This window comes from Lutra lutra, chromosome 13 (assembly GCF_902655055.1).
Source record: "Lutra lutra chromosome 13, mLutLut1.2, whole genome shotgun sequence".
In the NCBI taxonomy this organism is placed as follows: domain Eukaryota; kingdom Metazoa; phylum Chordata; class Mammalia; order Carnivora; family Mustelidae; genus Lutra; species Lutra lutra.
In genome coordinates, this window is record NC_062290.1 from 48,030,313 (window position 1) to 48,102,401 (window position 72,089).

At 39.6% G+C, this 72,089-nt stretch overlaps 1 protein-coding gene and 1 long non-coding RNA gene across 2 annotated transcripts in view; one reads left to right on the forward strand and one right to left on the reverse strand.

The window, feature by feature from the left end:
• Positions 1-14,220, forward strand: part of LOC125083920 (uncharacterized) — a 153,868-nt gene extending 139,648 nt beyond the window's left edge. Inside the window, exon 5 of the mRNA XM_047700938.1 lies at positions 13,903-14,220. The gene's annotated coding sequence lies outside the window, so the exon portion shown is untranslated. The remainder of the gene's footprint in view (positions 1-13,902) is intronic.
• Positions 14,221-28,259: 14,039 nt separating this feature from the next.
• LOC125083923 (uncharacterized) lies at positions 28,260-46,194 on the reverse strand. The gene is made up of 3 exons (XR_007122410.1): positions 45,130-46,194; positions 32,289-32,431; positions 28,260-30,069 (listed from the first exon to the last, which is right to left on the reverse strand). It is a non-coding gene; the product is annotated as an uncharacterized LOC125083923 (long non-coding RNA).
• Between the last annotated feature and the right edge of the window lie 25,895 nt (positions 46,195-72,089).

The window sequence follows — 72,089 nt, forward strand, 5'->3', positions numbered from 1 at the left end:
TGTGGTACAACCTGATTTATAAAGGAACTCCATCAGAAATTCATCTGACTTCATAGAAAAGGGATTAGATAAGATTTTTTAAAAGATCATTAAAGAGAAGAAAACACATATATTAATATCATACAAAGGGGGACTTTGGTCTAATATTAGAAAGGAACTTTCCAGAGTTATCAAAATATCAAATATGGTACATCTTTAAGAGGAAATTATCCCCCTGTCATTAAGAGTGTAGACACATAAGCTGAAGGGCCACTTGGGAGGCCCGGTGAAGAAGATGCAAGAGTCAAATATAAATTATAAAGTCAAAAACAAATATAAATTGATAATGGTGATGTGTGGTGTTTTGTATGTGGGGACCTGGAGTGGGACAAATAATCCCAAATAATCTGTAAATGTAATCATATTTGCTCCATGCTTTGTGGGTGTCAGTTAAGTGTTGCTGGGTGCAGGGGGACCTGGGACCCTTGTCACCTCCGCAGCTGAACTGTATACATGGGGAGGTTAGGCAGCAACCATTAGAGAAGATCAAGAAGAGGTCAAATCCTGACCTGGATTGGAAGAGAGGGATGGGGTGGGGATGGCAATGTTGAAGGAAGGGAAGGAGCTGGGCCTAGGCTGAGCAGACACATCTGCTACTTTGTACTGCATGTTTGATCCCAGAGGCAACAATTTTCATGATGTTTTATAAATAACGTGTATATTCACCTAATTTACACAGGCACACATCCATATATAATTGTGTATTATGTATGTGAATGTATGTGTTTAACTTGATTCATCTTCATTCTGCAAATCTTGTTAATTTGCTTCTAAAAACCTGAAAGTTCACTGTACCAACTATGGTTTTCTGGCTATGCTCAGGGTAATTATGTGGTATTTGACTTAATCCTTGAGTGAAGATGTTAACATCACATTACAGATGAGGAAGCCGAGGTTTAGAGGGGTGAAGTGACTCACCCAGAGAAACACATAGTAAATACAGACAGAGCTGGAGCTGCTTTTCAGGAATGTCTGCTTGTCTTCAAAGTCTGGGCATTTGTCTTCACTCTGCTTTTACATGTTGATGAGAATGGTTGGATTTTGCTCTTTTTTTTCTACTTGGAAATCTATGATCAATTTTATTTTATTTATTAGTTTTTTTTAAAGATTTATTTATTTGAGAGAGAGAGTGCGAGCAGAGGGAGAGACAGAGAGGAGGAAGAGAGAGAATCCCAAGCAGACTCCCACTGAGCACAGAGCACAATGTGGGGCCCAGTCTCACAACCCTGAGATCATGACCTGAGCTGAAGTCAAGGGTCGGTCTCCTAGCTGACTGCCCCACCCGGGTGCCCCTCCAATTTTAAATACAAGTGAAAACAATCTGACATTTTAAAGTATACTCTATAATACTGTGTTTGTTGTTATTACTGGTGATAAAACTTTATATCCAGTTACTCACTGAATTTAGTGAGGATTTCAGGAAAGAAAAGCTAAGCTTGTGGAAAGGTCTTGGAATCAGAGGACCTGAGTTAAAATTTAAGTTCTGTTCATTATAGCTGTCTGGTTTCTCTCAGCTTTGTGTTCTTTGGTGAATTCAAAATGTAATACCATGGATATTATGTCATTTAATGACAAAAATGGATGGACACACGCCTGGCTTTGTTTATCCCATGGTAGGTGTTTAGTAGGAATTTGAGAAATTAGGAAAGACAATGAAGAAGCACTTCTAATTTCACAACTGAAGTATGAGAAGAAAGGCTACGGCTTTATTTGTTTGGCCTGTAGTCAACTTGGGGCTCTGGTTTGTACTTGGTGGTTTTAGAGAAGGTTGTATAGGACTATTTTGTTTACATTCAACTCAATCTTACACATGTAAGTATGAATCTAGCACAACAGGGAATACATTGGATGAATTAAAGTATTAGATGGTATATAGATTTTCAGGATAGTACACACACACACACACACACACACACACACACGGCCATTATGCCATTCTTTTCTTCTTTTAATCACTCTCATATGAAGACTAATAAACCCCTCCGGAGATTTCATTACTAAAAGTGAAAGAAGCCAAGCAGGGCTGAGAAGTTATTTGAACCTGTTTCATTTTAGCATATATGGTTTTCACTTGAGCTCTTCTCTCTGATTGAAGAGAAATGCAAACGTGAGCCGTCGGGGAGTCTGTTCCACTAGGATTCAACTTTCCTCTAACTTATGGTTGTGGTTGCCCTAAGGCTGCATTCTGCCATTTTTGAGTCTGGCATCTTTTACCTTTTAGTAGCAATTTTTTTTTCTTCTGTTCATTCGAGATTTAGTTCTACTTATCAAGTATATTTATTGAAAGTTTGCTCCTCCTTGTGTCCCACGTGCTGGGGCTTGTTAACCTAGGGAGGAAGGCAAGACACAGCAAGTGAGGACAGCAGAAGCTGGGGAAGCCAGCAAGGAGACAGACTGGCTGGGCAGAAAAGAAAAGCCAGCATGGGGAAACCCGAGGCTTGATGACAAAGACAGTGGGGTGCTCAGCTATAGGTAGGTGCCATGTTGTTAAAGCAGGAGGTGGGGAAGGCAGGCACTCCAGATCACTGTTGGAAGCTTGGCTGCCACCCCCAGGTGTCAGCTGTGTTTCAGTCCTCCTACCTGCACTGGTGAGTGCTGGTTTCATCTTTTTAAAGGCACAGATCACAGCTTCTGATATAAGAGATGAGGAGTTATATAAAGCTTACTTGTTGAAGTATGTTTAAGGACGGCTGTTTGTTTTTGTCCCATTTGTTTACAACTATGTTGGGGAGTTTTTCTCTTCTACTCTCAACTCCTCAGTGTACAGGTGAAGCCATGCTGGTAGTGTCCAAAAGGCACCAAGTGAGGAGTCCATTGTACACTTCAGGCAAGGTGATCAAATAGAGTCGAGGTTGACTGCAAAAAATTTAATTCCCTTAATAATGCCACAAACTAAACAAGACTCTATGTGTGTTTTCTAACTCTCTTCGGCATAGCTGGCAGGTTGCATAATACCCTTTTGTCCTAAAAGTGAACATCTTTATGGCAGAAATTACTGAAAAAGACATGGCAAACATCTCTAGCATCTTCCCAATGGATTAGTGGTCCCTTTATTTTTTTCACACTATCCTGGGCATTATCAATATTTTTGTAGGGTGCCTGGATGGCTCAGTTAAGTGTCTGACTCTTGATTCTCTTTGGGTCATGATCTCATGGTTGTGAGCTTGAGCCCCATGTTGGGTTTCAAGCTGGCCGTGGAGTCTGCTTGAGATTCCCTCTCTCCTTCTCATTCTGCTCCCACCCCCCCCCCTTAAAAAAGTAATAAAAATACCTCTCACCTACATTTGAACCTTATAAGAACCTCATGTTATAGATGTTATCTTCGTTTTGCAATGAAGGATCAGAGAAGTTATTTACTTTGTCCAAGAACATACAGCTAGTAAATAAATAAAATAACATTCTGTACACCAACTTAGGGGTTTTGCTATCACTTCTAGAACTCACAGAATTTGTATAGCTGCTGACAAAATATTGAGTGATATAGACGATATACACTGAAATGAATCTGCTGTAGTATCTCTTGCCCTTTACTTGTTCCTCTCATTTCCTTAGTTTAACAACCTTATCTCTTTTTTAAAAAAGATTTTATTTATTTATTTGACAAAGAGAGAGAGAGAGACAGTGAGAGAGAGAATACAAGGAGGGGGAGTGAGAGAGGAGAACAGGCTTCCTGCTGAGCAGGGAACCCGATGCAGGACTCTATTCCAGGACCCTGGGATTATGACCTGAGCCGAAGGCAGAGGCTTTAACCCACTGAGCCACCCAGGTGCCCCTAAAAAAGTAATTTTTAATCACTTTTTTATTATTAAAAATCTTTTAATTCCAGTATAATTAACACACAGTGTTATAATAGTTGCAGGTTGTATGGTCTCGTGATTCATTGATTCTACACATTACTTGGTGCTCATCACTATAAATGTACTCTTCATTACCTTCTCCTATTTCACACCCCCAACCACCTAGTTAACAGTCTGTTTTTGTTTTGTCAGTCTCTTTTTTTCTTAGTTTGTTTTGTTTCTTAAATTCCACTTATGAGTGAAATGATGGTATTTGTCTCTCTCTGACTGACTTATTTCACTTAGCGTTATACTCTCTAGATCCATCCATGTTGTTGCAAATGTGAAGATTTTATTCTTTTTTATGCCTGATCAGTATTCCATTAAACATATGTACCACATCTTCTTTATCCATTCATCTATCAATGGACCCTGGGTTGCTTCCATAACTTGGTTATTATAAGTAATGCTGCAGTAAACAGGTGTGCACATATCTTTTCAAATTAATGTTTTCTTTCTTTTTTTTAAGAGTATTTTTAAAAAAGATTTTGTTTATTTATTTCACGACAGAGATCACAAGTTGGCAGAGAGGCAGGCAGAGAGAGAGTGGGGGGAAGCAGGTTCCCTGCTGAGCAGAGAGCCCGATGCAGGCCTCAATCCCAGGACCCAGGATCATGACCTGAGCCAAAGGCAGAGGCTTTAACCCACTGAGCCATCCAGGCACCCCAAATTAATGTTTTCCTATTCTTTGAGTAAGTATCTAATAGTGGAATTTCTAGATCATATGATAATTCTAATTTTCATTTTTTGAGACGCCTCCATACTGTTTTCCACAGTGGCTGCACCAGTTTGCATTCCCACCAACAGTGCACGAGGGTTCCTATTTCTCTACATCCTTGCCATCACTTGTTTCCTATGTTTTTCTTTTAGCCATTGTGATAGGTGTGCGGTGATATCTCATTGTGGTTTTGATTTGCATTCCCCTGATGATGAGTGATGTTGAGCACATTTTCATGTGTCTATTGGATAGCTGGATGTTTTATTTAGAGAAATACCTGTTCATGTCTGCTGCCCATTTTTAAATTGGATTATTTGTGTTTTTTGGTGTTGAGTTGTAAAGGTTTTTTAAAATATATTTTGGATACTAACCCTTTATTGGATATGTCATTTGCAAATATCTCTGTTCACCAGGTGTAAAATCATAATCATATGGTGTAGGCACAAAATTCAATAGTAAGAGGGAGCTGTGTTATCAAGAAGGTCAGAAACATACAAGAGTATATGGAGAGCTTTATTATGTGTCAGGAGGTATCTTAAACCTGAAAAAGGAAAAAGAAAAGAAAAAAATGAAGAAGAAAAAAAATGACTAACTATTTGAAACAAGACTAAAAATGCCTATTAACACCATAAAGCACTAACAAGATGAAATCTGGATGGATTAAAAATGAAAAAGCAAAAAATCATTAAAAGTCTATAAGAACATGTGTATTTACCTCATCTTAGGAGGGAACAGAACTTTTTAAGCATAAAGGCAATGAAAGAAAGCACAAATGTTTATAGATTTGATTACATGAAAGTTGACTTTTGAAGAGTCATAAATGAACAAAATAAAAATCAAACAATAGATGTGAAAGTATTTGACATCAGATTAAGAAGGGCTGTTATTTTTAATATATAAAAAATACTTATAGATCAAACCAAAAATCTCTAAGACTGCAGTAAAAAATGGATAAAAGGTTTAACCAGAAAATTCAGTGAAGACAAAATACAAGAGGCTAATTTTAATTCAAAGATTTCAACTCATTTTCTAAGAAAAGGATTAATTAAAACAAGATAGCTTTTCTCTATCAAAATAGAGTGTTTCCAAATATATATATTCAATTTTGATAATGGTCTGGTGATGGACATCGGTGGGGTCATAAATTGATGTACACTTTCTGGAGAGCACTTAAAATTTTTTTTGAGAACCTCAAATAAGTTTGTGCCTTTTGACCTCACAATTCTCTTTCTAGGAATATACTCTGTGGTTTTAGGAAAAATTTCAAACAAAGATAGATAAATATCCTGAAACATACCTATATATGATATCTATATTACAAAAATGATATTTATATATAACTTTGCCATATATATGCAAAGATTTTTATTTCAATATTTTAGGAAAATATTTTTAGGAAAACTTTTTATTATGGAAAAACCAATATAAATGTAGAGAGAATATGACACTCAATCTCTGTGTATCCATTACCTGGCTTTAGAAATTATTAATATTTTCCCACTCTTATTTCACCTGTTTCTGTTTGCTTTCTGTCCAGGACTATTTTAAAGCAAATGAAAGACCTCTTATTATTTTATTTGCAAATACTTCTATATGATAAAAGCTTCAAAAAGTATCCAAATGTCATTATTAAGTCTAAGGGAATTAAACAGGTTTATGGTCACATTTCTTCCTTGACTAAAGAATGTCTTTTGATAATTGTTTTGCTCACATTAGAATCCATAAGAAGGGTCTGCACACTGCACATATCAATGTCACATCTCTGAAGTTAACGTATAACAGTCCCCCCTTTCTCTTTCTCCTGCTATTTATTTGCTGAATAAACTAGGTCATTTGTCCTGTAGAATGTCAGATTTAGCTGATGTCTGCCTCATGGTATCATTTAATATTTTCTCTTTCTCTCTTATTTTCTGTAAACTAGCACTTAGAATGAGGCTTGATTAGTCAGGCTCATTTACAGTTTTATTTTTTGGCAAGGATACTGTGTGTGTGGTGTTTTCTACTTCCTGTTGTATTATATCAGTATGCATATAATTTCTGCTTGCCCCACTTTCAGTGACTCTAAGATTGATTTGTAGTTCTGGTGAGCGCTCTTTATCAAGGTTCCTATTAACTTTTTACATAATTATTAGTTATTACATTTATTAATGATCATTGCCTAGAACCATTATTTCATTAGAACCTACAAAATGGTATTTTTTCTAATTCAACCAATCCTTTTGCATGAACTGGAAATTTTCTGTAAAGAAAAGCTCTCTCTCCGACAATTTGATTACCCTAAAAGAGTTCATGCTGGAAAGGCATGATACATGCTTGATTCTTTTCCTTATTTTCAATTTTTCAGAGTAATGTGTTAATACTCTTGCTACCTTTGATTCTTTGGTTTATTGTGGTGCAAGCTTCTAACAACAGAAGTGACTGTCCGACAGCAGAAGATACCCTGTGGTATATCTAGGCTATAAATACTATACAATCTTTAAATTTCAAAAAATATTTAATAGCATAGGAAAAGATTCTAAATTAAATGTTAATTGAGAAAGACCCAGAAGTATATAAATAGCATCATAGAAATATTATCTAACGTGCATGCATTGTAAAATACTATCTCAGCCTCAGATATAAACATGATCACCATAGGATAGTAAGTTTTAGTCTTCAATTTTTATCTTTATTTTCCATAGACCCTTCTAGAAGGTCCACTACTTTTATCCTTAAAAGAAAATGTAAATTTGTTTGAAGGAAATGTCTCTGGGTAAGTTGTTGTACTTGGAGAGATTCAGGGATGCTGATTTTGGCTCCAGCTTTTGTAACTTCTATTTTAACTCTCTCCTACATCTAAACAAGTTTTTATGGTACTAACCAAACAATTGGAATGATTTAAAATGTACTGATTTCTGCAGATTCTGAGACGTCTTTTTCATTAAACATAACACTCTCTGTTGACTCACATAAGCAGCAGAATGGAATCTATTAAGTCACGCTCAACTAAATTTGACTTAGTTCAGAAGACAGCTGAACTGAATTTCCTGTTTTTGTTTTTATGTGTGTGTGTGTGTGTGTGTGTGTGTGTGTGTGTGTGGCATGTTTTATCAAGTGGTTCATTGGTCCATATCAGATAAACACATGGACCATAATCTCAAGATTGCATCTTCTTGCCGGGATCTGTTTAATATACTACATTTGTTTGTTGCTTAGTTTCAAGATGAATGAAAGGAAACCAACACACTGTCTCTGATTTTGACAAGTTCCCCAAGTAATCCTCAAGAAAGTACTTGATTCTCCAGGGACCTCCCTGAGGCCCATTATACCTCCATAAAATGAGGATCAGATGGTTTGATTCAGGGGTTGTTTCCAACACAGTATATGTAACACTCTTGGCCTAATGCTCAGCAACTCACATTTGCCCAACAAACACTAGTTTTCTCTTCTCTCTTCCTAAACAGAAAGGAAAGCTGTCTTGTCCAGTTTTACTCTTCTAATCTTAGAGAGCAGATCCTGGGGGCCTGTATCTAGAATCAAGTCCAGCTCCTCTCCTGGTTTTGGGACCAGGGAAATAAATACATCTTTTGTGTCTCAGTTTTCCCTACCTGAAAATGGGGAATAACAGCACTTACTTATAGGCTGCTATGCATTTAAATGGGTTTGTAAATGCCTAGGGCTTAGAACTTTCCGTGGCACAGAGCTGGAACTCTGTGGGTGGGAGCTATTATCTTTATTATCTGCCTAGAGAAATGGTACGTCCAAGCTCAAGGTTCAAGTCACTTCCCCCTTGGATGACGTGTGAAAGACACTGACCGTTCTTGCTTTACTTCTCATTTTCTAGGTCCTACACAGAACCTCTTCCTTCTGTTGATTCCTTTAATACTTACAGTCACACTATCCAGATTTTTCTTTTCATAATCCTGTGATTATAATTGATTAGGATTATGGGATACTTATCCCTTTTCCTTGTCCCTTTGCATTGTTGTTGTGATGGTGGTGATAATGAGGGTGTGTGTGTGTGTTATAGCCTGAGATATGGTGGCACAGCCAGCTGATGGATGCGGGTATAGTTGTAACTTTCTACACATTCATTCCATTACTAGATTTTATTGAGAAATTTCCACAGATTTCTCTTTCTGTTATGGAATTTCTTATTAGCGTATTTCCCCAAAAGTAAATAGCTTATCTCTCAACCCTGCTTGTTCAGGGGTGGGAATGGGATAACCTCAGTTCTTCCGTATTTTGACAACAGAGTGTTATTAGACGGGTTTAGGAGAAGGTGCAGAATGACTCAGAGATAGGGACAAACCATATGGCCATATTATTCAGGAATGGGACAACATAATCAGGGCACAGGGAGCTCTAGACCCCACAAGGGAACATTACTCTCAGATGATGGGGACTGTATTAGAAAACATTTCTCGCTCAAACTGAAGAAAATAAAGATCCAAAGTAGATATAAGGTGCCTTCTGTGGCAGTAACCTGAGAGATAGTTCTGTAAATGTGCTTCTAATGATACAAAGATGTCCTTTCTAATAATTCATAGGCACCAGGGAGTTTCTCAAGTTCCATCAAAGGGATCAGGGTGTGTACCTTAGGAGACCAGGACAGTGGATTGCAACACACCTATGGGGGGTGTTGTATTGTCAAAATAGACTGAGTTATAGAAATGGGGTCTGGGAAATGAGCGCCCATGAATAAAGCCTTGTCATTGGCACTTAGCAGTTCTTAGAGTAGACAGTAATCTACATCTGAGGGCAGGCCCCTGTTGTCTGGACAGAAATATCTAGCAAGTGATAGGACAATCCACTCAGATATCCCTCTGAGACTATTAAGAGCATCTATGACTAAGTGCTTTAGTTCTTTGTTCTCCAGGGAGAGACTGAGGCATTCTTTGTTCCACTGATTGTCATACCCAATGGTAGGAAGTGATGTCTTTAAATCTGCTCAAATGAGCCTATCTGGGGCAGATCACACAGGGCGCTGGAGACAATGCTAAGAATTTTGGAGGCTGGGAAACCATTTATGGGTTTTAAACAAGGAAGTGAGAGAAAAATGTGCTATTTATAGATTTATAAGCTATAGAATCAGAGAAAAATCACTTAATTGCACTATTTTAAATTTTAAAAAGAGAGTCACCTACCTTCCATTCACAAAACCTTTGGAAACACTCTAAGATATTATATCACTCAGGGTTCTCCAGAGAAACAGATCAAATAGCATATACATCTATATCTATCCTGAAACCTCAGTTCTAGCTGTTAAGGCCTTCAACTGACTCGATGAAACTTGCCCACATTATGGAGGGTAACTTGTTTTGTTCAAAGTCTACAGACTAAATGTGAATCACTTCTAAGACGTAGCTTCACAGTATCCCATCTGGACTGGTGGTCGGCCAAACACCTGGACACCACACTCTAGCGAAATGGACACATTAAAATTAACTATTGCAGACAGAGAGCATTTATGATGTCACCCTTAGTTGAGAGGTGACTTTGTTAGTTCAGGGCAATATAATATCACCAAGGCAAGTCATTTGTTATCAATTACAAGTGTCCATAGTCAATAAATATGAGTTGGATTCCCACATGAGCCATTTAGTTTTAAGGCCCATGTTTTAGGTTGTATTCCAACATTTTAAGGTCTATCTCGAACCTTCTGAAATATAGTCTTACTAAGGGAATGTGCAAGAGGTATGGGAAAATCAATGAACGCATATGCTCCTATGAGAAAACAACTCAGAGTTGCAGGTTGTTGGGGTGTGGTAGTGGATAAAGTATGGTCTCACCCTGGCATGGATGGATGTAAAGGGCCAGCATCTTTCTCTATGGATCACATTTTTAGAAAGATTTTGTTTATTTATGTGACAGAAAGTGAGATTGAGCATGAGCAGGGAGAGCGAGAGGGAGACTGACACAGGGCTCGATCTCAAGACCCTGAGATCATGGCCCGAGCCAAAGGCAATCACTTAACTGACTGAGCCACACAGGTGCCCCTTGCATTTGTTTTTTAAATGAAATTTTGACTTTCTTTTAAAACTCACTATGGGGGCCCTTGGGTGGCTCAGTGGGTTAAGGCCTCTGCCTTTGGCTCAGGTCATGATCCCAGCGTCCTGGGATCGAGCCCTGCATTGGGCTCTCCGCTCAGCAGGGAGCCTGCTTCCCTTCCTCGCTCTCTGCCTGCCTCTCTGCCTGCTTGTGATCTCTGTCTGTCAAATAAATAAATAAAATCTTTAAAAAAAACACAAACCTCACTATGAAGGGATAAGTTTATTGTGTATATCAAACTACACAGTAAAAGTTGTGTCTGTTGTTTACCAGACTTTAAAGATCTTTTTTCTTTCTCACTTTTAGTCACAAATTCTAGAGAATGGAATTTGAACTTTTAACTAATTTATTATTAAATTATTTATTAATTTTGTTATTATTATTAACAAATTTGTTATTTAGATTCAGCATCTAATCCTCCATTTTATTCATCTGTGCCGTATTTGTAAATGAATATTTTTCTTTTGTTTATGGGATCCAATCAATAATTATTCCATGGTGACGTTGGTGTGGTGAAATAGGAACTTTCTACGAATCTAAGATTTGCTAAGATTTGCTGATTATGGGACCTTCACTAAAGACAGATATTCAAAGAAGCCCCCAGCCCTTAAGGAGCCCACATTGTCATGGGGCACCCAGGCAAAGGAACACTTATAAAACATTTTGATCAATGGTATAAAAGAAGCTTCCTCTTGTGACTTTTCTCCCACCACCTACATATACTTTGTTGTGAACCCTGTTCTTTCCACCTGCTCAGGCTTCCATACTCCTTTTCAGGGATTCCAATTTTCCTTGGTGAATCCTGCCTTCCCTGTCATTTGAAGTAACCAGGCTGCCATAGGTGACTAGACTCCTTTAACCGTGGGACAAATACAAGACCCAGCACAGATGAACTGATTCTCTCTCCCAGGGTCTTGAAACTTAGTGAGTGGCTTAAGGAGGGAAAATGGCTGGAGGCTTCATTTCCTTTGTTGTATCCTGAAGAAACTATCCAACCTGCATTCATGACTGAGTCCTCTTTACTGGTTGTGCAAAAAGCCTTGTTCTATTCAAGTTTCCTTTGATTTTGTGAGCTACTTCAACCCATATCTTTACAGTAAACTCCTTTAGAAATGTGGTTTATGTTGCTTAAAATGAATGAAGCTTTGATACGGAGAGCTCCTTGACCCTCCTTATTCTGGCCATACCTCCATCCTTTCCTCGTATAAGTTTCATTTTAGTTTCTGTCCTTCTCTACATTTTTACTCTAGGGCACAATGACTGCCATTTGAGGGAGAGTCTTGGCCCAACTGAGGCAGATCTGGGTTTTCCCTTTACTACATTAATCACACTGGGTAGGAATTAGAATAACTATGATCTGTACTATCAATTCGAACTATCATTTGAAGAACTCATCTCCTGTGTATACATTACCTCATTTAATTATTATATAAGTCTATGTATTAGGCATCATTATCTCCATCTTATGGTTAAGGAAACAGAAGTTCAGACAGGGTGAAGAGCTGGTCCAAGGTTACACAGCAGGAATATATCAGAACTCTAATTTGAACCAACATCTACATAATCTCAAAATTCAGTTTCTCTGAGTCATCTCAGCTACTTTCCCCAGAGACATCACAATTTTGGTATCTTGAGCACATTACTTTATCTTTGCGAGACTTGGTTTCCTTACCTATAAAACAGGGGTATGAAAACCTGCTATGTCATATCATTGTAATTACTAAATGGGATAATGTAGAGAAATTCTCTGGCTTTTGTAGGTGTCCAAAAGCGAATGCTTTCTAGTTCAGTGTCCAAATTTGATATGTAAATCCAGATTTTGGAGATTATGGTGAATTCAAAATCTGGGCCAAATCAGTCATTTCTGATTATCCCTTAACCAACTTCTTACCAGAGCACCTAGCAGCTGAAAAACTTTAAATTCGATTGTTCTCTCCTTTCCCCTCTCCCTCACACCTTTCCATCTCCTGGAAGAAATGCTAACAAATGATGAAACTCTTATGATAGGACATCAGTGGCAAAGACCATTGTGAACTCAGACTCTGAGTAAGTGAGATATAGTCTTCTGGTATTTGCCTCCAAGGTTATGTATTTGCCTATATGTGTTTCTTATGTCATTTTAAAAAAAAGATTTCACTTCTTTATGATTTGACACAGAGAGGGAAAGAGATGGCGCATTCAAGCAGGAGGAGCAGTAGGCAGAGGAAGAGGGAGAAGCAGACATTCCGCTGAGCAAGGACCCTGACATGCTTCTCCATCCCAGGACCCTGGGATCATGACCTGAGCTGAAGGCAGATGCTTAACTGACTGAGCCACCCAGGCAGCCTGTCATTTTTTAGTTTAAAAATGTAACTCATTTTTTGATAACACTTTAGAATATCTCTAAACTTCTATACTAAGGAATTTTCAGTTTAGCAGTTGAAAATAATAACCCCCCTACTTTGTAGTGTTGCTGTCAGGGTTAAATAATATGCGACACAGGCCCTGGGTGGCTTAGTCAGTTAAACTTCTGGCTTTGGCTCAGGTCATGATCTCAGGGTCCTGGGATCAAGCCCCATGTCAGGCTCCCTGCTAGCTGGGGACTCTGCTTTTTCCTCTTCCTCTGCTCCCACCCCCGACCCCGTGTTCTCTGTCTCACGCAAATAAATACACAAAATCTTTTAAAAAAACAATACATGACAATTGCTGTGCCTAGCACAGACTAGGACTTAGTAACTGTCAGCTATGATTATTATGACACATTTATTATTTTAGTTTTTTTTTAAATTTTTATTTTATTATTATTTTTTTATTTGACACAGAGAGAGATCACAAGTAGGCAGAGAGGCAGGCAGTGTGTGTGTGGGGGGGGGGAACAGGCTTCCCACTGAGCAGAGAGCCAGATGTGGGGCTTGATCCCAGGACCCTGAGATCATAACCTGAGCCGAAGGCAGTGGCTTAACCCACTGAGCCACCCAGGCGCCCCTAATTTTAATATTTTGAACATAATTGAGGCCTAGCAAATTTGGTTGAATTGAATAGAGTGGTCCACAGGAACAAGCTGTTTTGTGGAATAGGTGAGTAGTTGAAAAAAAATGTTTTAAGTCACACAACGTTTGAATGCAAACTGAGGAAAAATAAGTAAAACTCAAATTTTACTTATTTAATTAGTGATTTAATTAGTCTGGGTAATTTTTCTAGTGTAAGATTGGGTTGTGGAATAATTAGAAAATACTTATTCAAACAAAGCTTTTGGTTTTAGCTTCAAGTTTAAGTGTTACTCATTTTCCTTGTTACCAGGAAACGATATCTGCACCGAGCTGGTATGAGGGAAGCTATACTTTCAAAATGCACTGAAGAGTAAATGTGCTTCATTGTCCCTATGACTGTAAACAAAGCCCACATCCTTTCCCTCTGGCCAAGGTGATGGTAAAAACACCCCAGCAAGTACATATTATGAGCATTTATTTTACAAATCTTTGTCAAAGTGACAGTTTGTGAGAATCACATGCTTAGGGCTGGTTGCGAACGGTATCACAACCCCCTGGCCCTGGAAGCATCAGGTACCCATGCCCAGCGACGCTGGAGTGTGGTTTGAGTAGCTGGAGGAGGAGCAGGAAAGTGGGAAAGCTTAAAAAAAAAGCTGGAGGGAGGCATGGAGAATTCACTGGAACCAAAGTTCAGGCAGAGGCGAGTCACTAAAAGCATGATGATAAATCAATGCCTTTGGGGGAAAACTGAAGGTACAAATGGTAGGAAAAAACATAAACATCAAGACTTCTGGTGGTACATGCCAGGATGGAGGGTGGGGCATAGAGCCTGGGGATCAGAGATGAGTAAGGACCAAGAAGATGGATTAGAGTCACACAAGCGTGATGGCCTGAAATCCCCTTGTGTTTGCCTCTCGTCCATGGTGGGTCCACTAACTTAGAATTCTGGGACAGGGCAGATTACAAACTTCCAAATGGGGGCAGAAGTCTTGTATCAAGCTTGAAGGTGATAAGAGATTTTCATAAGCAAGAAGTTTCATCTCCTATAATAATATATTTCTGTGCTGCTTCCTATCTCAAATTTATGGCAGGAGAAAAGACAAATATTGAAATAACACAAGAGAACTGTATCCTTCTACCTCATCTTTCTGGACTTCTCAAACTTGGCTCCCAGCTGTGGCAACAAGGAATAGCAGGGTAGGGCCAGGTTTTTGGATGGTATTTCTTTACAGTTATACAAATAAATTTTTATTGCCACCTGTAACTGATGGGAATATTGACTTATTTAAAACAATACAAATTAAATAATATGTTTTTATTTATTTATTAAAATATAAATTCGAGAATTTTTAAAAAAGATTTTATTTATTATTTGACAGAGAGAGAGAGAGACAGAGTAAGAGAGGGAACACAAGCAGGGGGAGTGGGAGAGGGAGAAGCAGGCTTCCCACTGAGCAGGGATTCTGATGCAGGGGCTCGATCCCAGGACCCTGGGATTATGACCTGAGCCAAAGGCAAACGCTTTAACCCACTGAGCCACCCAGGCACCCCTGAGAATATGTTTCTTTTCAATAGAATAAACAGCTTTTAGATTATTGAAATTTGAAAAAAATGTCCATCATGGTTCCTGACCCACGTCTAGTATTCATGTAGTGGCAAACATTGTTAACAGGAAGGAGAAGAACAGGAGGTGTTGGGGAGGTAAAGTAACTGAAAAGCCAGTGGTATCTTAGACCTGAACAACATAAAAAGTACTGAGGATAAATCCTACTGCCTTAAAAGCTGTCATTCTATTGGATTTCTCTTGGATGATGTTTTCCTATTTGAAAAATATATTTATGGGCGCCTGGGTGGCTCAGTGGGTTGAGCCGCTGCCTTCGGCTCGGGTCATGATCTCAGGGTCCTGGGATCGAGTCCCGCGTCGGGCTCTCTGCTCAGCGGGGAGCCTGCTTCCCTTCCTCTCTCTCTGCCTGCCTCTCTGCCTACTTGTGATCTCTGTCTGTCAAATAAATAAATAAAATCTTTAAAAAAAAAAAAAGAAAGAAAAATATATTATTAGTAGCTGCCCAAACTATTCCATTGACATTTTAAAAACTTATTGTGAAAAATCTAAAGCATACACAAAAGGAGAGAAAAAAGTATAAGTTCTCATGAACCTATTATGCAGCTTCAAGAATTATAAATATTTTTACAATTTTGTTTCATTTAGACCTTCACTTTTGTGTTTGTGGGTGGGCTAGAGTATTTAAGCAAATTCTAGACATTGTGTCATTTCACCCATAAATACTTCATTATGCATTGCTGATTGAAAGAATATGTTTTATGTGCAAACCATATCAGCACAACTTACAAATTTAACAATTTTAATATATTTAATTCATCCTCAAATTTACATGATTGTCTCACATATCTTAACATCATATCCCATTTGCTATAATTATGCAAAAAGAATGTGAAAAGTCACTAGAAATCATAAAAGACATTTACGCTAATAACATATGGTGATCAGGAAGAGGAGGCTAGATTTGTGATTTTTTATAATGAAAGTAATTATTTTCTCAGAGATTAAGTTGCAAAATCCTTAGCTTTAAATTGCATACTATTTTAGAATTTAAAAGTGTTGCTTTTTATTTTATAGAATTTTATTTGGTTTCCTGAGAATGTTGGATAATTTATTTTTGTTCTTTTGTATTGTTTTCCATTTTATAATATTTATTTTGCTGGTAATGAAAGCAATTCATGTTCCTTATGAAAATGTTGGGATATTAATCATAATTTCATGACCCAGTGATGACCCTCAATATTCTGGAATATTTCCTCTAGTCTTCAGTGTGGCCCTGTTTATGATACATACAGGTGTATATAATGTGTACAAAAAGGCTTTTATTCATTGTAACCCACTTTTTGCAATTTACATTTTATCTTATGCATTTCCCAAGTCAGTGAACAACAATCATTATTTTCACAAATCTGTGTGAATCTATGACTAGTCCATAGAATAAGTTGCTAAAATGGAATTACTGTGTTCAGAGTATGAATACTTGTAAGATTCTTAGTATTTATTGCTTAATGATCCCTCAGAAATTATTTTCCAATTTCCAGAAAATAAGCACTTATTTTAATTCTACTTCTTTAGCATACAATATTAACATACAAGTTTTAGGATAAATTGGTGCATAAAATATTACATCTGTCTTCTTTTTTTCATTTAAGTTTTTGTGACAATGAATTATGTTTCAGTGTTTTATGGAAATATTTTTTCAAATGTTTATCTATAACTGTAATTTTTTTGCCTATTAAGATGTTTGACCAACTTTCTATTTCAGGACCCATCTTACTGAGTTGTTAATATTTTTTCTATAGTAAAGATATAAACTTTTTCTATATTGTTGTTTTACACTGGCAAATATTTTTCTAACTTTTTCTTCTAATTTCATTTGTTTTTTTCCTAAAGAGATTTTATTTTTACAGTTAAGGCTGTCAGTGGTTTTTATTGTTATTTTTTTCAAGATTTTACTTAGTCCTTCCTATTCTCAAGTAGTAAATGTATACTTAAATTTGCTTCAGGGCACCTGGGTGGCTCAGTGGGTTGAGCCTCTGTCTTTGGCTCGGGTCATGATCCCAGAGTCCTGGGATCAAGCCCCGTGTCACGTCGGGCTCTCTGCTCAGAGGGGAGCCTGCTTCCCCCTTTCTGCCTGCCTCTCTGCCTACTTGTGATCTCTCTCTGTCAAGTAAATAAATAAAATCTTAAAAAAAATTTGCTTCATGTTGGTTTATGATTTTTAAAAATAGTTTATTCTTTATTTCTCTGAATTAAATTTAGAAGTATGGTATGATGAGAAGCACGGACAAGACTTTTTCCGATCATTTCATTTTCATAGCATATAAAGGATAATGTTTCCTTTCCTTATTGATTTTTTGGTCATAACTTTATCACACACTTAATTTTTTTTAAACCCAACTTTTATGTCCGCTTTGGCACATTAATGTGCATTGACTTAGAATTATCTTTTCTTGGTAGATTAAAAAAAAAAAAGATTTATTTATTGGGGCACCTGGGTGGCTCAGTGGGTTAAAGCCTTTGCCTTCGGCTCAGGTCATGATCTCAGGGTCCTGGGATTGAGCCCCGCATCAGGCTCCTTGCTTGGCAGGGAGCCTGCTTCCCTTCCTCTCTCTCTGCCTGCCTCTTTGCCTATTTGTGATCTCTCTCTGTCAAATAAATAAATAAAATCTTTTAAAAAATTTTATTTAGTTAGTTAGTTATTTGAGAGAGAGCAGTGACTGATTTATTTTAGAGAGAGAGGGAACAGGAGTGGGGCAGAGGTAGAGAATCTTCAAGCTGACTCCCTGCTGAGCTCAGAGACCACAGGGTCTCCATCCCAGACCCATGAGATCAGACCTCAACCAAAACCAAGAGTTAGATGCTCAACCAACTGAGTCACCCAGGCGCTGCCCTTGGCAGATTGTTAGAGGATCCTCTTTGTAGTCTTCTCCTCCTCTTCCTCTTCTCCCTCCTCCAGCCCCTTTCTCCTCCCCCTCTCCCTCCCCCTCCTATCTTTCCCCTCCCTCTCCTACCTCTTTCTTTTCAATCTCCTGCGTTACTTTGAACGTGACAGTCAATGAAAATGTGTTGTGTGATATAAATGATTTATGAGTCATTAATATACCTGGGAAAGTATTAACTTTAAGATAAATAATTGTTTTGGTTGTTTTAAATATTTAACTTTTGGGGGAAATGAGTGCTGGACCTGATCGGTTTTTTTAATGACCCCTCCATTTTATGATTCTTTCCTGTAACTTTACTCAGGCGCAGTCATTTCCTAAATGGGAGCACCAAGCTAGATTCTCATGTTCCTCGGGATCAAGATTAACATTTGGAGCTAAGTCATTTTAATTCATCATTCTTCCAAAACAACTGTGGTGCAGGCTGGTATTTCTGAAACCTTAGCAATGTGCAGACACCTTTTGCAAAAGCCCTTTGAAGATTGCACCGTGTCTTGTCAATCCACCGGGATAGCCATATATACCAACCCAGTCTGGAATATCTCAACAACATATTCTCTAAGAATTGGCCTGCGGGGATTCTTTCTTAACGCCCCTGCGATCCCGCGCGCCCACACACGCGCACAGCGATCCTAACTCTACTGTAAACTACAGCCCCACGGGGACCCGCTCTGCTTTTGCAACCCCCTGCGGCACAGGCTCCACTCTCCAGATGTTCGCTCCAAGACGAGCCCACACCTTGCTGCGCTCGCGCTCCCGCTCCCACCCCAGCGGCAAGCAGCGGAGCGGATCTCCAGCTTTCCGGCCGCCTCCTACCTCCTCCTGGGTCTCCTGAAGGCGATGGCCTCTCTGGCGCTGGGCGGCTGCCTCTCTGTGCCTAGCGGGGCCTGGGGCTCCCCGTTCTCTGTCCAGGGCCCGCCGCCCGCCAGCGCTCTGCCAGGGCTTGGGGTAGGGGGCGCAGAGGATAGATACCCCGCCCCACTTTCTTCCCTTCCTCCTTTCCCTTTGCCTCCCTTTGCAACAGTGTAAGAAGGCATTGAGAAAGTATCTTTATTTCGTTACTTCGTTAAGAAACATCTCTGCCTCTTAGGGAAAGACCTTGGTGTCTGGCCTTCAGTTCCGGTGAAATAAAAAAAGGGGCTCAAGTTCACACGGAATCCCCGGAAAAGAAAAGGTGCCTGGGAGGCGCTGTTTGAAATTAAACAAGAGGAAAGCAGAGAGGGAGGCTAACCATAAGAGACTCTTAATCTCACAAAACAAACTGAAGGTTGCTGGGGTGGGGTGGGGTGAGGTGGAGGAGAGGTGGGGTGGCTGGGTGATGGACACTGGGGAGGGTATGTGCTATGGTGAGTGCTGTGAATTGTGTAAGGCTGATGAATCACTGGCCTGTACCCCTGAAACAAACAATACATTATATGTTAATGACAAAAAAATTGCGACACACACACACACACACAAAGGATCTAAACAAGCAAAACCAAACAAAATGACTTCTCCTCTTCCCCGGAAAAACACAACCACAAAAGACCAAACAACAACAACAAACCCTTGTAAAAACCTTGAAGGAATATCACCTTCCGGTAGTCTTTCAGGGCTAACATGCCATGCGTGAAGAATTTTTTCATTTTCTTCACATAGCATCACTTGCCTTTGTTTTTATCTGTAATGATTTCCATAAATTGGTAATTTTACTTCAACGGTTTCTTTATATACTCTTAATAACTTGTGTTATTAGCTGATTAAAGCAGCTTACATTAAAAAAAAAAATCAGCATCACATAAATTCTGTTCCAGAGAAAATTCTGGACTCTAGACCAAACAGTAGAGTTTTAGTCCTAGGTGTGCCGCTGTTTTGTTTTGTCTTGAACAATTCACTTCACCTCACTTTTGATCTCTGAAGAATGAACTAGTAGACCTGAATGGTCTCTTTCCTGTTTTGAGTTTTCAGGACACCCACGCTTCCCGACCTGCTGGCAAACTGACTGTGTAGTCAGACTAGGTAGAATGTAGGTTTAACTGCCTAGGACAGTGCTTTGGCTCCCAAGTAGGGGATTTTACCCCTTGGGGCTTTGACTACTCCTTTCTTCGTTGACCTTATAAATAGGAAGCAGGTTGAGTCATTTGCTGTGGGATTAGTGGGGATTTGAATGGCTCCTTCCGGATAGCATCTGAAGTTAGGTCTCCCTTGAAACCTATGGTCCCACTTCATGATAAGAAGACTATGAGAAGACCATATACTTTTTTTCCCCTTTATGATAAGCCTCTCTTCACACTATACTGGTTTGCTAAGACTACTATTCTTGGTAAAGAAACTATAAATTTGGTGCCAAAAAGTTAAGTGAAATAGGATGCAAAACAGGAGGCCGCCTGGGGTGAACAAAAGGTGTACAACTCTCCATGCATGTTCAACTTTCTTGGATTAAAAAAAAAAATGGTCACTTAGTTATTCTCAAGCTTAGAGGTTAGAAGTGTTAAAGGCAGACCTTTGATTTAACTCACAGATCACAGATCTTCCTGAGTAACTGCTATCTAATCCAGAAAAAGTTTCTTGAAGGAAAAATAATGTGTTTTCCACATGAAGGCTATCTATCTATGAGTTAATTTCCTAAACAGTTTCTTTGGTGATATAGGTATAGACACAGTCTTAGGTCTGCTAGCATTGTGATATTTTTGCTATCCCCAAACCCAGTAAACTCGTATCAGTAGCTCATTTCTGTTTCAAATTATAAGGTAGGGGCCTTTGAAGATTTTAAGAAGTTATTTGCCAAAGGACTTTAGGAATTTGATTTGACTTTAAGATATTAAAAGTTGAGGGGTGCCTGGGTGGCTCAGTGGGTTAAGCCGCTGCCTTCGGCTCAGGTCATGATCCCAGGTCCTGGGTTCGAGCCCCGCATCGGGCTTTCTGCTCAGCAGGGAGCCTGCTTCCTCCTCTCTCTCTGCCTGCCTCTCTGCTTTCTTGTGATTTCTCTCTGTCAAACAAATAAATAAAATCTTTAAAAAAAAAAAAAAGGAAAAGATATTAAAAGTTGAGGGTCTTTACACACCTTTCAAAAGAACATGGAGAACATTTGGAGATCTTTAATCCTTAGTAATAACTATTCATTTTAGAAGTAGATTAAAAATTTTCAGTTTGAGCAGTTAAATGAAGCTTCATATCACTGAAACTGGGATTCCTGGTTCCCTTTAGTGAGAAATGGTATTTGAGATTAAGATCTGGGCACTAGGGGTGTTCATTGCTACTGTGATAGCTTTTAAGCCGTTCTATAAATATAATCTTAGTTAATGTCTACATATAGATTCACATAGATTCTATTCACAGAATCTCTATGTATACACATGTGATACATGTACACATATATAAATTACATAAACACATGCTGTATGTATGCATATACATAAATTCCACAAATACATATATATGTCCCCATACACATGTATAGAAATATGTGTATTAGAAATCTTGAGCCCATGCTACCAGCTTGGTTCTATGCTCACAGGGTTTTTGCCTTCCCTGTTCCATATTAGTTTGTTCTTCCTTCCACAGTGAGAAAACCATGGTTCTCCATATATTAGTTTATTATTTATTAGCTTATTAGTTTATTTGCTAAATCCTATAATAGATACAAAATAATTTCAGAATCCTTTTGCCTATACCGTTCAAAAACAAACCTGTTACTAAGAATTCAGAACGTGTTTGCTGTTCTCCAACCCCTGCTTTATGCCCGGCCCAAGTCCCCGAGTCAGATGCTGCAGCCGTGAGGGTCCTGGAGTAGCTCGTTCACTGCCATTTCATCCCTGTAATATGGGTTTTTTGTTGATGTCATTTTTCTTAAGATTTTATTTATTTATTTGACAGAGATCACAAGTAGGCAGAGAGGCAGGCAGAGAGGAGGAAGCAGGCTCCCCGCTGAGCAGAGAGCCTGATGTGGGACTCGATTCCAGGTCCCTGGGACTATGACCTGAGCCAAAGGCAGAGGCTTTAACCCATGAGCCACCCAGGCGCCCCTGTTGATGTTATTTTTTTGAAATAACATTGGATTCATTTGTTTCAGCTTGCTTTCAGTTTTAGTGTTTTTTTTTCCTCTTTCTTATCCTTTTTTTTTTTTAAAGATTTTATTTATTTATTTGATAGAGAGATCACAAGTAGGCAGAAAGGTGGGGGGAGGGTAGGGGTAAGCAGGCTTCCCGCTGAGCAGAGAGCCTGATGCGGGGCTTGATCCCAGGACCCTGAGATCATGACCTGAGCTGAAGGCAAAGGCTTAACCCTCTGAGACACTCAGGTGCCCCGAGTATAGAGAATATTAACATGATTTCAAGTCAAAATTATAAAAATAGGAGTTCACAGAGAAAAGTCACTGCTTCCCTCACCCCTTGTAGGTAACCATGTGTACAGTTTTCATGTTGCTCATTGATTGCTTTTTTTTCTTTTTTTTGGTAAAGAGACGCAGGTACATGTATGATTCACAGCACAAAAAGGAGCATAACACATCTGTTGTTATGCATTGTGCTGTAAGTCACTTCATGTCTTTGGGAAATTGCTTCACATGAATTCATAGTGATTTTCCTCATTCTCTTTTCTAGCTGCATGGAAATTAGAAATCAGCAATGAGCTGAGATTCAGAGAGAGAAAGAGCAAGAGGGACAGAGAGGGAGATAGGTCTACTGCTGTATTATGTAGGGATTTGGGGGGAAAAGATGAGTAAGAAACATTTTTTTTCTGGAAGTTTTTCTCTGGGTTGTGAGGTGTAATTCGTTGCACTTTCTAACCCCTGAGAAAACTTCAGAAAAGGCCACTTTTCTATTGGATATGTCACTTTGCTGAAGTAGATATGAAAGTATGACAAGAGGGTTCATTTTATTTTAGTTACAGGAGAAGGTCAATGATATCATACAATGGGTCATTGAAAAGTCCTTTTCAGTGGTGGCAAATGGTATAGATCTTCCAGGTCTCGCTGGGCTGTATGAAAAGAGGCAATAGCTGGCCACATCCCTGTCCTCTGGGAATTGGAAGGCTCATTCTAGACAAGGGGATTTCTCACTCAAGGCAGCAGAAACTGCAAAATTTATGTGGAGAGCACAGCCCCAGAATCATCACTGCATAAAACTCTCAGTGACAGCCTGGAATCCAGACAGTTGGATGCTGACGTCAGAGCTGGGTTATTGTGCCAGAATCCGAGAACTGGAGATGAAAGGAGGCCCAAACATCTCAAGAGTAAACAGGGAGGGACTTAGAATGATGATGTTCCAGCTAGAACAAGTGTGGCTGTTCCCAGCCTCTTTTGAAGTTCTGGTTGGGGTGGGGTAGGTCAGCTGAGTTTACTGAACCTGAGACATAAACATGCAGAAATCCAAGGACTAAGATAGAATGCTAGACAAAAGGGCCAGAGAGGGAGCTAAAGCGAGTGAAAGATCAGTGTGAAGGGAAAATATTTTAATTTCATTTCTACATTTTAGAAAGAAATTGAAGACAGAATGTGATAAAGCAGCCTTGTTAGACAAACCATGGAATACCCAAACTCAGACAAACATCTGAAAGTGAAAATTCTATTTTATGTGCCAGGTTGTAAGTTCAAGTAACTTACTTCCTCAAGAGATTGAAAGTATGCCTGGTAGAAATTTCTAGATGAGTGATGTGGAAATGACTAAGAATGTAGAGGCATTCAAATGTTTTTTGGGGGGGTAGGTTGTTTTTGTTTTTGGTAAGACAGGAGGTGAAAGCTTATAGCTTGACAGATTGTAAAACCGTGTCTTCCGCTTCTTCTTCTCTTTATTCCTTTCCTCTTTCACTATTGAATTTGTGACAAACATCTATATAAAAACGTGAAAGCCAAAAGAAAATACCCTTAATAAAATTTGTCTAGATGACTTATAAAGATCATCTTTAGAGTTAAAAAATAAAAAGGAAATTAATTTTTTATTATGTTCGATTAGCCAACATATGTTAGTATATCATTAGTTTTTGATGTAGTGTTCAATGATTCATTAGTTGCATATAACACCCAGTGCTCATCACCATACGTGCCCTCCTTAATGCCCTTCACCTGGTCACCCCATCCCCCACTCCACTCCCTTCTGTAACCCTCAGTTTGGTTTCCAGATTCCAGAGTCTCTCATGGTTTGTCTCCCTCTTTGATTTCTTCCCATTCAGTTTTTCCCTTCTCCTGTGGTCCTCTGCGCTAGTAAAAGGAAAATAATTTAAACTTAAATTTTCAGAGTCATATTATTTTTTTTCTGAGTTTGTTTGGTGTAGTATTGTTCTTAATCTTTTCTGTGTCATGGACAACTGTGGCTGTCAGATAAGGTCTATGGATGTCTCTACATAATGTTTTTTAAATGGATAAAATCAAATATACCAGACTACAAAGAAGCTACTTATAAAAAATAAACCAATTATCTTGAAACATGGGTATCCAAAAATTTAAAAATTTAAAAATCGTGATCTGGTAATACGTACACACTAAAAATACCACTTTATAACAGAGTAGTCACTGTAGGTTTATTATAATGAGTACTATAATTCTAATGAGATGAGCATAAAAATATTCTGTGATATCTGCAAAATAACTGTTATATGATATAAAAATATCTGAGATTTATAATTGTGAAAAAGTCAGTTAGTTACAACTAGTATTGTCTGTTGTTTACATTCAAAATGGAACAAAATTCTACTAATGAATAAATATGAAATTTTTTCTATTCAAGTTCACAGACTCCCCGAGCTCTAAGCATTATGGACCCCACTTAAGAACTTCGTTCTAAGGAAATCATTGTATTTTATATCTTCATAGAAAAGATATGGATCACACTCCATGTTACTGCAGTATCATTTAGAATAGAAAAAATAGGAAAAATCAATGTGTCCATCAACAGGTGAATGGCTTAAAAAAACGTGGAATATATAGACAATGGAACATTATGTAGTCTTCAAAAAGGAGTTCCGCCAGCCGCAACAACACAGATGAACCTGGCATTATATTAATATTAGTCATAGAAGAACAAATACTACATGATCCCACTTAGATAGTGAATCTGAAATAGTCAAACTCATAGAAGCAGAGACTACACTGGGGGATGGGGAAAATGAGGAGTTATTGTTCAAGGGGTATAAAGCTTCAATTATGGGAGGGGTACCTGGGTGGCTCAGTCATTTAAGCGACCAACTCTCGATTTCATCTCAGGTCATGGTCTCAGGGTCATAAGAACAAGCCCTACATGGGGCTCCTCGCTGGGTGTGGAGCCTGCTTGAGGTTCTTCCTCTCCCTCTGCCCCTCCCCTCCACTGGTGCACACCTGCACGCTCTCTCTCTCTCAAAAAAAAGTTTCAGTGTGTGTATACATCTTCAGCAAGAGGTATAAGTTCTAGAGATCTGCTGTACAACATAGTAACTGTAGTTAACAATACAATACACAATAATAGTGTACTTCAAAATTTGTTGTGATGATACCACAGGTGTTTACATCTGTCTGAACTCATCAAATTGTACCTTAAATATGAGTACATCAATGTTTTATTTCAATTATACCTAATAAAGCTGTCAAAAATAAAGATGGGATAAAAGTATGGGTCATTGATACAAGCCTACAAGAATAAACATGACCCCATATATTGGCTAGATACTTCCCCCAGTGCATTTCTAATTTCAATGATTATTTACATGTTTTTGCACTTATTTATTTCTTTGAAGTAATTAGTATACTTATTTAGTATCTGGACTACTTGTTAGAATTTATTCTTTCTACTGATTTGCATGCCTGGAGGCTGGTTTTATTGCGCATAAACACCTTGCCACCTTATCTGTGGGAGCTCTTTGAAGTCTAAGTTTAAAGGGCTTTCCTCTAGAAAGAATTTATGTTTACTTCTGTCAGGTGCTGGGTGAGGGGTAAAGGGTGGGGCTCAGGGGAGAGGCATCAGTAACCAAGGAATCTTGGAAATTAAATTTTCAGCTTTGTTTTTGTTTTTAAGGTCCACACAGGTTTTGAGACCAGAAGGTCCTAAAACTGGGTGAGTGCAGAATTATGGCTAGTAACTTCTGGGTATTTTATTCTCCAACCAGATATAAGGATTTCATTCTCTAACCAGATATAAGGATATATTTTTGGGACACCTTCAAAAGTGTGATCTTGGGCACCTGGGTGGCTCAGTGGTTAAGCGTCTGCCTCCAGCTCAGGTCATGACCCCAGGGTCCTGGGATCAAGCCCCGCATCAGGCTCCCTGCTCAGTAGGAAGCCTGCTTCTCCCTCTCCTGCTCCTCCTGTTTGTGTTCCCTTTCTTGCTGTCTCTGTCTGTCAAATAAATAAATAAAATCTAAAAAAAAAAAAAAAGAAGAACTGTAGAAAAGAGAATCAGCAAGAGCAGCTGACTGCTGGACATTATATAAGTCGGGAGCAGAACTGAGGTCTCCAGACGTGTCTGCCAGGCCACCATAGCTCATCTTCTTTCCTTTATGCTGTCTTGGATTTTTTTCCCCTTGGCCTTGATGTAGCATTATATTATGCACATTATACTAGAATGTTAGTCTCATTCTGACGGATTTTTGCCTGTTTTATCCCCTTGTGCACACCTAGCATATAGAGCAGAGCTGGTACATAGGAGGTCAGTATATATTGATCAGATCAACCAGTAAGTGCTACCATATAGTTTTCATAATGACAAATTTTGAGGCTGTATACCATACCGTTGAGCTGATTAATTAGGGTAGTGTGTTTTTACAACTTATATTAAGATATAGTAACATCTGCCTTATAAGGGCAAATGTTCTCAGAAACTGGTTCATCATTTTATTTTCTTGTGCTATCTCTTCCCACGGTACCCCAATTCTTTTCAGTGTTATTGTTTTCTTTCTTTTTCTTTTTTAAAAGATTTTATTTATTTGACAGAGAGAGAGACACAGCGAGAGAGGGAACACAAGCAGAGGGAGTGGGAGAGGGAGATGCAGGCTTCCCACTGAGCAGGGAGCCTGATGCGGGGCTCGATGCCAGGCTCAATGCGGAGCTTGATGTGGGGCTCAATGTGGAGCTGGATCCCAGGACCTTGGGATCATGACCTGAGCCAAAGGCAGATGCTTAATGACTGAGCCACCCAGGCACCCTTTTTTCTTTTTCTTTTCTTTCCTTTCTCTTTCTTTCTTTCTTTCTTTCTTTCTTTCTTTCTTTCTTTCTTTCTTTCTTTCTTTCTTTCTTATCTATCTTTCTTTCTTTCACAAGTCACATCACAGATGCTCTCCCTTTCATCTACTGCACTGTTCTTGCAAAGATTAGTCACAACAGCAACGTGATCTTAGGCATTTCTTCTGCTGTGCAGCTGACCATGAAGCAAAGTAAAAGGGCAAACTATTTATAAATCAAGCGGTTACAGGTGCAGAGAATAGATAAGACTTTAGCTTTGTCCAGGTTGGGAGACCATTCTTACTGAATTTCCTTGTTTAGGATAGTCCAGTGCAGACTCAAATTTACAGTCAGTTCTAGGGTTTTATTTTGTTTTCCTTAAGCATGTATCATTTTTTTTTTAAAGCTGAACTTACTCCCACTTAAGCTGCTTGAAAAGTCTGTCATTGTCAGAGTCTATAACATGGGTTAATTTTTTTTTTCATTCAACAACTGTTTATTAAGGACCTGCTATAAGCTAACACTATGACAGGAGATGACACAATTGGCAAGGAAAACAACAAAATCAGTGATATATAAGAAAACTTGCTCAGGCTTTTATGTGTGAACAGAGCTGTGTGAGCACCCAGGAGAGAGCTGTCCCCCTCTGCTGTGGGCAAGGGCAGTTCCACATACTTGCCTTTTGGTTGACATGGCCCTTGCCTTCCACAGTTATCCCCAAGTGATCTTGCCAGACTCTTGCCCAACATTTTTCTTTCTCCATAATTTTCCACCCAATTTGGATTTGTAGCTGTTACTTGTTAATAGATATTATTAATATTTATTATACAATATTATGGGGCACCTGGGTGGGTCAGTAGGTTGAGCCTCTGCCTTTGGCTCAGGTCATGATGTCAGGGTCCTGGAATCGAGTCCTGCATCGGGCTTCCTGCTCAGCAGGGGACCTGCTTCCCTCTCTCTCTCTCTCTCTCTGCCTGCCCCTCTGCCTACTTGTGATCTCTCTCTGTCAAATCTTTAAAAAAATATTTATTATGCAATGTTATCATTTACAATTAAGAGTTGCTGATTTCTCCAGGAAGGGAGAGGGATGGTTCTAGTTCTATCTCCTCCTCATTCCCTTGTGGTGGCTTGTATTCATTTCAGTCATCTCACATGCATACGCCTAGAAAACACCAATCCCAGTTTGGTCCCTAAAATTCTCTTTTTTCTGTTTTGTTTAAGTCTCCTAAATTCTTTGAGGCCCACCTACTTTTGTTTACATAGGTATTTTTTGTGTGTGCTCTTACCCACCAGAGCCTCTCTTGCCTTCTCGAGTTGTAGAAGTATTGACTATGCCCGTCTTTGGTAAATGATATTTGTTTGATCCTACCACATGTTCAGTATTTTTATCTTGAATAACCTGGGTATTCTTTTTAACAGTGCTGTGAAACTTTCTTTCCCCAATTTTTTCTTTTGATTTCAAGGGCTGGGTGTTACATTCCTACCCACCCAGCCCGCTGTACGCAGAATCGGGCTTCAGAGGCTCATTTTTAGAATTAGGGTGTTAAGTCACACAAAAATAACACTAAGTGCTTATGCTCATAGCGTAAATGTTGATTCGCCACAGGTTTAGTCTTTCTTTTTTCTTTCCCTTTTCCTTTCTTCTCTTTATTTCTTACTAATCTCACATCCATCCATTCTTTATTTCTATAACAAAAAAAATCCAAAATACATATGTTTCTAGCACTTTGCAAGCACGGTGTGTACACAAACTGATAAGGAATCTGCCAGGGTAGATGGGAAAACATACAGCCTGAGATATCAAGAAACAAGAGCTGGCTCTATGCTATTTTTGTCCAATACATATTTCATGTTGGGTTTGACTCTTTGATGTCTGTGAACCACCTATTACTTCGGGAGAATTTTGTTACCGATTTAGATTTTCTGCCTTGGAGTCTTAAGCTCCTGTGCCAGACATGTTGAATTTTTTATAAAGCTCAAGTAAGACACAGTATCTGTATTGAGGCTTACCGCTGTGCATTTGAGAAAATTTTTTTTCTGTAAAGAAAAAATCTCCTGTCACCCTGGCCCCAGGTAATGGGTTTTCAGATGTATTTAGGAAATCTGGTCATCCGGGCTGCCTCTTATCTCTGAGAGTGACCCAACCGAGTTGGATGCATATTTATTGAGAGCCCACAGGGAGGAGCCCCAACCCCCTCCAGCTTCTTCATCAGGTTTGGTGCCAAGGTGGGCCCTGATGGGGGAGGGGAGCCATCAGAAGAGACAGAAGCAGACTCAGGGTGGCAAGGGAATTCAGAAGTCTGCGGTGTCTATTGCCTTAGAAATATCTGAGGGTGTAGTGGGAAAGCAAGGTGAAATTTTTCTGCAAGGGGTTGGAACACTTGGCTGCAAGTGGGAAGCTACATATGACCAACACAATTAGGCTTTGGCTTTCCATCCAACGATGAGTCAGTGTCAGGTGAGGCCATGACGCACTGAAGGTTCTGGGCCAGCAAACACGTGCAACCCTGAAGCATCTCCAACTGATCTTTGGTCTGATAGGACCGGGGGGCATCAGTCTGAATCGCAGTGCTCCCCGAAGTCCCCTAGCAGAGTTCTGTTTGGCATTTTTCTGGGACCGTGTGCAAGTTGCTGTGAGAGGCCATACCTGTCCAGGCTCCCATCCCAAACCACAGAACGTTCCTATTCATTCTTTTGTGGTGTTTCAAGAAACGCGGGGAGTGAAAAGGTCATGTAGGTGCTTTTGCTCTCATTTTTGGAAATGACGTCTATTGTGGGTAGGAAGTATGGTTTCTCAGGTCCTTTGAGCCCTTGGTTTCAACTCAGGATTGAAATCACTCACAAAATTTCAAGACAAAGGGTAGTCTATTGCTAAAAAACAAACAAACAACAAATGATGAGCTGGGGAGAAGTTTTGTATCTACACCACAATCACCTTCTTAGCCTTTTGTGCAGGTGCTAGCAGTTATAGGCATATAACTCCTGGAGGTCATCAATGTCTGTGCCTAATTCTGGGATTTTCAAATTAGGGACAAAATGGGTGGGAGTAGGGATACAGTGGTGTCAGCTAAGGGCTGGACACAGTAAATCCTAAAATCTTTCATTTGCGTCTCATCCATTCTTTTAACAAATATGTCTTAAGTACCTACCATGGGCGCTAATTATTGTCAAGAGATATGGAAGCATATAGTCTTGCATGCTTTTTTATCCCATGTCAAGATGGGCAACGTTCAAATTCTTTCTGTCTTTGGACTTAAAGTCTTACTCCTGTTTCTTTCCTGCACTGCTCCTTAAAATGAGAGTCTCTATGTCCTTTGAGTATGTACTAAGCAAAAAAAAAGGAAAGTATATTTCTAACCCTTAACTCTTGCAGAATAGTTTTGAATAACTGCCATAACTGTTTAAAGAACGCATATGCATAGAACACATTACATTTATGAAACATGTTTCATACTAGTTTCCATGTAGCATTTGTAACAAGGCAGAAACTGCCCCCATTTTATAGATGGTGACTCAGAGGTCCAGCAGCTTGAGTCTGTCTAGACACATGGCAGAGCCTGGACTGCAAAGGGGAGTCTGGAACTTCTCCCACTGCATTACAGTTGTTCCACAAATGTCAAGGGCAGCTGGATATTGGCATTCCTTTCAAACTCCAATCAAAGTGACTCCTGCAACTATTTGAAATATTAAGTTGTGCGTTGGTATCCTTCCTTTATTACAGACGGGAAACATGACGCATAAACGTCATTGAAGAAGACACGTACCTTGATCCGAAAAGACATCTGCAAATAATCTGATCACCTTGTAAACTATGTCAGACACATTTTTGAGTTGTTTGTTTATTTATTTATTTATAAATATTTTATAAGTATTTTTATTTATTATTTATTTTTATTAATTTATTTACTTATTTATATTTTATTTTTTATTATTTTTATTTATTTATTTATTTATTTAATTTATTTTTTATTTATTTATTTAGGTCTGGGTTGTTTTTATGGATTTACTTTTAAGGAGCCTGGCATTATTGACATTCATTTTACTCTAAAATTTGTTTTTGGGAGAACCAGAACTTCTTAATTTTGGTGTGGTAGTATTTATTGATTAGTGTGTACATGCCAGACACTGTGACATGTTACATTTTTATGCTGTCTTAACAACTTTGTGAGAAAAATACTACTATTATTTTAATATTACAGATAAGAACGTTGAGGCACCAAAAAATGAAGCGACTTGCCCAAGGTTATACAGCTAGCAAGTAGGAAAACTGGGGCCTGAACTGGGGTGTTTTTTAATTTAATTTAATTTAATTTAATTTTTTCTTTTTATTAACATATACTGTATTATTTGCCCCAGGGGTACAGGTCTGTGAATCGACAGGCTTACATACTTCACAGCACTCACCATAGCACATATCCCCCTGAATTGGGCTGTTTTTAACCACAACATTATAATGCTCTGTAATGCAGTGATAGGTGTGTGACTGTTCCAAGGTCACTAATGGCTTTGGTCTTCAGATTCATTATTCATGAAAAGAGATTGCACTAGATAATTTAGTTACTTAGCAGTACTCCTTATTTGTGTACATTCTCTATTTAATCCTCACCCTATGGACTTAGAATCCTAACCTTAAAATAGATAGTACTAATATCCTCATTTTACATAGGGGAAAACAGGACTTACGTCAAGTACCTACTAAAGGTGACATAGCTGTTGTAAGAACTGAGATTCACACCCAAGATTCTAATCAATGTAAGTAACTGCCTTTCCCTTTTAAGAGCTTGTGGAGACCTAAAATTCTGTACATTGAATCCTGCAATTTATTTCACAATAATAATATATTCATTTCATAAAACCATGAATTTATAGTTCTTCCAAGAGATGACCTTAGTGTACAAATGGTTGCCAATGTTTGAGAACCACTGACATAGATAATAGCAGTCTTAACAATGAAACATTGTGCTAATAATATTATATTATTATTTTTTCGAGGAGTCACATGCGTAGCAAACAGGATGTAACCGGACATGTTAGGCAAGCTGTTGCTAACTCAGAAGAGTAAAGGGGATTAAATTCTCATTATTACTCACAGTTAGTCCCCAAATATCTGTGTATGTTCAGTTTCTTCAGTTTGGCAGGAAGTTTTAGAGAACCAAACAGCATGCCCTTCCGCCCCTGGCATATTCATAAGCTATTTTGGGGTGAGTCATCGGAATTCTGTGGTTTGTATATCCTGAGGGAAGAGAAGAGACACTGTATGGTTAGCATTTATTTGAAACTGTTGGTTGGGGGAAAAAATTCTTTGATAAAGTTCAACACTAGGTAAGAAATGCCTGTGGAAGGATGTCTCCATTGTTGTAAGATTTGGCTCATATTCACGTGTCTGGGAATATCACACAAATTTAAATCTTCAGACTGTTCCTATGTACAGCATGTGTACCCAGAAGCCAGGGTCTGGCGTTTAGTTGGGAGTAAATAACAAAGACTTCACAACCGGTGGAATGACTCTTTTTCTGACCTTAGAGTCTCTGCTCCCCAATGTCAGAGTAATGTTCAAAGTTGGATAGAGTTGTGGATACTCTGAGAGACCATGCCAAACCTCTGAGGTCCATCAGATATGACCAATATTATAACTGTGGGTCATGATTTTTTTTGTTTTAAGCCATCTTTATTTTGTGAATTATCTAATTTAGTCATAATATCTAACCTCTGGTAGGTTCTGTAAATATATTTGTGTATGCATCAGGCAAAATGTTCTCTTGAAAAAAATCGTGGATTGTAATTAAATAACTACAACAGTAAAAAATAAGTGTGTAAGAATTACTTTTCCTCCTTGTAGCTACAAGGGAGCCTGAGGGGGGAATTCCAGCCTTCAAAAAATATTTTTCTCGTCTCATCAGAAAAAGAAACTGGTTATTATTGGAAGAAGGAAGAAAATACAAGTTAGTTGGGTGCTTATGGTGTGTCAGATGCTACAACTGGAGTCCAGTAAGTCTCACAGGGGCGTCTGGCTGGCTCAGTCAGTAGAGCACGGGACTCTTGATCTCTGGGCTGTGAGTTCAAGCCCCACATTGCACGTGGAGTCTGCTTAAAAAAAAAAAAAAGCCTCATAAAGACTGTATAGATCTGAGGAGAGTATTACTTTCAGAATTGCAATGAGCCTATGGTCTATAGTATCAGTGGTCTGTAAGACAGGGTGATCAGGGAGGGGAAGTGGTGACATCTGTTACCTGTGTGCAGTTAGTTACCCATGTGATTAGGACCACCTGACAGGCAGCTGTAGACAGACACAGTCATGGTGGACAACTTGGATGGCCCTCATATGGGATGAGTTAAAATATTGCCCTGTTTTCTGAAGAATAAAGAAACTATTGTTTGATCCTTAAAATGCTTTTAGATGGAACATAACTGGGCATTACATAGCACTGAAATACATAATGAGCAAAAGTTCTCTTTAATTTCTTCTCAGTCTCCTGATTAGGTCAAGTAGGAAGTTTTAGTTCTACATTAGTAACACCTGAACTCTTCTCAGAGCAGGCCACCCTCTCTCTCTCTAGACTTGAATAACAACTTATTTAAACCACTTCTTTGCTCAGTTACATCTTATTTATGGCAAGTGAAATGGATTTTCTACATGTGTGGAGTAGACATTAAAAAAATTGGTCCATATAAAAAAGTGAGTTGGTTTAAAATAATATTAACTAAATAATCATACAAGCAATTAGCCGAATGGGCCTCGGGGGCCAACCTGAAGAGGTTACTCGGCATATAAAACTTTACCACTTTGGTGATTAAGAGGCAGTTGTTTTTACAAAAGCAAATAGAAAACTTAGTTTGCGTTGGTCCTCCCTGCTTGTCCAGAGGAGTCCTGCTCAAAGTATTGTCCACAGACCAGTGCTGGTCTGTGAACTTTTGTCTACCTGGAAGGAGAGAAGTACAGAGTTGCGAGGAATCGTTTAGAAACTTTTATAGCTTACAGCCATTGCTTTGACATTGAATCACATGAAATGTCTTTCTAGTAACTTGTTTTTATTGTACAGCATTTTACAAAAGCACTGGTCTGGAATGGATTAGAAATAGTGATAGTTTCAGAAGCACTGATGGTGTATGTGTAGAACAAAAATATAACTAAGGAAAGTGGCAGCCTAAACTGTCCCAATAAAGAATATGTGTTTGTGTAAAGTATGTGATCTTCGTGGAATCTAGAAGAATGAGAGTAAGGAGGCTAAGATAATAAGAACCAGTTTGTAAGGACTGGGATGGTCTCAGTCTTTTCCTTATTGTATCCACAGGATCCATCATGAGTAAGCACTCTATACATATTGTTCGATGAATGAATGAATGAATGAATGAGTAAATGAATAATGAGCTATGGCATTTGGCAGGTGGGTCTAACGCAATCACTGGAGAGTATGCTCAATTATAGTGAGTGGTAGTTCATTACGTTTTCCCAGGCATCTCACAACACTGTTCCGTTCCCTTTGTTCTGATTATATAAACAACAAGTCAACTTCTAAGTATTAATTAGATTGTCATTGTACCTCGACTCCAAGAAGGTGGTGCCTTAATTTAGAATAATTTTTAATTCCAGGCTATATACCACAACAGGAAGGATAGGTTGGGTTATATTTCAGAACAAACAACCCCAGTGTCTCAGCCCAATAATTATTTCTTTCTTTCTCATACACATGCCCAGCAAAGGTTGACATAGGGCTTTGTTCCATGTGGTCATCTCTGCTTCCATACTAACCATAGCAGGGGATGTGGCAAATCAGTAACAATAGAGTGGGGGGAAAGTGAGAAGCAGGAAATATTTTGTGGAAAGTGTTGACATATACATTCCTTTATTGTGAATTACATTAACAAGCATTATTCCCTCTTTGATTGGTCTTCTGTGACTACCATCAGCACTGAGTTCCTGCCCTTTCAGATCTCTGGACTGAATCTTGAATGTGGTGACTTCTGGAACGTACGGCTATGTGTATCCCTTTGCCTCAGCCATCAGCTCGCTTACTTTAGCTATTCAGTTCTGTTTTTTTCTATACCTTCAAGTGATGTCTGCGAGAGCATATCAACTCCTTTGGTTCAGATTCTTTCTCCACTGACCAAACTTTTCTGCTGAATACATCTTTGCAGAGGAAGGCAGGCAGTGGGTCTTAGATCTTGGTCAGAGAGATTTCTTCTAGTGAAATTTTAAAATTACTGTGAATATAAACATAAATATTCTTACGTGGGATTGTTGGACTGAGTCCACTTCCAAGAGGCTCATCAATCCGAGAAAATCAAGCATACTACATTTCTAGAACTACAAACCTGGATGATAGGTTCTAGGTCCCTAGTGACCTATATATTCTTCTTTCCTTCCTTCAATTCCTTCTCCCCCCACTGCTTTCTTCCTTCTTTTTTTCCTTCCTTTCATCCATCCATCCATCTACCTATCTAGTCTGTCTGTTATCTTCCAAGGCAAGACATAATTACATATCTAGATTGGGCTAGAAAGGATACTTCTGAAATGCATGAAAACTTTCACTATCTAATGGAATATAAAAGATCTTCACCCTCTTAGCTCAGTCTTCAAACATCTGCCTTCAGCTCAGGTCATGATTCCGGGATCCTGGAATCGAGTCCCTCACTGGGTTCCTTGCTCCGCGGGGAGCCGCTTCTCCTTCTCCCTCTGCTTACTGCTTCCTGTTTCTGCTCGCTCTTTCTCTCTCTCTGACCAAAAAAAAAAAAAAAAAAAAAAAAAAAAAAAAAAAAAAAAAAAAAAAAAAGATCTTTACCCCCTTAAGATATATTTAGATAATTTGCTTGCAAATTCATCAGGAAATAAAAGATTTTCATTTATTTATTGGACAGAAAGATTGAGTTCACATACAAGCAAGGGGAGCCGCAGGCAGAGGGAGAGGGAGAAGCAGGCTCGATCCTTTCCAAAAGCCAAATCAAGATGAGTGAAATCTGACAGTGTACTTTTCATAATTATAAATCAAAATATCAGTATTTGCCTCTATCACAGACAGATGGTAGTGGGAGGTAGAGGTTTGAGATGTCTAAATGTGACCAGTAGAAATAGTCAAATGTTACTGAGCTTCTTTCTCTAAAACGCTTTCTCCAGGCTTTCCCTCCAGCTGCCTATACTGAACACAATAATAGAATGGTTTCCAGATCTTTACAACACTGTGCCCGTGAATACAGACTAATTACCCAGCTGAATAGTAAGAAGGGAGGGATCTTTTATTACTCCTCTGTCAGCTGTTGCACATCTAGACATGTAGCTAATAATTTATTAGCCTCTAATTTTGGAGGCTGGCTCTAGATGATAAGCCTCATAAAAAGCTAACAAGGAGATGCTTTTGATAAGGTGGTAAATCATTAAATGGAGAAATGACCAGTTGATTTATGACTTACTGGAATACTTTAGACTGCAAAAGATAAGACTTTCTGTTTTACGAGTGATATCCCTGTTGTCCCTTAAAAAAATTTAAACTTGGATTACACAGCACAAAGGAAAAAACACATTCTGGCTAATTTCAGACATCTTCAGTTAGAATAAATTCTCATTACTCAGTATTGGTGTCCCATTTCCTCTCTTGACCACATAGGTAGTTGGTTCAGAAATATTTGTGCCAATGTTTCCTCAGGAGCTGATAAAAATGATAGAATTTATGAAGATAAACACGGGGCAATATAATTTTTTGATAAAATACAATTTATAGCAGTATTTAGCTGAGAATTTCTTAGGACTTAGGACTTAGGACCATACCTAATTTTGTAGTAATTCAATTAGGCACACATAACAAGAAACTCCTGAAAATGACTGTAAATATTATCTACACTCTTAGGCCAGGTTCTTCAGGGATCACTTGGGGAAAGGTAAGTGGAGGAGGAGGTCGTGATGTGTGAAAGCAGGAATCATGTGGAAGACACATCATGTAAACATGGCACAGTTACAAATTAGAGGAGTCAGGATATGGGTCCTTTCCTGAAAGGACCCTGGGAAAGATGGTTATTCCTGTGGTCATCATTTGTCTAGAGAGTGGAGATTTGATGGAATATAATATTTCCATGCTATTTGACTTGCTATGGTATATGATTCACTTCCTGAGACAAAAGCATTTTTATGTGTATAGTTGTATCCAGGTAGAAATAGATTGTTTCTTATTTTTTCCTTTATTTTTATAACTGCATTTATTTTTCTTTTTTTTTTTTAAAGATTTTATTTATTTATTTGACAGAGAGATCACAAGCAGGCAGAGAGGCAGGCAGAGAGAGGAGGAAGCAGGCTCCCTGCTGAGCAGAGAGCCCGATGCGGGGCTCGATCCCAGGACTCTGAGATCACGACCTGAGCCGAAGGCAGTGGCTTAACCCACTGAGCCACCCAGGCACCCCTATTTTTCTTTTTTTAAAAACAGATTTCGTGAGAAGAGTTGCTTCAACCTGTTACGGTAATTACAAAAATTACATGCATTATACAATAGGAAATTATTCACCCTTTACAAAGAAGGAAATCCTGCCATTTGTGATAGTATGGATATATCTGGAGAACATTATGCTAAGTGAAATAGGCCAACTACAGAAACACAAATATTGTATGATCCCACTTCTATGTAGAATCTAGAATAGTTAAACTCAGGGCACCTGGGTGGTTCAGTGGGTTAAGCATCTACCTTCAGCTCAGGTCATGATCCCAGGACCCTGGAATCAAGACCCACGGCGGGTTCTCTGCTCAGCAGGGAGTCTGCTACTCCCTCTGCCTGCTTGTGCTATCTCTCTCTCTGTCAAATAAATGAATAAAATCTTTAAAAAGTAAAATAAAATATTTTATTTCTATGAACTCATAGAAACACCGAGTAGAATGGCAGTTGCCAGGAAATTGAGGGAGTGGAGGATAGGGAAAATGGAAAGAATTTGGTGAAATAGTACAAAGTTTCAGTTATGCAAGATGAATAAGTTCTGGAGATGTAATGTACAGCATGGTGACTATAGTTAACAATACCTCATTGTATACTTTCATACCTATGATTTGCTGCGGTGGGTAGATCATAAGTGTTCTTTTTTTTTTTTTAAGCTTTTTATTTATTTATTTGACAGACAAGTAGGCAAAGAGGCAGGCAGAGACAGAGAGAGGAGGAAGCAGGCTCCCCACTGAGCAGAGAGCCGGATTCGGGGCTCAATCCCAGAACCCTGGGATTATGACCTGAGCTGAAGGCAGAGTCTTTAACCCACCGAGCCACTCAGGTGCCCCCATAAGTGTTCTTTTTTTTTTTTTAAAGATTTTATTTATTTATTTGACAGAGAGAAATCACAAGTAGGCAGAGAGGCAGGCAGAGAGAGAGAGGAGGAAGCAGGCTCCCTGCTGAGCAGAAAGCCCGATGTGGGGCTTGAACCCAGGACCTGGGATCATGACCTGAGCCGAAGGCAGCGGCTTAACCCACTGAGTCACCCAGGTGCCCCCCCATAAGTGTTCTTAACACAAATTTAAAAAAGGTATGTATGGTGTGATGAATATTTTATTTATTTTTTTATTTTTAGAGAGAGAGACAGGGAGAGTACAAGCAGGGGAGAAGCAAAAGGGAGAGGGAGAAGAAGACTCCTAGCTGAGCAGGGAGCCTGATGTGGGGCTTCATCTCAGGACCTGGAGATCATGTGCTGAGCCAAAGGCAGACACCTAACCATCTGAGCCACACAGGTGCCCCGGTGATTAATGTTTTAACTACTTGATTGTGGTGATCATTTCACAGCATGTATGTAAATTAAAACGTCAAGTTGTACTCCCTACAGATATATAATTTTTACTTGTTATTTACATCTCAGTGAAAATAAAGAAGAAAAAATTACCTAACTAATCTGCCTATAAGTGGACTTTTTAAACAACTCAGCTAGGGACACCTTGCAATATAATAACATCTAGAAACTTTTTTTTTTATCTACCTCAGAAAAATGCAAACAGTTACAAGAATGTAAAAACATGCCAATACTTTTTTAACTTTCATAATTCAAATCCATTCAGATATTTATTTGGCAATTACTGATGAGGTCCCTGCTACACTCAGAATGTAAAGTTATTAAAGAAACACATGTGGCTCTTGTCCTTATAAAAGTTGCGGTCTAGTCTTAGCTTTATTCTGATTTTCATTATGATTTTTTCTTAGATTTTCTAGCTGTTTAATAAAGTGTGTTTATGATTTTTTCCAAATCTGTTTTCTTATAATAGTTGTTTTTACTGATTCCAAATATAATTGCATTGAAGAAATAGAGCATGGTTTGAATGATACTGACTGAAATTTACTGAGCATTTTTTATGGTCTGATATGTGGTCTGTTTTCATCAATGTTCCATGCATGCTTAAAAAGAATATGTATTGGGGGCGCCTGGGTGGCTCAGTGGGTTAAGCTGCTGCCTTCGGCTCAGGTCATGATCCCAGGTCCTGGGTTCAAGCCCCACATCGGGCTTTCTGCTCAGCAGGGAGCCTGCTTCCTCCTCTCTCTCTGCCTGCCTCTCTGCCTACTTGTGATTTCTCTCTATCAAATAAATAAATAAAATCTTAAAAAAAAAATATGTATTCTCTGATCATATAGGGCTTAATTTGTGACCATTACATAATATTCTTTATTCCCATGATTATATTGGTTTACTTTATCTATTCATCATATAGAAGGTATTTTAAAATTTTCCCCACTGATGGTGGATTTGTCAACTTTTCCTGACAATTTTATTAATTTTTTGGCTTTACATGTTATGAGGCCTTGTTGATAGCTACATACAAGTTTAGAGCTTTTATATCATCCTGGCTAATTAAACTAGTGAAACTCTAGGTAACTGTGGCATTGGCTGACAGCAGGACTGCAGCCTCCTGTGAGACCCTGAGCCAGAGCAACTCAGGTAATAGCAACTTTGGGATTCCTGACACTGAAACTGAAACTTCCTTCTGAAACTGAAACCGAAACCTCTTTCTGAAGCCATGAGAAGCAACCGTTGGCTTTTTAAAAGTTAAGTTTGGGGTAATTTTTCACATGGTTATACATAACTAACACTATCTGATTTTCTCTTTCTGGAACTCTAATTGGCCAACTATTAGCCCTTTTTCATTTGCTCCTCCACATCTCTTACTATATCTTTTCCAGCTTTATCTTTCTGTGAAGTATTAAGCATAATTTAGTATTAAGCATAATTTACTCAGGCCTAGCTTCTAGTTTTCCGGTTCTTTCTCTGGCTCATTCTTACCTGCTATTTAAATAATCTAGTGAGTTTTTTTTTTTTTTTAAAGATTTTATTTATTTATTTGACAGACAGAGATCACAAGCAGGCAAAGAGGCAGGCAGCGAGAGAGGAGGAAGCAGGCTCCATGCTGAGCAGAGAGCCCGATGCGGGGCTCGATCCCAGGACCCTGAGATCATGACCTGAGCCGAAGGCAGCGGCTTAACCCACTGAGCCACCCAGGCGCCCCTCTAGTGAGTTTTTAATTTTGGCAATTGCCTTTTCATTCCTGGAAGTACTGTTTATTTTTCTCACACATTTTTGCTCATTTTTGATAACATCTTATTCCTTGTATTTGTTTCAGAATACTGTAGAAACTTGGATGAAGATGTCCAAAGTTCCAGAAAAGATTTGTGTTTCATTTTGACAAGATCCTGGGATGTTCTTAATCTAGACACACATTTAATTCAATATATTTGAATAATATAATATAATTTCAATATATTTGCTTTCATGTTCAGGGCTTCCCAGAGGTCTGAATTAAACCTCTCACCCCTGACTTTCCTGATGGGAAACTTAAAATTTTATTATTCATTGGGGAGATATTTTTACTGAACAAAGGACTGAGGCAGCCGAGTTTATAAATGACATTTGCTCACCCCTCTAGTCAGGGTTTGCTACACACTGATGGAGAGCAGTGAGGATTGTTTCCACACCCTCTCTATCTCCAAGAAGACTGGGTCAATCCTCTTCATCCGGGCAATTCCTGGAGCTGGTTTCTACAGCTATTGTTGAATAAATGCCCCACCAGTTCTTTCCTTTTTATAGGGCAGGCCGGAAATGGCTCTGACTTTTTTTTTTTTTTTTTAGATTTTATTTATTTATTTGCCAGGCAGAGATCACAAGTAAGCAGAGAAGCAGGCAGAGAGAGGGGAGGGAAGTAGGCTCCCCGCTGAGCAGAGAGATCCATGCTGGACTCGATCCCAGGACCCTGAGATCATGACCTGAGCCAAAGGCAGAGGCTTAACCCACTGAGCCACCCAGGCACCCCTGGCTCTGACTTTTAACAAGAATGACCTAGCACACTGTGGCTGAGTGCTTGAACATATAAATCTGCCATCTTTAAAACAAATGCAGACAGTGGCTAATCACACTTTTGTATTTCACCTCAAATATAGCATTGGAATCTAAGTTTACAAATTACTATTACTGATATCAATTAGTTTTATTTTGAAGACCTATAGGCTTCGAAAACTTTAGAAAGTAGTCTGTTGACTGAAGGAAAATGTCTCTTTACAAATTGGCTTTTGTCTAATGATTCTTGGGCTTTATAAGGTAGACCCAGAGGTACTGACCAAGACCTTAATATAGTCTGCTAGTGCTTCTTAAACTCTTTGTGATGCAGGATGATGTTTTAACCAATTTGTTTTCTCATTCTTCTGTTTTATTTCTTCATTTTTCTTTTCCTCTTGGTTTATAACTTAAAGAGGACAAAATGTATCAAGTATTGACTTAATTTATTCTTTTTCTTTTCTTCTTCCCTAATATAAGCATTGAGAGCAATAAATCTCCTCTAAGTACTGCATTGGCAGCCTCCCGACTGAGATGTAGACGCTCATAATTTTGTTCTTTAAATATCTTACATGTCTTCCCAACCAAAAGTTTATTTAAGAAGAATTCACTCTTGTGAATGCTGTTAGAAAAAGAGCTGAAAAAGAGGTACAACTAGAGGAAGGACATGGCACAAGATAAAATGATACGTTATTGAGATTATGATGTTATGCCCAAGACAATCAAATAAAAATTTCTTAGAATCGGTGAAAATTTATTGAAAGTGAATGGACACAAAATAAACATTCACAAAATTATTCCTTTCTTCCTTTATGCCAAGATTTAGAAAATAAAGTGTTAGGAAGACCCCATACATGATCACAACTATCAAAATAAATCATCCTAAAATTTGCTTACCAATAAATGTGAAAATCACAAAATTTGCTATTAGTTATAGAAAGGCAAGAAAATAAGTAGGCACTTCATGCTCATGAGTGAGAAGGCTCAATGTTGTAAAGATGTGTATCTTTTTAAATTAATTTATATCCTTAGTGTAATGTCAATCAGAATCTTAATGGACCAGTGTGGACAGTATGCCCAAATGATCATGAAGCTAATCTGGGAAAATAAATGTCAACAATTCCTCCTGTCTCTCCTCTTGGGGCAGTGGAGGTCTGGGCTGGGTGAGGGGTATAGATGCAAGGAAGGTAAGGAGGCAGCCTGGGTGCAGAGGATCAGTCACCACCTGGGTCATCTTTAAATGAACAGAGGCAGCCTGGGTGCAGAGGATCAGTCACCACCTGGGTCATCTTTAAATGAACAAGGGGAACTCTTGGGTAAGACTTTTTGGACATTTCCCACTGGAAATGAGTGCATTTCCACAATCAACAAATATTCATTGAACATCAGCCATCATTCTAGGAATCAGGGTTGGAGCAGGGGACAAAACAAAATCCCACCCTTGAGTAACTTAGGTTCTACTTGGAGAGGCAGGCATTCAATTTGGGTTTTGCTGAATGATTCTTTTTTTTTTTTTAAGATTTTATTTATTTATTTAACAGAGAGAGAGAGAGAGATCACAAGTAGGCAGAGAGAGAGGGGGGAAGCAGGCTCCCTGCTGAGCAGAGAGCCCGAGGCGGGGCTCGATCCCAGGACCCTGGGACCATGACCTGAGCCAAAGGCAGAGGCTTTAACCCACTGAGCCACCCAGGTGCCCCCTTGCTGAATGATTCTTAAGCCTTACAAGGGAGACAGGGAAACAACAACAAAGATCCTAATGGAATTAGGAATAAGTGATTCTTAAACCATTTGTCTTTATTTTTGTTTTTATTTGTTTTTTTTTCTTTTTTTTAAAAGGTTTATTTATTTATTTGACAGATAGAGATGACAAGTAGGCAGAGAGGCAGGCAGAGAGAGAGAGAGGAGGAAGCAGGGTCCCCGCGGAGCAGAGAGCCCCATGCGGGGCTCGATCCCAGGACCCTGGGATCATGACCCGAGCCGAAGGGAGAGGTTTAACCCACTGAGCCACCCAGGCGCCCCTTTATTTGTTTTTATTTCCAATCCAGGGCAGACAGATAGTTTTGGACATCTGGAATCTTTTGCTTAGAAGCTGTGGTACTACCAAAGGTTTCAACACACTCTCAATTTTTGTTCTTATTTCACTCAGAAGTTCTTGGACCACACCGAGGAGCACTGAAGTAAAAGGCTTCCGAAAATGTTTCAGGGCTAGACTATAGGACTACAGACAAGCTCATTTCTAATGCAGGTTGACTGGAGCAGTGAATTTTCCTCCATCCGGCTGGCATTTCACTGTTGTTCCCCTTCACTCACAGAAGAGCACTCAGATTTCTAAAAGTTATGGTTCCTCTACCCTTCAAACTCAGTCTCCATGGCAGGGGCACGAGGAGTGCCAACAGTGACAGGTCAGCCAGGCAAATGAATAAGAGTCCAGCCTCTGACTTGGGTTCAAATTCTGAGCCTTTGCCAGCTAGCTCTGTACCCATGGCTATTTTGAATGAGGAATGGCATCTACTGGGAAAGAATATGGGTAATCTTCTAAAGGAGAGAAAGACAAAAGCAGGTGATGGTCAGAACGTATGTTTCCCTCTTTTGTATAATGAGAAACATCAGGCATTTTCATTTTTGAAGGTCCAAAAATTAAAGAACGATCTATTTTTCCATCTTAAATTCTAGTTCAGTTTTTCCTAAAACCCAGGCCCCTCAGGCTCTCAGGCATGCTCAGGGCCTTGGCCAAATTAGTCAGAGGAAATTGCTGTTGACTTTTAAAAAAGTTTCAGACCTCTCTGAGCAACAGTTTTTCTATCTGTTAAGCATATAATGATATATAGTGGTGATTCCCCTGAAATCTATAATTGTGTCAAATTAACACATTATATACCTTAACTTACCCAATATTATTTGTCCATTATACCATCATTAAAAAACAATATACCCCTTTTAGTGTTGTTGAAAGTATTAAATTAACTAATGTTTGTAGAGCCCCTAACACAGAGCCAGGAGTGTTTGAAGCACTTGATAAATACTATCTTAGAAACAAGAGCTGAACAAACAGTTACTGGGTCATACAGACCTGCGATTTATTGGTGATTATGACTTACTTCTATGGCTAGAGTTTCTAAATTCAGGACTCCACTGTGTGTTTCCTGAAAGTATTTTCTTAAATCCTTTTCCCTTCTGATTCTCATACAAAGAGAAGAGGTGAGCCAGTATAGGACTGTTTCTTTGAGTTGAGTTCACATTTAAATTTTGAATTAGGCTCTGTGGACCCCATTTTTCCTTTACCTTACAGCTTGCACTCAGAGAGCATTTAGTTACAGACCCTCTTAGTTAGGCTTAAGGAGATAAAGACAATGTGTCCCTTAAAGGCAAGGCGGGACACGAAGGCGCTTCAGAGGAGGGATGTTTTGAAGAGCCACAGAGAAGCTTCTGCAAGCAGACAGGGTGCCCTTCCACAGAGACGTCGGTACTTTCTGGCCCTAAATAAGGTCATCTTTGGCTCATTTCAGTTTCCCTCCCCAGGCGGAAGCAAGCCCAGTCCACAGTGTTTCATCACTTCATTTGGGAATCGTTTTTGACTCTCAGACATAACTATGTCTGAAATCAAGATTAAGGTCTGTGAATCAGGTGAACAAAATGGAAATGAGGGCTGAAAATTCCCCTACCTACCTTGAAAGGCTAACCTGGAGCGAGAGATTGTTTTCTGGGTCAGGTTTATCTTCCCAGGTGTTTTGCAGAAGCCTATCGAGCCAGTCAGTCGGTATGAGTCATGGGCTATGGTAAGATTAGAAATTCCTACAACATGATATAGGAGTCCGGCATTGGGGGCAGAGAAATTGAAGGGAAGCGGCCCACTAGGCTTGCATCGCTTCCCCCTCCCCAGCTCACCTCCTGGTGGCCTAATTTCCATCTTAAGTTTTGGGCAGGTGCAGATCAAGACATCTGTTTTATAAATCTTGTTTCTCTCCCTTCCTCTTCTGTACTTTTTCGTGCCCCCCTCCCCCTTTCCTGACTGTAAAGCCAGGGCAAGCACGTATTCAAGTTGGGCGCGTAGAAGCTGATAAGCAGTGTGTGCGCGTAAAAATGTTCAAAAGGGAGAGAAAGTGGAAGAGCAAAGACAGAAGTGGGGATGGCAAAACACGCTGGGAAGGAGAAGAGGACCCGCGGGCAGGCAAGGAGGGGACGCGGAGCCTGCAGAGAGCAAGGGGGAGAAGTCCGTGTTTGTAACTTTGCCAACGGGGGGCGGGGGACGTACTTGGCCAAATGGTGCTTTTCTATTATATGCCCATGAAATAACGAGAGAAAACAGAGAGGATCGCACCTGCTCTGTTCAGGGAAAAGCAATTGTTGCAATTCACTTCATTTAAATGTTAAGATGTTTCGACATTAGAAACCCGCCAGAACACAGTTCTGTACATTGGAGATTGCGCAGCAGCTCGGAGAGTGCCGGAGCTCAGGGTCCCCCAGAGGTTCTGTCCCCCGCGGCGCCCTGCCCTGCGGAGAGCCAGGCAGTGCGGGCGACAGCAGTTCGCCCGTCCCAGGCCTCCCTGGTCTGTCTTCCTGAAGCCGAATGAGACAAATCCTAACGGAAAATGAAAACGAGCAGCTTCCGTGCCCCTTGCTTGACAGAACACCCTTTGATTCACAGAGGTCGGGTGTTGCTGTTTTACTACTCAGTAGGGCTTGTCCCTAAGAGCCCGGGAGTAAGAGCCCGCCCAACTTAAGTTAGTTCTCAAAGCGTGTTGTTAACTCGGGCGGAATAGGGGGGAGAGGGAGGGAGAGTGCTCAAGGACTTTTCTCATATTATTTTTACTTGGAGGACCCCTAGCGGCGGTTTATTGGCTGTGTTCTTCAAAGGCAAACGCAAAGAAACCAGGCTGTAGAGCCGGTTTGGTGGGGGCGGGGGGCGGGGGTGGGAACTCCGTTTTCTCAAGGTCGGCGCGCGCGTGCCCAGCGGGACTTGCCTTCAGTGTGCAGACGCGGCTGCCGTGGCCCTGGGTGACCTGGGGGCCCTTGCAAGAGTCTGCAGCCAAATCCCTTCTCCCAGCTTTCACGCCTGCCAAGCGAAAGTCCCACGGCCTAATGTTTCACAAGTGGTTCTTAATGAGCTCATTGTTTATTTGACACCAATGACCCGATTTGAAGACAGAATGGCCACAATCTCGTCACTGGTCACTTCATCAAGTAATCAACAGATATGGATGGCTGGCCACAGGCAGACATTTGGAGGGCGTTATGAGGACAAGGCAAAGTTCTGCGTGAAAGGGAACTGGTTTTTCCCCCTCTCGACTTCTGGTGGCCAAGCGTGCCTTCCTAGCTGTGTCCTTAGAGTCAGGGACCTGATCTGACTTGCCTTTCCTTCATCTTTAAAGTGGAGGTGAGTGCACTTAGCTCATAAGGTGGTTGTGAAGATGATGCAAAAACTTGAGGTAACACATACAGCTTAGTGTCTGGTTGAGAGACCCTCCTGTCTCTCTTCCCTTGACTCCATCTATCCCCACCTGAGCCCTAGAAGCTAAACACACTGGGTTTCCCTCCTTCCCCATCCCACTCTCCCACTCTCTCTTGAAATCACTTCCCTAATAAATTACTTACACACAAGTCATGGTTTCAAGGTCTGCTTTCTGGGAGACAACCCAAGACAAAGTGATTCCTATTTTAACTATAGGGTGAGTAAGTCTCAAGGTGAATACCAAATTTTAGAAATACTTTAATTCTTCCCATAATAGTTCACAAGGCTTAGTCACCTGCAGAGTAAGGACTCTGGGATTGCTCATTATTTACTGACTAAAGAACAAACTTATATTTTGGGATTAGTTCTCAACCCACAAACTCCCTGTGAGGGTTCTCACTTGCAGTTCAGATCTGGCTTGTCCCAGATCCGTCTTACAACTCTGTTCCATGAAATCAAGGTAAATCACATGGGGTGAAATCTGGGGAGGCATAGTTTCCTATTAATATATCCAGCATCAAAACTGGATGTTTTAATAATAAAGTCCCTGGTAGCTGTCATTTAGGAAGAGATGACATGATCCACTCTTTGCCAGGAAGGTGAGTGATGCTTTTTTTTTTTTTTTTTTTTTTTTTTTGCATTTGGCTTAACTTTACACAAGATGGTTTCCTTGAGCCTCTCTGCATTTATTATAAATTTCAAACATTTTAATACGACCATCAAAGAGCTGCATATCTAGTCTCCACCCACTCCTACAGCTTTCTCTTGTACCCCTCTTGACTATGTTCTGACTCATTAATTTTTAAAAAACCTTCCATGAATCAAATGAGCTCTTTCCCCCTGGTGAAATCAGCACATGAGTGTTCTTCTCTTTGGACCCTTGTCCTCCTACTTTTCATTTAAATAACTCTTTCCTACTCACTTTTGAGGATTCAGCATCATTTCGCTCACTGAGAGCTCTTTCCTGACCCTAATCTAAATTTGTTCTTTTCCTGTATTCTCTCTCCTTAAACTACTTCCTAGCACCTACCATGATTTTTAGTTACGGTTTGTATTTTTTTACTTATTGTCTATGTCCCCACTAGAAATATATGCTCTGTGGAAAGAAGAAGATGCCTGTTTTGTTTCTTTCCTGTACTTAGCAAGGTATCCCGTTCGTGCAGAGCACTCATTACTGAATGACTGAAACCAATTCTGCTCATAAAAAAAGTTCCTGGATCATTTCCACACACTAACACACCCAACTTTTCCCTTGACAAAGCTTTTGTTTTGTTCAGCAGCCTTCTGGGGAATCCCCTTTGCCTCACAGATTATTTTTGGCTACTGATAGTTTCAAATGAACAAAAATTGGTTCCTAAGAAGAATCTTTATTTTCCTACCATTCGGAAAAATATTTTTTCCCTCCTTAAAACAGGCATTTCAATGAATGTTTCTTATGCATCCTGTATGTAGGCTTATAATAGCTCAAATTCCACTGGGACAAATTCCCATCACAACAGATAGCTCTGTGTAATGAACAGATTTTTCACCTCCTCAGCTTGTGGGTTGAGAAATAATTCCAAAATACAAGTCTGTTCTTTAGTCAGTAAATAATGCAGAATTCCATAGTCTTTACTCTGCATGTGACTAAGACTTACCTACCAGTGAAATATTATGGGGAGTATTAAGGTATATGTAAAATTTGGTATTGACCTTAAGACTTGCTCACACTACAGTTTAAAAAGGAATCATTTTGTCTTGGGTTGTCTTCCCAGAAAGCAGAGCTTGAAACCATGATTTGTTTGTAAGTAATTTATTAGGGAAGTGATTTCAAGAGAGAGTGGGAGAGTGAGATGGGGAGGGAGGGGAAATACATGGGGGCGTGTTATTGAACTTGCTGCTGTGATCAGTGGGGTCTAGAGTCCCCTGGATCTCTGGAGAGCCTTGAAAGTTCATCATCAGCAAGCTCCAGGTCTAGTGGACCTTTTCAGTGGCTTTTATCAGAACTCTGTCTTCCAGATACCTGGCTATTTCATTCAAGACTCATTTCTGTTCTGTTTGTACTTTCTGAATTACTTCTCTCCTATTTAAAAACTGGTTAATTCCTGATCACTCTATCTGGTCAACTTCTCATTCCCATCTCATCCTTTAAGATTTAGATTAAGCAGCCCTCCAACTGACCTCTCTCCCTCCCCACCCCCATCCTCATTGCACTCCTAGATCACCTTGATGCCTGATTCCATTTTCACATTTCCTACACTGTCCTGTAAATTTAGGTTACTTCCCTCCTCCTCCAACCATGCTTCTCAAAGGAGCAGAACCTGTTTTTCATTAGCATTTGTTGCCTTAACACAATACCTGTTCGATAAAATGGATGTGTTTCAGTTTTTTGAGTAGACACCCAACCCCTCAGTGTTGGGTATGACGTCTTACTCAACCCTGTATTTCAGTCTAGCGTGTCTTACATAGTATATGCTTTTAAAATATTTGTGTAATGCTAGGGGAAAGCCCCTAAAATGTCCTTCTGTTTCTGTAAGAAAATGGAGCTATGAACAGATCTCTGACTCAGGTTGCTGAGGTTGCATTTCTATTTCAGAAATTCTGGCTATGAAAACATCAATGACTCAATTGATAGATGTCAGCAGACAGCGTCTCTTTTGTTAATTTTAAGCCAAATAATGACTCAAGCTGTTTCAACAAAAGTGAGAAAGAAGAAGCCTTGTAGATAATACATTAGATGAGTCAAATGAAATTCAGAAAGGGAAAAAAAAAACCCAATTTTGAAATTAAGAGACCAGTTTTGAAAGCCTGCCTGAGACTTTTTTCTTACAGTGTACAGAGTGCCCACAAAACAAATGATATGTGTTTGGTGGACCTAAGAGAGTGATCTTGTTGTAAATCACAAAATAGAGTGATTACATTGTATTACATTGACTTTTGGGGGTGGGTTTTTAAAAAAATTAACATATAATGTATTATTTGCCCCAGGGATACCAGTCTGTGAATTATCCCACTTACACAATTCACAGCACTCACCATAGCACAGACCCTCCCAATGTCCATCACCCAGCCACCCTATCCCTACCTCCTCACCCCAGCAACCCTCAGTTTGTTTTGTGAGATTAAGAGTCACTTATGATTTGTCTCCCTCCAGATTCCATCTTGTTTCATTTTTCCTTCCCTACCCCCCAAAACTCCCCACCCTGCCTCTCGAATTCCTCATATCAGAGAGATCATATGTTAATTGTCTTTCTGTGATTGACTTATTTTCCTGCATAATACCCTCTAGTTCCATCCATGTCATTGCAAATGGAAAGATTTCAGGGGTTTTGATGACTGCATAGTATTCCATCAGATATATATATATATATATATATGTATGTATATATACATATATATATATGTATCTTCTTTATCCATTCATCTGTTGACGGACATCTAGATTCTTTCCATAGATTGTCTATTGTGGACATTGCTGTTATAAACATTCGGATGCACATGCCCCTTTGGATCACATTTGTATCTTTAAGGTAAATACCCAGTTGTGCGATTGCTGTGTCATAGGGTAGCTCTATTTTCGACTTTTTGAGGAACCTCTATGCTGTTTTCCAGAGTGGCTGTGCCAGGTTGCATTCCCACCAACAGTGTGAGAGGGTTCCCCTTTCTCCGCATCCTTGCCAACATCTCTCAGTTTCCTGACTTGTTAATTTTAGCCATTCTGACTGGTGTGAGGTGGTATCTCATTGTGGTTTTGATTTGTATTTCCCTGATGCCAAGAGATGTGAAGCACTTTTTCATGTGTCTGTTGGCCATTCTTCTTTGCAGAAATGTCTGTTCATGTCTTCTGCCCATTTCTTGATTGGGTTATTTGTTCTTTGGGTGTTGAGTTTGATCAGTTCTTTATAGATTATGGATACTATCCCTTTATCTGATATGTCATTTGCAAATATCTTCTCCCATTCTGTCAGTTGTCTTTTGACTTTGTTAACTGTTTCCTTTGCTGTGCAAAAGCTTTTGATCTTGATGAAGTCCCAATAGTTCATTTTTGCCCTTGCTTCCCTTGCCTTTGGTGATGTTTCTAGGAAAAAGTTGCTGCGGCTGAGGTCGAAGAGTTTGCTGCCTGTGTTCTCCTCAAGGATTTTGATGGATTCATCTCTCACATTGAGGTCTTTCATCCATTTGGGGTCTGTTTTTGTATGTGGTATAAGGAAATGGTCCAGTTTCATTCTTCTGCATGGGGCTATCCAATTTTCCCAACACCATTTTTTAAAGAGACTGTCTTTTTTCCATTGGACATTCTTTCCTGCTTTGTTGAAGATTAGTTGACCATAGAGTTGAGGGTCCATTTCTGGGCTCTCTGTTCTGTTCCATTGATCTATATGTCTGTTTTTGTGCAAGTACCATATTGTCTTGATGATGACAGCTTGTAATAGAGCTTGAAGTCTGGAATTGTGAGGCCACCAACTTTGGTTTTCTTTTTCAACATTCCTTTGGCTATTCAGGGTCTTTTCTGGTTCCATATAAATTTTAGGATCATTTGTTCCATTTCTTTGAAAAAAATTGATGGTATTTTGACAGGGATTGTGTTAAATGTGTAGATTGCTTTAGGTAACATAGACATTTTCACAATATTTGTTCTTCCAGTCCATGAGCATGGAACTTCTTTCCATTTCTTTTTGTCTTCCTCAATTTCTTTCATGAGTACTTTATAGTTTTCTGAGCACAGATTCTTTGCCTCTTTGGTTAGGTTTTTTCCTAGGTATCTTGTGGTTTGGGGTGCAATTGTAAATAGGATTGACTCCTTAATTTCTCTTTTTTCTGTCTTGCTTTTGGTGTATAGAAATGCAACTGATTGCTGTGCATTGATTTTATATCTTGATACTTTACTGAATTCCTGTAAGAGATCTAGCAGTCTTGGAGTGGAGTCTTTTGGGTTTTCCACATAATGTATCATATCATCTGCAGAGAGTGAGAGTTTGACTTCTTCTTTGCCGATTCAGATGCCTTTTATTTCTTTTTGTTGTCTGATTTCTGAGGCTAGGACTTCTAGTACTATGTTGAATAGCAGTGGTGATAGTGGACATCCCTGCCATGTTCTTGACCTTAGGGGAAAAGCTCTCAGTTTTTCCCCATTGAGAGTGATATTCGCTATGGGTTTTTCATAGATGGCTTTGATAATATTGAGGTATGTACTTCTATGTCTACACTGTGAAGAGTTTTGATCAAGAAAGGATGCTGTACTTTGTCAAATGCTTTTTCAGCATCTATTGAGATTATCATATGGTTCTTGTTTGTCTTTTATTAATGTACTGTATCACATTGATTGATTTTCAGATGTTGAACCAACCTCCAACCCAGTAATAAATCCCACTTTGTCGTGGTGAATCATCCTTTTAATGTACTGTTAGATCCTATTGGCTAGTATTTTGGTAAGAATTTTTACATCTGTGTTCATCAAGGATATTGCTCTACAATTCTCCTTTTTGGTGGGGTCTTTGTCTGGTTTTGGGATCAAGGTAATGCTGGCCTCACCAAATGAGTTTGGAAGTGTTCCTTCCACTTCTATTTTTTGCCACAGTTTCAGGAGAATAAGAATTAATTCTTCTTTAAATGCTTAGTAGAATTCCCCTGGGAAGCCGTCTGGCCCTGGGCTCTTGTTTGTGGGGAGATTATTGATGACTGCTTCAATGTCCTTACTGGTTATGGGTCTGTTCAGGTTTTCTATTTCTTCCTGGTTCATGGTAGTTTATATGTCTCTAGGAATGCATCCATTTCTTCCAGATTGTCAAATTGGCTGGTGTATAGTTGCTCATAATATGTTCTGATAATTGTTTGTATTTCTTTGGTGTTGGTTGTGATCTCTCTTCTTTCATTCATGATTTTCTTTATTTGGGCCCTTTCTCTTTTCTTCTTGATAAGCCTGGCCAGGGGGTTATCAATCTTATTAATTCTTTCAAGGAACCAGCCCTTAGCTTCTTTGATTTGTCCTACTATTCTTTTAGTTTCTATTTCATTGATTTCTGCTCTGATCTTTATTATTTCTTTTCTCCTGCTGGGTTTAGGCTTTATTTGCTGTTCTTTAAGTGTAGAGTTAGGTTGTATATTTGAGACCTTTCTTGTTTCTTGAGAAAGGCTTGTATTGCTAGGTACTTTCCTCTCAGGGGTATTGCTAGGTACTTTCCTCTCAGGGACTGCCTTTGCTGTGTCCCACAGATTTTGAATTGTTGTGTTTTCATTTTCATTTGTTTCCATGAATTTTTTAAATTCTTCTTTAATTTTCTGGTTGACCCATTCATTCTTTAGTAGGATGCTCTTTAGCCTCCATGTGTTTGAGTTCTTTCCAAATTTCCTCTTGTGATTGAGTTCTAGTTTCAGAGCATTGTGGTCTGAAAATACGCAGGGAATGATCCCAATCTTTTTTACAGTTGAGACCTGATTTGTGACCCAGGATGTGATCTATTCTGGAGAATGTTCCACATGACTAGAGAAGAATGTGTATTCTGTTGCTTTGGGATGGAATGTTCTGACTATATCTGTGATGTCCATCTGGTTCAGGGTGTTATTTAAAGCCTTTATTTCCTTGTTGATCTTTGGCTTAGATGATCTGTCCATTTCAGTGAGGGGGGGGTGTTAAAGTCCCCTAATTTTATTGTGTTATTGTCAATGTAAAAGCAATGTGTTTCTTTGCTTTTGTTAATTAATTAATTTATATAATTTATATAATTGGTTGCTCCCATGTTAGGGGCATTTTAAAAAAATTGTTAGATATTTAAAATTGTTAGATCTTCTTGTTGGACTGACACTTTGAATATGATATAGTGTCCTTCCTCATCTCTTATTATAGTCTTGGGCTTAAAATCTAATTTATCTGATATAAGGATTGCCACCCCAGCTTTCTTTTGATGTCCATTAACATGGTAAATTATTTTCCACCCCCTCACTTTAAATCTGCTGGTGTCTTTGGATCTAAAATGAGTTTCTTGTAGACAGCATATTGATGGTTTTTGTTTTTTTTAATCCATTCTGATACCACGTGACTTTTGATTGGGGCATTTAGCCCATTTACATTCAGGGTAACTATTGAAAGATATGAATTTAGTGCCATTGTATTGCCTGTAAGACAACTGTTACTATATATTGTCTCTTTTCCTTTCTGGTCTGTTACTTTTAGGTTTTCTCTTTGCTTAGAGGATCTCATTCGATATTTCCTGTGGTACTGCTTTGGTGTTTACAAATTATTTTAGGGGTTTTTTTTTTTGTCCTGGAAGCTTTTTTTCTCTCTATCTTCAATGACAGCCTAGCTGGATATGGTATTCTTGGCTGCATATTTTCCTCGTTTATTGCTCTAAATATATCATGCCAGTCCTTTCTGCCTTGCCAGGTTTCTGTGGATCTGTCCGTTGCCAATCTAATATTTCTACCATCGTATGTTACAGACTTCTTGTCCCAAGTTGCTTTCAGGATTTTTTCTTTGTCACTAAGAGTTGTAAGTTTTACCATTAGATGACAAGATGTAGACCTATTTTTGTTGATTTTGAGGGGGGTTCTCTGTGCCTTGTGGATTTTGATGCTTATTCCCTTTGCCATATTGGGAAAATCCTTTGCTATAATTTGCTCCAATATACCTTCTGCCCCGCTCTCTCTTTCTTCTTCTTCTGGGATCCCAATTATTCTAATATTGTTTCATCTTATGGTATTACTTATCTCTCGAATTCTCCCTTTGTGGTCCAGTATTGTTTGTCTCTCTTTTGCTCAGCTTCTTTATTCTCCATCATTTGGTCTTCTATATCACTAATTCTCTCTTCTGCCTCATTTTTCCTAGCAGTAAGCACCTCCATTTTTTATTGCACCTCATTAATAGCTTTTTTTATTTCAACTTGGTTAGATTTTAGTTCTTTTATTTCTCCAGAAAGGGATTTATTTCTCCAGAAGTGGACTCTTTAATATCTTCCATGCTTTTTTCAAGCCCAGCTAGCACCTTGATAATCATCATTCTGAACTCTAGTCCTGACGTATTACTAACGTCTGTATTGATTAGGTCCCTAGCTGTCAGTTCTACTCCTTGTTTTTTCTATCTTTCTTTCTTTCTTTTTTTTTTTTGTGGTGAGTTTTTCTGCCTTGTCATTTTATCCAGATAAGAATAGATGAATGAGGGGCACCTGGGTGGCTCAGTGGGTTAAAGCCTCTGCCTTCGGCTCAGGTTGTGATCCCAGGGTCCTGGGATTGAGCCCCACATCAGGCTCTCTGCTTAGCAGGGAGCCTGCTTCCTCCTCTCTCTCTCTCTCTGCCTGCCTCTCTACCTATTTGTGATCTTTGTCTGCCAAATAAATAAATAAAATCTTAAAAAAAATCTTAAAAAAAAAAAAGAATAGATGAATGGGAGAACAAAATGCTAAAATGGTGGCAAAGACCCCAGAAAAATATACGCTAACCAAATCAGAAGAGACCCAAAACTGGGGGAGGAGAAAGGGGGGGAAATATATATATATGACTGGTGAATAGAAAGAGCCACTCACTTGATTTTGGGTGTATTCTGGTTTCTTAGAAGAAACTACCTCCCAAAATTTTAAAGAAATTAAACTTATATAATACAAAAATAAGGGTAAACATGATGAAGGGATGGAATATGACTGTAAAGATGAAAAATAAAAAGATTCTAAAAAAGGAATTGATAAGATAAGAAGTTGGTTGGAAAAAGAAAAAAAAGGAGAGAATGTGATCAGGCTGGAGACTAGAACAAAGCCACGTGCTAGATTTAGGTACATTTTTATCTGTTAGAAGAAATTGTATCTCAAAATTAAAAAAAATCTATATGTATACAAAATAAGGTTATATACAATGAAGGGATAGAATATGACTATAACAGTGAAAATTTAAAAAGATTTTTTTTCAAAACATATTGATAAAATAGTTTAAAAAACCGTTAAAATAGGAAAGAGGAAAAGCTTAAAAACTAGAATAAGAAAAAATAAAATTAAAAAAAGTTAACTTTGAAAGATTAAAGAATCTGGGAAAAAAGCCATGAATTCTGTGTTGCTTTTCCCTAACTCTGGAGTTCTGCAGTTCTCATTTATCAGTGAACTTGGCCTTGGCTGTACATTCTTGCTGATCTTCTGGGTGAGGGGCCTCTTGCAGTGATTCTCAAATGTCTTTGCCCCACGTGGAATTGCGCCGCCCTTGCCAAGGGCCAGGCTTAGTAATTTGCTCGGGTTCGCTCTCGGTAGCTTTGGTTCCCTGACCGCTTTCTGTACAGCTTTGGAGGACGGTAATGAAGATGGCTTCTAAATCTCCAACCCATAGGAGTGGAGAGCTCAGGACCCCACTCCTCAGTGTGCCCTCAGAGAGAAGCAGTCACTCCCTCCCATCTCCCTGGTCTCCGGCAGCACTCTGTCTCTGGCACATGGCTCTATTTAGAGTCTCCAAACCCACCAGATTCCTGCAGCGTGCTGCCCCCGCCACTCCTCCTGGAGGAGGAAGGTGGGGGCTCTCCCCAGATCCACCACTTGTGGAGTCTGTACTTGAAGAGCAGTGGCCTGATTGCCACGGATCATGGTTTAAGGTAACCCCAAGCTGAAAACCGACTGCAGCTGGCTTCCCCACTCAGATACCTGGGAGGTCTGCCACACTCAGACACCCCCAGTCTTTCTGTGACCTCACAGGTCCTGAGACCACACTGATCCAGAGAGGATTCCACCCCTCACTTAACCTCTGGAGTGACATCCCTCTATGGAGCAGACTTCTAAAGGTTCCAATTTTGTGCTCTGGCACTGTCTCATTTGCTGGGAGCAAGCCCCTCCCCCACAGTCTATCTTCCCGTTGCTTCGGATTCACTTCTCCCCACGTCCTACCTTCCGGAAAGTGGTCAGTTTTCTGTTCTTAGAATTGCTACTCTTCTTCTCTTCAATCTGTTGAGTTTGTAGATGTTCAGAATGGTTTGATAACTATCTAGATGAACTCCTGGGACCTGATGATATTTCAGTCTGCTACTCCTCCGCCATCTTGCTTCCTTTCTGGGGCAGGGTCTTAAACAACAGAAATTTATTTCTCACAGTCCTGGAGGCTAGAAGGTCAAGGTGTCTACAGGTTGATTTTTTCTTCTCCTTTTTAAAATTATTGATTTATAATGTATTGTTTGTTTCAGGGGTATAAGTCTGTGATTCATCAGTCTTACACAATTCACAGCACTCACCATAGCACAAACCCTCCCTAATGTCCATCACCCAGCCACTCCATCCCCCCACTCTCTCCCCTCCAGCAACCCTCAGTTTTTTTCCTAAGATTAAGAGTCTCTTATGGTTTGTCTCCCTCTGTGGTTTCATCTTGTTTCATTTTCCCTACCTTCCCCTATGATCCCTTGTCTTGTTTCTTAAATTCCTCATATCAGTGAGATCATACAGTAACTGTCTTTCTCTGATTGACTCATTTCACTTAGCATAATACCCTCTAGTTCCATCCACGTTGTTGCAAATGGCAAGATTTCAGTTCTTTTGATGGCTGCATAGTATTCCATTGTATATATATACACCACATCTTCTTTATCCATTCATCTGTTGATAGACACCTGGGCTCTTCCCATAGTTTGGCTATCGTGAATATTGCTGCTATAAACATTGGGTGTAGGTGCCCCTTTGGATCACTACATTTGTATCTTTGGGTTATATACCCAGTACTGTATTGCTGGGTCATAGGGTAGCTCAATTTTCAACTTTTTGAGGAACCTCCATGCTACATTGACTTTTGAATTGATTGCATTACAATGACGTTTGTAAAGTTTATTTCATATAATCCTTCTTAATACTTATTTCCCTTTTTCTATTTTTATAGCTCAGCTTTGGAGGGATCTGAAATGTTTTTATAATATACACATCTATTACTATTGGTAGGAAAAGTAATATACAGAAATTTGGGGGGTCAAACACAAAGTTCTTAGTGTAAAAATTATTCTCTGGAATTTTGATCTATTCTCGTTCTCTTTCCTTCCAAGTTGGGTTTTTACTGTCACATAAATCTGACAGTTTGGTCCTAATAGGAAAAACAATTGTGCATGTTTTAGAGATGTCTTGAATTCTTTTAACCAGGGAGACACCTTTGTATTTTATAATAAAGTTGAGGTTTATAAAGCAATCCCCGGGAGAAGTAACATGTGAACTTTGTTGCACCTGTGAATGACTCTGCATATTTCATAGCGAGGACAGTTCCAATCTCATTGATATTAGTTGTCTGAAGATAGTGAAGATAAGCACTTAAACTCCAGGCAACATAGTGACAGCCAATAAATAATAAATAAATAGGAAGAGAGGTTTGTAGGAAAAGTTAGATTTCTTTATCTTTTGTTCAGGAATAATTCAAATTAACTATCATTTCAAAAGTCAAATGTTTCCGTGAGGATTAACTGTTAGGGTGTGTGTGTGTGTGTGTGTGTGTGTGTGTACACGTGTATGGCTGGGAGAGAATTATAACCCTTCTTTATCTTAATGCCAATTGGCTTAAACACAAACACTGTATCTTTTGTCATCTAGCTGAATTCAGCCATTTTGTAAGAATTGTTATTTTAAAAAAATAACTATTTATTTCTTTTTCAAAGAGAGAGCGAGAGAGAGAGCGAAGAGAGCCTGAGCAAACAGGGGGAGTGGCAGGCAGAGGGAGACGCAAGCTCCCCACTGAGCAAGCAGCCCAATGGAAGACTTGATCCCAGGACTGTGGGACCATGACCCAAGCCGAAGGCAGATGCTTAATCGACTGAGCCACCCAAGCAGCCCAAGAACAGCTCTTTAGACAAGGTCTGGGTAGGGAGGAGGAAAGAGAATTTTGGAGCATGGAACTGCTCAAGAGGAAGGCACGCCTGGTTGCCTTCACACTGAGGGCCTTCAGGAAGCTGGAGCATACATACGGGTATTCTCATGTAGGAGATGTGATAGAATCCTAGCTTTGCTGCTTACCAGCTGTGGGACTCAGGTAAATTGTTTAATCTTCCTGGGGCTTGGAGTGTTTTCTCATTTGTAAGATGTGAATAATAATAGAAAGGTCTCCCAAGACTGTCCTGCTAATTAAATGAGATTAATACATAGAAGATGCTTAGGGCAGAAGCCCTCAGGAAATATTAGTCTCAGTCCTCCTCCCTGTCTTCCTCCTCCTTGTTTGTCCTCTTCTTTTTCTCCTTTGACTTCTTTTCTGCTTTGGTCCCCTGGTGGGCAGAAGATAAGAATGTACCCGGAAATGCAAGACCTCTCAGGAAAAGGAGACAGAGAGATAGAAGAGAGAATTCCGATGAGCCATTCCGATAATTATTCTTTCTCTCACATGTCTCTGTCCACCCTGTTACCCGTCCTCTGTCCTGACTTGGAGAAGGCTGCACCCCGAGTTCTCCACTCTCTTCGCCTCCTGTAACCACTGAGCCCCTGTGAAGGGTGTAGAGAGGTTTAGGCGGCACTTTACTAGGGTGGAAAGGGAAACGTGATTGCCTCTGAGGCACCTAGTTCTTCACATGACCCCACCGGGTGCTGGGACAAAGGAAACAAACCTAGCTGCGAGCCTCCCTGGGCTGGCTCCCCTGCAGAACATGTGTGTGGTGGGGGAGAGGAGTCTCCCATTTGATCACAATGTGGCCACGTTTGGGTCCTTTTGTGACTGTCTCCCTTTCCACACCGTGAGCACTGATGCTCCAGCCCAAACACGTCCAGGTGAAAGCTGTTGAGTGCTCACTGTGAACAGATGGTCGACTAAGTACGTTCTAGGCATTACCTGCTCTCATTCTCAGTCTCCCGAGGTGGGAGACATGGCTATTATCCCATTTGACAAAGGTGACACCAAGGTACAGCGAATTAAAGGAGCAGAATCAAGATGAAACCAGGGCATTCTGGCTTCAGAGCCTCCTTTTTAACCACTGACCTCTAAGGCCCCCCCAGCCCCCCATATTCCACTCCTTGTGGCCTTCGCATCTGTGCTTACAAGCTGTTACAAGCCTGTGACTTCTGGAAGGCATGCCTTTTCCCTCCTTTTCCCTGTTATTCTTAAAAGTTAATTCAGGCAGTAAATGCTTATTACACTCTATTGTATTTCATCACGTATATCTCTCCTCCACCAAACTGTTAGATCTTGTTTCCTATCCCTAGGCAATTGCACAGTGCATGGTACAAAGGAAGTGCTCAATAAAGTCTACGGCTGGAAAGAATGAATTTTGTATGGGGTTGAACTTTTTTTTTCAGGATATGAGTGTGTTGACACATCCAACTATATATAGTTGTGGTAAACTTTGAGGGTCGCATTGAGTTAAAACATTTCACAGCTTCTGTCAATGGTGAAAAGGCTAACAGTTTCCCAGGTGGTAGCTTGCTTTTTTTTTTTTTTAAGATTTTATTTATTTATTTGACAGAGAGAGATCATAAGTAGACAGAGAAGCAGGCAGAGAGAGAGAGAGGGAAGCAGGCTCCCTGCTGAGCAGAGATCCCGACGCGGGACTCGACCCGCGGACCCTGAGATCATGACCTGAGCCAAAGGCAGCGGCTTAAACCACTGAGACACCCAAGCACCCGGTAGCTTGCTTTTTTAAGGAAAAGAAGGACCCACAGTTTTACGCCAGCATTTCCAAGTTATGTGATTGGTGTGTATTTTGCTCGGTTGGCACTAGGTGGCGCAAAGGAGCCTTGCAGGAAAGCTCAAAAGAGACTTGAGCTACTGCAACCAAGCCTCAGGTTGTGCTGGGAATAACTTTGAAGTTAATTATTTTTTAAGGTTTGAAAATGGGTGCATTATTTGGGCCAGTTAGTGACGTTTATTCTCTGATGCTTTTTTTTTTTTTTTTTTTTGCTCCACTAGTTATTTTGTTTTTGAAATGGAAATTTCAATTGTTTCTTCATGTTTCCCAATAACGTAGTATGTTTTCAAAATCCAGGTGAAGGCTTTTTTTGAAGATTTATTTATTTATTTAGAAAGAGGGAGAGAGTGTGCATGAGCGGGGGCGGGGGGGTGTTGAGCAGAGGGAAAGAATCTCAAGCAGACTCCCTGCTGAGAGTGGGCTCTATCTTAGACCTTGAGATCATGTCCTGAGCTGAAATTAAGAGTTGGCCACACAACTGAGCCACCTAGGTCCCCTGAAGGCTCTGGTTTTTTTTTTTTTTCTTTTGTTGTGTTTTGGTGATTTTTTTTTTTAAAGATTTATTTATTGGAGACAGAGAATGAGCAGGAGAGGCTGGGGAAGAAGATCTCCAGCACACAACGTACCCAGCGTGGAGCCCAGTGTGGAGCTCAAGCTCAAGACCGAGAGATCATGACCTGAGCCGAAATCATGAGTCAGATGTATAACCAGCTGAGCCACCCAGGTGCCCCGAAGGCTCTGTTTCGTTATTGAGACTCAGCATCTCTGATCTCTCTCTGTCTCAACCCCCACTCCCTTTTTTTTAGTACAGTGTGGTTGCAGACACCAAAGTTCTTGCATGTTAAAAGAAAAAAAAAATCCCTGGGCTAGGGACTTTTCTTTCCTTTTTTCTCTCTTTCTTTCTTTCTTTCTTTTCCCTTCCTCCCCCTTCCCCATGCTTTTCCCCTCTTCCCACTTCCCCCTTCTTTCCGCATTTTTGTGGGTCAAAGCTGCGAATATCAGCAACTGCAGTTAGTTCAACCTGATAGTTCTGCTTCTGCCTTTGATTTGCCTTATGACCTTGGTAAGTCACCTCTTTTCTTTAGGCCTCACTGTTTCCATCTGTAAAATGGCAGGAAGGGGTATTTCAAGTCAGACTGACTTAGAAAGACCATTTTCATTTTGATTTTTCATAATTCCAACCCCTAAATTCTTCTGTTCTGTGTCATTGACTGGCTCTTTATGTCTTTGCCTAGCATATATTCTGGACTTTTACTAGCTGATGTTTAATTATGGACTTTTATTAGATGTTTGTTAATTATGGACTATCAGAAACCTGAAATGTGCCCTGTTCATTGCCCTGAGTTTATTGTTACTTCCCTGGAATAAGTTTTTTATGGGATGTAAACTCACTGTTAAACCTATTTAGTCCAATTAAAGGAATACAATAATAGAAATTTATGTTTCATTATAGTATCAACCTAGGTTTCTCCCTTTAGAATTAGTTTAGTGAGGCAGCTTATGTGACCTTTAATTACTTCTCTGGAATATGTGATGATTTCCCCACAGAGATGCATCTTACTCTGGAAATTTTGCTCTTCATAGGAGGATTATTACACAGGAAAGTTGAACCAAACCTCAACTTTTTGTAGTGTCATGTATCCTGAGTGGGATGTTGAACCATATCAGTTCAAACAACCTTCCCAAATTTCAGTGTTTATAGCAATTAATAGATTTTTACACCATTTCTCTATAAATTGGTAAAAACCAGATGATCTTTCTCCTTAACTTTCTAGGTGTTTGTAAATGAGAATAACACCCCCCACTAGACGAATAATTCCCCCAGTTAAGTTGCTTGACATGTAAATCTCAAGCAAATTCCTTAGGAAAATAATTTGATGATTAAACAGGAAACACTGCATATTACCTATGGAATTTCACAATGAATAAGATATTAAAGGTTCTGAGAAGGCCAGCCATGCTCATTCTTACTTAGCCTTTAACTGCCATTCCCAGATTTCTATGGCCTTTTCTTCCTGTAGCTTTGTTTAAAGCATGGGATCCATGGAACATATCCTTATGATTTTTTCTTTAAAAAGTTTTCTCCAAGGCAGGTGTTTCTATTAACTTTCTATAATAGACAGTATTTAACTTCAGGACAAAGAAAGAATACTCAAAATTTAACAACCATTTGACTTTATTTACTTAGTAGTAAATAAAAGTGAAATTACAGCTGGAAATGGTATTTTGAAATTATAGTTTCTTCTATTTTGGGGGGGATTTTTATGTTCAAAAGTCTTGCTACCAGTGGATCAGGTAAATTTGTTTTCTACTCTTAACATGCTGGAGGAAGGCACACATTTCTGGGCCAACTCCATTAAGTAACTTACCATGTTTCTCATTTTCCTCATGCAGAAACAGTTTTGCTTGTATCTAACTGATTTTTATTGTCATCTAATGTTTCTGAATTTAAATGCTGACTCCTTACTTTGTGCTTTTTTTTCCTTTAAGTTAACTAACCTATCTGTGCCTCATTTCCCTCATCTGTGAAGGGATATAATTTTTGTATTTTATCTAAGTTTTGAGGTTGTTGTGAGGATCAGGTAAATGAATGCACAAAGGACAAAGCACAAAGCACTTGGAGGTCTGTCTGGAAAGCCTTCCATAGTGTGGGTTATAATGGTTGATGCTCACAATGCTGTGCTTAAGATGGAGAGATGAGGCATCAACCTCTTCCCATACCCTCACCATCTCGATGGAACACTTTCAAGAAGTAGGTAAGTCTTGGGCTCTGTATCATCAAGGCAAGGATTTCCAGATCATATATATATATATATATATATATATATATATATATATATATTTTGGGGGCGGGGAGTCAAGTTCTATTTTGCTTCTCTTCTGTATTTTTAAGATAAATTGCTTATTCGTTTATTGATCCCATATTAATATGAATTGAGTGGTGGCTGCTGTTTTCTGGGCACTTGTGGTAATTATTGTGGATACAGTGTTGATCACATTACCTGTGGTTTCCCTCCTTGTGGGCCTCCAGATTACAGAGGGACAAGCAGGGAGTACCCTGGGTGCTATGAGAAGAGAACTGGATGGGCAAATAGGAGTTACCCAACTTGGGCAGGGAGATTATGGGAATGTTTGGGGAGGACATGACATCAAAGTTGAGATCATAAAGACTAATCTGAGATATCCATGTGACGGGTAGGTGATGGGAACAGCTTATACAATGGTGACAGGGCACAAGCCAGATTCAACGCACTGACTGATATTCCATAGGGCAGAAGAATAGGCTAGATGTAGTTTTTGCACATTAGTTAGGGCTTCTGTGAACTCTGCAGTAGAACCATCATCTGATCCACTGTTATCTATCATAGGTGGGTGAGAGATTCTAATTCTCATCAGGAAACCTTCCAGGTGGCAGGACGTACCTTTCTCAAGGTAGCAGTTTTGATAGACTGTTTCATATCCATGCTGCTGCCTAACATCTATAATGTTGGAGGTTGGCTTGGAGGCTAATGTACATAAACCCATAACCTGGAGACTCTTACCACTGGGGGTTCAGCAAAACTGGTCACAAGATGAAGTCATTCACGGCGGTGAGCCAAGGGATAGCAGCTGGCCCCAGCTTAGCTCTGTGCCTAGAATCAGGAAAGGGCAAAAGCTCTTAGACTGTGCTCCTGTGAAGGGATCTGAAGGGAATCTGAAAGCTTTGATCTCCTAGGTGCCTTCCTAGTCAGAGACACTACGGAGTATCACAAACTCACACATGGTCTACTTTGGTATTTTCACTAAAGAGATGATTTCCTTTGTTATTAACCTGAGAGAGGAGTTTAAAATTGCTTCAGAGTCTGAGTCTTATTGTCCATTTATTTATTGTTTTAAGTAATCTCTATGCCCAACCTGGGACTCAAACTCACAACCCTGAGATCAGCATTCCCATGCTCAATCAACGGAGCCAGCCAGGTGCCCCTCTTAGCCCGTTTTTACAAACAAACACACTGACTCTACTTTTAGTCACTTGCATCAGATGGCGTCACCCCACTTCCTAGTATTGTACCTGTTATGAAAGATCAATTCATAATGAAACTACGGTGCTTGTGTGATCATGCCAGGGGGAATCTAGTCACAATGAAAGTAACAATTTCTCTCTCTTTTCCCACAACTGAATTGTAGATCCTCTTCACACTCATGTTGATATCTGACTTGGAAATGTTCTTGTTTGTATCATCAAACTTAATTCCTTGTAGAAAATTCTGCCATAGCACCACGATCAGGTTAAGTAGTGAGGCTTTATTGTTCTATCAAAACATGGCACTTATGGGGCACCTGGGTGGCTCAGTGGGCTAAAGCCTCTGCCTTCAGCTCAGGTCATGATCCCAGGGTCCTGGGATGGAGCCCCACATCGGGCTTTCTGCTTGGTGGGGAGCCTGCTTCCTCCTCTCTCTCTGCCTGCCTCTCTGCCTGCTTGTGATCTCTCTCTCTCTGTCAAATAAATGAATAAAATCTTTAAAAAAAAAAAAAAAAAAAAAACAAAACATGGCACTTACATTTCCTGAATGTGTCCTGTAAAACATCTGCTGAGACAAGCTCCTGGCAATGACTCTCCATTCTCATGGCACCATGACCTCCCTCTCTAGGTGTCTCTTTCCTGATTTGTTCTGCATTCTTTTCATCACGCAGTGATAATGTGAAAGGTTTTATCCCATTTGGGGTTTGGGAAGGAAGACTGCCTTTCTGATTGAGCCTGAGTCTAAAGGCTCCCTCACCTCATGGCAACACACCCAATTTATTTCCATTAAGCAAAACTTCTGGCTACCGAGGCCCTGAATGGTATTATACCTCCCCAAACCCATTCATTCTTTCAGTCGACAGGTAATAAGCATTTCCCACGTGCCAAGCACAGTTCTGGCACTTGACATACATCTGTGGACAAAACTGACAATGATGTCCATTTTCATACAGCTTATTTTTTAAATAGAGAAAAAGACAATATACCATAAATATAATAAATCTAAGAGTTCTACTTTAGAGGTCTAGAAGAAGGGTAGGTGCAAGTACATTCTAAATTTGAAAATACACTCTTTATATTAGGAGGTTAAAAAAATGGAGTTCACAAAAGGACATAAAATATTTCAGTCCCTGGAATCTGCCTAGGACTGGGCTTCCATCTACAAATTCCCTTGATTATCTTAAAATATCTCAGTTTGTCCAAATCGGTATCCAAACAAGCCACTTGCTGATTTGGTTATTTCTCTGACGTCTTTGACTTCAATTTCCTTTCATCTGGAAGAGTGCCTTTTCCTCACCCTTTTTTCTCTGGCTTGGTTTCAGTTGTCCTATAGATGATTTCACTGGGGCAGGTGCCCTGCTCACATTCCTTTGGCTCCCACTGTTCTCATGCAACCTGACCCAGCGGCTTCCAAAAGAAAGCTACTGTGACTCTTTGGGCTTTCTTGCCTCTTCCCCCCACCAACAATGCAGGAGTTAATAATGCCACCCCCCTGCCCTTGGCAGTCTTTATCCAAATGATTGAGGAGGATGGATAAATGATTCAGCTTTTAATCTTTTGGATAGCTCTGAGGTGCATTTGACTCTTCCAAAGTTCTGTAGTAAAATTGGACCCCAATTACTTGGCAGCTATAACCTGCTTAATAATACTCCTATGAGTGGCTTCCTTTCTTTCCCTGGCTTGTTTTGTTTCCTCATTTCTCTGCCAATGATATCTCACCAATAAACCATCAACCTGTCTCAAGGTCTACTTTGGGGGAACCCAGCCCCAGATATCTACTATCTGAGTTAAATATTCTCGTGATGTCATTTAATGTATTAGTCTATTTCTATAGATTGGAAGTTAGAACTAAAGTTTTCTTAGATTCAGTGGTTTTTTTGTGGGGGGGGGGTGTCAAGAATTCTTCACAGACAGTGCTGAGTATCTCCTGTTACATCACATCAGGAATTAAATTATGTGGTTATCTCGCATTTAATGTTATCAGTAAATTGAGATGGTAAAGATGTGTTGTTCTCATCAAACTTGTGCCTAATGACTTTAATATCCATTGCTGACCATTGTTTGAATCAGTTATTTCATTTGGGATTGTAAAATGATGGTTTTCTCAATTCACTGTTTGGAGAAGAAAGACCCAGGCTAAGAGAACAGCATGTGGAAGGAGAGAGAGGTGAGGCCAAGTATAATAGAATTAGGGGGAAAAAGTATGCTTAGTTTGTAAGGTGCATTGGGGATCAGTAGGAGACGGATTTGGAAAGATAAGTGAGAATTTTTTTATAATGTTAAAGACTTAGGATCTTGTACTGAAATTAATGGAGGGACACTGAGAGATTTTAAGTGTGTCCATCAGCATGAACATATTGTTTGGAGTGATCACTCTATTAATATTGTAAAGCATAGATTGGTGAGAGTAGCTAGGAAGAGGTTGCCATGGTCAAAGATAGTGGGGAGGGAAAAGATAAGTTATATACTTAAGACCATAGAATAAATGGTATTGACTTACTGGTTAAATGTGGGGTGAGGGAGAGGAGGAGTCCAGGATCCTTTTCCTTTGGGACAAATTGTTTGATAGTTGGTATCCTTCATAAAGACAGGGAATGTGGCAAGAGTAGAAAGTCTGATGAAGAAAACAACTGAGTTTGGCTCCAGACGTTTCAAGGGGATTATGGAACACACAGGTATAAGTGTACAATTGACAATTGCCATTTGTATAGGAATTCGGGAGGAAGGTTAGGGATAGAGATAAAGATCTGGGATTCATCAAAAGGCAGTTAGTGGTTGAAACTGTTAGAGCAAATAAGATCATTTCATAAAGCGTGCACAGAAGACAAATGAGTAAGAAAAGAAGAGACTAAGTGTGTATTCCTGACCTACATAAACATTTACAGGAAGAGAGTAGGGAGAGAAACTCAAAGACTCAAAGATATCTGTCAGATGTTTGTGAAAATGGTGATGCGGGAGTCAGATGTTGGAAATGTTAGAAAGGTTTGCGTGAGACGTTGCACAGAGGCCAGGCATGAGAGCACTGAAAAGTTCCCAATGAATTTGTAAATAGAGATAGGTCACTATATATTTTTTAAAGATTTATGTATTTATTTGAGAGAGCGAGAGAACATATGTGCGTGCATGTGGAGGGCGTGGGCAGAGGGAGAGTCTTAAGCAGACTCTGTGTTGAACATGGAGCTCAACCCAGGGCTCAAACTCACGACCCTGAGATCATGACCCTGAGACCATGATCTAAGCTGAAACCAAGAGGCAGATGCTTGACTGACTACACCACCCAGGTACCCTGAGATGGGTCATTATGTTAGTAGGGATAGTTCCGATGGTGTGGCAAGGATGGGAGCCCTGACGGAGTGAGTTGAAGGGTGACTAAGATGGGACAACATAGAAACAATGGATGCTAACTACTGTTTTCAAAGTTTGGATTGAAGATTTGGGTAGGCTTTTCATTCTCCCTTCTTCCCTTCTTTCCTTCCTTCCCTTTCCTCCCTCCCTCTTGCCCTCTCCCTCCCTCGCTCCCTTCCTCCCTCTCCTGTCTTTCTTTTCTCTTCTCCCTTTTATTCTTCATCATCTTCACCACCACTCCTCCTCGTCCTCTTTCTTCTTCTCTTCCTTCTCCTCTCTCTCTCCCCACCCCTTCATCGCTCCCTTCCTCCCTCTCTTTCCTAACTGACTACATTCCTGGATTAGTGCTGAGGGTAATAAGACATTAGTGGCAGAAGTATCTGAATGAGAGGGTTTCCTGAAGATTCCAGGTTTTGGAGCACAGGTGGACTCTGTTTCCTCCTTTGTAAAATACAGGACAGCACTAACATCACATTGTTGCTGTAAAAATTGAGTGTTTCGGAAAAGGATTTTCCCTCAGGGAAGCCGTGCATCAGTCGTAGTCATTGACCCCATTGTGACAGCAACCTGTCACTCTGAAGACAAACCTTACATGGTAGAGCTACTTTGCCTTATATTTAATCTGAAAATATTTTCCCTTTAAAACTCAGTTATAGAAATGGTTTGCAGGGTCAATGAACTTACATGTAGAGACAAAGAAGGAAATGCCTCTAAAAGGGAGAAAAATACTTTTCCCAATCCAAAATGACTGCATTTGCTGGAGTTCCAGTGTACTTTAACTTTAGTACCTGAGTGCTTTAACAGGGTGAAGCTGGAGCAATGGAGACAACTTTATTAATTGGAATCTTTCATTACAGCCATGCTTTCTTTGCTAGGGAAGTGAGAAGCTTATATTTTAAAAAATTCATTAAAATGTCAGTATGCATCAATCAGAGAAATCACTTCAAAAATCTTTTAATCTTAAAAATGGGGTGAAAAGAACCTCCATGTTCATTTCTTTGTGCCCACAAGTAAGAGCTGACTGGACCAATGTCATGAATTAGAACCCCCATTATATACACCAGCTGAAGAGCTACTACTGGCTGATTCCAGTTAATGCATAATTTATCATCATCACTTGAAATTAAAGATCCAAGGCAATGTTTAAAAAAGTACTTCTCATAAGGGAAGAGTAGCTTCTGCCAATTGTTTACCCATTTGTCCTTTATAGGATATAAGTCACATAAAAAAATACAGTTCTCCAGGAGCTTTGACTGGCCTGACATCCTCCCTCTTGTTTAGGCAAAGGTAGTGGTTCTTACTGCCTTTGCCTTAGATCATCTTGAGAGCCTAATGACAGGATCGGATTCCTTCCCCAGAAAAATGCTCATATTTACAAATATTTTATATATGATTTTGGAGCATTCTTGAAGTTCATGGAATTTCAGGGTATGCACTAATATAGGCAATCAGCTCCCAGAGACAGTCATCTGAAGGACAATTTGATCTTTAACCTTGAGTTTGAACCCTGATATCACATAAAACTGTATTACATCTTTTTTTTTCTTTTGAAAGGGGTCTGAATCTCAAGGGATGGTGTGATCAGTACACTGGCTTTCACACTGGGATATATTTGCTTGTTCTTACATTTTCTCAGAAAACAAAGCAGTTTTTCAATTGGAACTTAGTTTGAACAACCTAATGAATGAGAAAAAACACTCCCTAGGAAATTAAGGATTGGCACTAGAATGATGTTCGAGCAGCTAATAGCCATGGAATTGATGGAATTCGTATTCTCATGAATGTCCTCTAGTTCCCAGTTGGATAGTGAGCACCTGAACCATCAACTTACAGAGCAACATGAGGGTTTTGCATTTAGAGAAGGCAGGACTGTGTTTGTTTGTGAGCACACGTTCTGTTTCTCAGTGCACATTCTTTAATCAGGAATTTAGTTTCTACTTTCTGCCTCAAAATAAGCCCAGACACTTCATGTCTTGATTTGATTTTCCAAATTTCTTTTTTTAAAAAAATGTTCCAGGATGCCTGGGTGGTTTAGTCAGTTAAGCGTCTGCCTTCGGCACGGGTCGTGATCCCGGGGTCCTGGGATGGAATCCTGCATCAGGATCCCTGCTCGGTGGGGATCCTGCTTCTCCCTCCCCCTCTGCCTGCCAGTCCGCCTGCTCCTGCTCTCTTTCTCTCGTCAAACAAACAAACAAACCAACAAACCAACAAACCATTCCTTCTCTTCATCAGGCACAGTCAATACAACCTGAAATTTAGCTCGGGGGACTTGAGGGTGGGTATGTTCTTTTTTTTTTTTTTTTAAGATTTTATTTATTTATTTGACAGACAGAGATCACAAGTAGGCAGAGAGGCAGGCAGAGAGAGAGAGAGGAGGAAGCAGGCTTCCCGCTGAGCAGAGAGCTTGATGCGGGGCTTGATCCCAGGACCCTGGGATCATGACCTGAGCCGAAGGCAGAAGCTTAACCCACTGAGCCACCCAGGCGCCCCAAGGGTGGGTATATTCTTAACAGGACTTGTGTGTCTGTGAGCCTTGTACTATTTTAAAGTAAATACATGTGGTCTTATTGGAAGATACCCCTAGTGGCAGCCAGGTTGCTTACCTACTTTTGTAGGGCATTTAATAATTCACAAAATGATTGTATATTTATGATCCATTGTTTTTTTATTGTTTTGTTTTTTAGTTAAAGAATTTGGAACATACATAAAATACAGAAAATAGTAGAGTGAACTTACCATACCCAACACCAGTAATCAGCAACTTGTAGCCAGTCCTGCCCCATAGATTCCTCAACTTTCCTATAGTATTTTATTTTATTTTTATAACTTTATTATTTTTTAAAGATTTTATTTATTATTTATTTATTTGACAGAGAGAGAGAGAGCAGGCACAAACAGGGGGAAGATCCTCCCTACCTAGAAGGGAGCATTATGTGGAGTTCAATCCCAGGACCCTTGGGATCATGACCTGAGCTGAAGGCAGATGATCAACTGACTGAGCCACCCAGGGGCCCCTTTCCTATAGTATTTTAAAGCAAACCCATTTAAAGCACGTATTTTTACTCATAAATATTTGTGTCTTTAAAGTTCAGAAATCTTTTAACCTCAACACTATTATTCCACCTTAAAAAATTAATCTTGTAACATATGATCTGTATTTTGAATAAAGAACAAACATTCCTACATCACACTTTAGGTGAGGGAATGAGGCTTATAAATTCTTGAGGCTTATAGATAGTAAATGAAAGCTAAGATTCATCCTTTGCTCGGGGCTTTGATTTGAACGCCTAAGTTCTCAAATGTGCCTAAAAAATCGGTTTTGTTTATTGATACGTATGTTGATAAGTTGAATGATTATTTTAACCATATAACTATTTAATAATATTTGTCATTGTGATTTACTATCAACTTGGGTCTATTTCTGGTCATATTTTGGTCTTGTTAGTAGTTAATTATCTATCCCTTGGGTGGATTTTAAGCCAGAACTAGCCTGAATTCTACTTCCAAATCAGTTCATCACATAAAGAAAGTAGTTCTTTTGTTTTTTATGATCTCTATATGGATTACTGCTTCTGTTTGATATCAGTTTTTCAGAAGAACAATTCATCCATGAAAGGTCATTTCACCTTACAAAAGAATAACCTTAATTTTGTATGAATTAGTTGTATAACGGGTTGTAGTTATAATAAAAACCCATTGCCAAGAACACTAGAGAGAATGCCTCTTGCTCGTATATGGTGTCCTTTCTATGTTCCTAATGCCCCACCAGGTGCGTGGCACTGGGGGAGTGTATGTTAGGTTGAATATTTCAAATGTCACAACATAGGTCTTGTAGAAGTAAGATTTGAATCAAGAAACCGTTTCCAAAAGTTCCTAAATTTTACAGAAATCCTTCCCTCCATAAAGGAGAAAGATCTTAAACTGAAAAAGTATTAAAACTGTAGAACTGTAAAACTATAAAACTTAGTTAATCCTAGTGTTGTTCATGAAACGCCACAAGCAAGAAGTAGAAGGAAGCTTACCAAATGCATAAATGTGCAAGGCTCTCAGCTAGACTTCTCAATGACAGCGAAAATCAAGCCCCATTTCCCATTTGTACATCTTTGCTTCTAAATGTTGACTGATGGCCTTTAGATTAAATATATTTTTGTTGCTATATGTTAAAAAAACATTCCAAGAAAACTTGGGATGCTGACAGTGGAAAATGCATGCTTCCTTGGTCTTTAACAGCTCAAGACCTACCTTTCTTTAAATTT